At 39.7% G+C, this 69,950-nt stretch overlaps 1 protein-coding gene across 2 annotated transcripts; it reads left to right on the plus strand.

Annotated features, from left to right (window-relative positions):
• The first annotated feature begins 15,794 nt into the window (after nt 1-15,794).
• DUSP10 (dual specificity phosphatase 10) lies at nt 15,795-53,471 on the plus strand. Of its 2 annotated transcripts, none has more exons than XM_081324539.1 (4): nt 15,795-15,982; nt 18,361-19,201; nt 47,464-47,835; nt 52,207-53,471. In XM_081324539.1, the coding sequence occupies exons 2-4, from the start codon at nt 18,403-18,405 to the stop codon at nt 52,470-52,472; spliced, it is 1,437 nt and encodes a 478-aa protein (XP_081180665.1). In that variant the 5' UTR covers nt 15,795-15,982; nt 18,361-18,402; the 3' UTR covers nt 52,473-53,471. The 2 variants fall into 2 exon arrangements, with proteins under 2 accessions (XP_081180665.1, XP_081180666.1); XM_081324540.1 differs by having other exon boundaries at nt 47,464-47,748.
• The last annotated feature ends 16,479 nt before the right edge of the window (nt 53,472-69,950 follow it).

Below are 69,950 nucleotides of genomic sequence, written 5' to 3' on the forward strand. Positions count from 1 at the left end.
TCTTGCAGAGACTGAAGCACACAGTGCCTTAATGAACTGGGGACAATAACCCTGCTCCCCCATAAAATGCAACCTTTGTGAGCTGAAAGCTCATGTCTATGAGTGAAGTAGCTCTGGAACTCTGGTCCAGGGCTATTTTCAAGCCACTCGGTGTGAATCCATGACAAAACTCTACTTAAAATTTTGTCTGCATCAGTTTCTGCAGCCACATCCCCAGCATGGAGGGGAAACTCAGGCAAATTCTGAATTGACAAGATGCGAGCTGCTGGAGCCGGATCTGGCTCTACCTGTGGCAATGGCAACCTGCTAAGGCCATCTGTGTGGCCCATGTCTTTGCCTGGTTTGTGAACCAGCCTGTAGTTGTAGGCTGACATAAAAATGGACCATCTTAACATTCTAGGGGACAGTATTTGAGGCGTCTGTCTATCTGTAGTAAACAACCCCAACAGTGGCTTGTGGTCAGTGAAGACCATAAATTTCCTGCCATACAAGTAATCATGGAATTTCTTCACCCCAGCCACAATGGCCAAGGTCTCTTTGTCAATCCGAGCGTAATTGCGCTCAGCTGAGGACAATGTCCTTGAATAATAGGCAATGGGGACTTGAGTCCTATCACTTGACAAATGGCTTAGAACAGCCCCCACCCCATAAGGGGATGCATCACATGCAATGCATACAGGCAATGTTTTATTAAAGTGTGTAAGCACTGAATTGGAGGACAGTAGTGACTGTACTGCCTTAAAACTATTTTCGTGAACCTTGGTCCACTTCCATGGGGTGTTTTTGTCTAAGAGCCAGTGTAACAGCTCTGCCACTGTGGCCTTGTTAGGAAGGAACACATGGTAAAAATTTAGGAGACCCAGGAATGCCTGAAGCTCTCCTTTTGACCTGGGGCTTGGTGCCAGCTGAATTGCCTTCAGCTTGGATTCTGCAGGATGGATGCCTTCAGCATCAATACGGAACCCCAGGAACTCAGAGGAAGGGACCCCAATTTTACACTTGTCCCTTTTCAATTTGAGTCCCGCTGTGCGGAACCATTGAGGGATGGCTTTGAGCCTCCTTGCAAGCACCTCAGTGGATTCACCAGTGATGAGCACATCATCAAAATAGGGGCAAACCCCCAGAATCCCCTTGAGCGTATGCTCCACAACTCCCTGGAAAATTCCCAGAGCTACACTAACCCCAAATTGAAGGCATTTGACTTTAAAAGCCATCCTGTGTGTCACAATTGTTTGTGCAGCCGCTGTGGCCTCGTACACAGGTAACTGCTGATAGGCCTGTGCCAAATCTAATTTAGCAAATATGGTACCCCCTTGCAGTGATGCCAAAATGTGGCTAATGACTGGCACCAAGTACACGTGCTGCTGTAGTGCCTGATTTATGGTGCACTTGTAACCAGCACAAATCCTGACCTCCCCATTGGCCTTAAGTGGTGTGACAATGGGAGTTTCCCACTCTCCCCCATCTACGGGCTGTAGTACCCCCTGTTCAACTAGCTTATCCAGCTCTGCATCGATTTTGTGTTTTAGTGCAAATGGCACTCTATGGGGCTTGATCCTGATAGGCGTTATGGCAGGATCAAGCTTAAAGGCTACCGGAGGGACCTTGTACTCTCCCAGGCTCGTGTCAAAAACATCTGCAAATTCCTTGAAAACTGATGCCAGGTTTGCCGCTTGTGTCTGGTGGATCCCAGTTACTTGAATGCCCAGTACATCAAACCAATCAAGCCCTATTAAGCTCGTTCTCTGGCCCTCTACCACAATCACATCTAGGGGCCCCCAAAACCCCTTTAATTTTATGGCCAGTGTGCCCTCGCCTTTGATGGCTACTCAGGAATTCTGGAAGTCAGTAAGAATGATGTTGGATGGCCTAAGCTTGGCCCACCTCTTGCTGCAGTTGCACACAAACCGGAAAGTCTCCAGGGAAATAATGGAAACAGCTGAACCAGTGTCCAGTTCCATCCTGCAAGGGATGCCTTACAGCTCGACTTGAAGCCAAAGTTTTGGCTTAAGGGGGCGGTGAGCTCAAGTGTGGCAAACGCTCCAACAACTGGAGCAGAACCCTACTCTAAGCTGCCATGGGGCCCCAGTACCTCTCCTGATCGGATCATCCAGTTGGCGGTCCTTCTGGCGACCTCTACAGACTGCTGTGATGTGGCTGGTTTTTCCACAGGCCCGACACGTGGTTGTCTGGAACCGGCAGTCCACTCGTTGGTGGCGGCCGCCACAGCCGAAACACCAAAGGAAGGGAACTGCCTTGTAAGGGGGCTTCAGTTCCTTGTCGTGGTGCCATTGGATCTTGTCAACTTCGTGGTTGGAGTCGACGTCTTCAGAATGCTCAGCGTTCTTGTGGTGGACGGCTTCTTCACGGCCCCGCCAGCAGCTTTGTCCACCATGACCTCTTTTAAGGCTTCTTGGAGTGAGAGAGTCTCTTTTGCAAAAAGTTTTTGTTGTAACTCTCTGCTCCTGAGTCCACAGATGAGTCGGTCATGAAGCCTTTCTTCCAAGCCCGAAAATTGGCACAGGCGTGAAGCTTGTCTCAATGCCGCGATGAATTCTGTGGCTGTCTTGCTGGGTTGTTGAACTCGTTGTTCAAAGGTGTGCCTCCACACTATCACCGACAGCTTCAGTTGGAAATGGTTGCTGAGCTGTTACTTCAGGTCCGTGTAAGTAACGGACTCCAGCTGTGGCAATGTGATTAAGTTCTCCATGAACATTGCAGACCTGCAGACACAGAGAAGTGTTGCAGCCTTCAGGCCATCTTCGGCAACTTGATTGGCATGGAGGTAGTTCTCTACTCTAGGATGACCATCTCTCTGGGTGAGTGACGTTGAATTCCTCGAGCTTTCCAACTTTCGCCATGGTGGGAAAGTCTTCATGGCTCATGCCTCACATTGCCTTGTCCTGCTTCTCTTGTAGGCCCTGGGACTGGTCCGCAGGTGGTGTGGTCACTAGTGTGGCTTGCTAGGCTGACCGAGGGGGGGGAATGCGGTCCCTGCCAGGTGCTGTGCTGGCCTCACCCCCTAGTGACTTTCAGCTCTTCCAAAGAAGCAGGATCCCACCTTCGTCGCCAGTATTGTGTAGTGAGTTCTTTAGAAGCAGTAAGCGAGACAAGAGGTTGCAAACAGGAACATTGCTTTATTGAGGCAAACAGGAACAGAACTGAAACAGAGGCTTCTGCACAGCTACTTATACAGTTGGCCACTAGGTGGCAGCCAATAGGTTTAAAGGAACTCATTCCCACCCCAAATAATCCAATGATCTTGGAGACAGCAAGTCTGGCTAGTCAGTGACCGTTACACAGACACACCAATTGAGCAACCTTAAGCAGCATTCAAACAGACACGTGAAACAGTTCAAATGAAATCCCAATACATTACAGTTACCATCTTGACTTTTTTGATCCCTGGTGGAGAAAGGGATGCCATCTTGTTTGAACAATCTAAGCTTGCCTATGTATGATCTTAATGGAAGAAAATCCATATATATTTTTAAATCAACTTTTCCAGTGGATACATTTCTAGGTACTGTTTTTTTGGAATTGCTTATGCAAAGAATATTTACCCTTTTAGGTAAATGAACTGATTGTGCTAACCAAAGGTCGTCTAAATTAATCATTTAAGCATCTGGCAACATTGTTTATTAAAGTAATCTTTGGGCTACAGTTTAAGTACTCCTAATCTATCTTCTTACTCTGAATTTCTAACCCTTCTCACGTATTTCCCTTTCCTTCCATTTCTCCATTGCCTCCTATATGTATACTGAAGGAATTCCTTGCTAAGCCTGCAAGGATTAGATAATTACTGTGGATTAAAAACATGAGCTTCAGCAAACAAAATCACGTGCAAATTTAATTCTCAGTAGATCAAAAACTTCAAAAATAATTTAAAGAAGAAATGAAAGAACGAATTTTGTCATGTCTGGAAAGAAGTCAAAATAACAGTCTTAGAATTAACCTTTTTGATGAGTCTCATAAACAGTTTCTATTTAATTTCATCTTCTATTACTTTCTCTTTTTTGCATATATGAATCACAGTAGCATACATATGCAATTCATAGAAGGGAGATGGCCAAAGAGGAAGTAATGTTAGGGATGCTGACATTCTTTTTTCTAAGCAAAAAAGGCATCTTGAAATGGAACTGCTGTTATTAACAGCAAACTGATGCAACCCGATTTGGAGAGGGGAGGAGAGGGGAAAAATCTTGTTAAGACTTTGTTGCTTTATGTGGCATGAATGACTGATGCAGTGAACATCAGACAATTGTGGGCGATCTTTATGGTTTGTACAAATCATAGCAGGTGGCTTTGCCTAACTTCCTTGTGGGAACAATCTTAGCACATATTTAAATTCTGTGACAGCATTTTAAGGCCAAGGTTCTGGTGAGAAACAGAGTTATTAATGGCTAGTCAGGATAGATGGTTCATATCACTATCATGATTAGTATCAGAAGGTATATGCTAAGGGAAGATAAGCAGCAAAAAGTGCTTGTACTTGTGAAACTGTGTAAGATTGTAGGCTTTTGGGGAAACAGACTAGTTACCTGGAAATAAAAACAATTTTTAAATCTCTTTATGGCCAGATTAAAGAAGACAAAGGGCTCATACAAGTTAAAGCCTTATGCTTATAATGCAAAATCAGAACTTGGTGTTGTGATTGAGCCAGGCCAATGTGTAAACAAGGCTACTTTGTACTGGAAATATTTATCCCTTAGTTTCCCAGTACTGTAACGTGGTATTCTTCATATAAAACACTGTGATTGTTTCATATTAACTTGCTTATAGTTGATATAAGTTAACTAAACTGATTTTGAACAACACACTGAAGTTAAATGATAACTAAGCACAGCACAGTAGAATAAAATGGACTTAGGTAGTAAAGGGTGTAGTACAATCACAACTCTTGAGTTCTGGATGCCTAATTTTGGAACCACTGGAGAGAGAAATACAATATGCCCTTTAGTCCTCTTTTCCTAAAACTGACTCTTCCAGAGGATAATGGTTTTCTCATTACTTAGGGTGAAAACTAAAGGTGAAACTAAAGTGGAAGGGTAGACATTCTGGTGCCCTTCATATATTTGGATTATAGTGCCTACACACTCCAGCTTGCCAAGTTGCCACGTTCAGATGTAGCACCTGTCTGTCTGTCTAGGTCTAGGAAATCCTATGCAGGCTTCTCTAGACTATAACGATCACACAGTAGTAAAGACAATAAAACTCATCCTAGAACTGCAACAATTGGCTATTTTTATCAGCCTTCTGCAAATATTGCAGTCCCAAAAAAAGTCTCCAATGGATTTATAAACAATCCATTTATATGAACTTGGCCTTGGATTCCATTTCCAGATTCACAAAATACTAGTTGGTAGAATGAGATGTAGCATAGCAGCATACTTTTAAAAAAAACCCCTATTAAAACAAAAACGACTGCCCATCCCTTTCTTTCATTCCCCTATCATTATTTAGGCTAACTGAATGAGATGTAGTCATAACTACTTCTTCCAGATAGTGCGGTTTAAAAAAATAGCAACAAAATAACTATGGAAAGAAATATCCCATCCTATTCTCTGTTTCTTCCATTATTGTTTTAGCTAATATTTACTTAAATTTATTATAGCCACCCACTCCCATAAACTGTGTTCATGATCTCCCTATCCCAACAATCCTTCACGATAGAAATATTGAGAATATTTTAACTAATAAAGATGCTGGTATGATGACAGGAAGAAACAGAATTGGAGAGGGTGGATTAGTTCTGAAAACTAAGGTGAATGCTATGCATTTTATAAAGGGAAATCTATGCAGAACACACATTTGTTAGCATTTTCACTTAAGATAACCAGATGTAATTTTTGCCAAGCTTTTCAGTCATGGTTTTCTGACATGCATGTAAGTCTAAAATATCATGCACATACACAAACATATTTTTCCCTGGGGTTTGGTGCCAATTTTGAATTGCTCTCCAAATATTCCAGCTTTCTCAGAAGTTTTTTTTTAAAGTTTTTTTGTTATATTTGTTCTTTATAAACTGAATTGAAATGTTGAGCTGTACAACATTTATTTAAAATAACTAAGCATGTAAACTATTTACTGTATATTCTTCTTTCTGTAATGGAATCCTCAATCTTAAAGCAAAGTCCTACACCCTTCTGACTTTTTTCCTTGCAAATATAAAATATTGGCTCCTCCTATTTAGTTATTAGTAGTTATTAGTTTTGTTACAATTAATGTTTGTATATCAACACTGTAGGGCCCTGTCAAAGTGATTGCTATTGGATTAGCTGAAGTCAAAATTTAGGCCCTATTCTACTAATGTGTGCCCAGCTACAGCTGGAGAAACCTACGTGTCTGGGTATACGTGAGCTAATGGTTTTTTTGGGGCTCAGACAACTATTTGACCAACCTCTCATCTTCCCCGTGGTAACCAATCACACAACTGGATGCCTGTGTGACTGACTCTAGCATGGAGTCCTCTGCTTCTTTTCATCTCTCTTTGCTTTCAGACTCAGAATGCCCAATAAGAATCTTCTGCATGATTCGTGCTGAGCACCGCTCATGGGCAATATGGGTTAAGACTGAACTTTAGATTAAGTCTGGAAGAGATGCTTTGAAAGGCTTGAGAACTTAAGTGCATCATCTTTTGTGTGACTCATTAAAGCAGCCCCCTGTGCTTCCAAGGACCAATGGATTCAACATGCTCTGCAGCAGCTACACAATTTTAGAAAATGATGAGATTGTTTTAGTGAGTCAAGTGGATGCTGTGTTCCCAATCCCATATTTTCTTCACAGCTGCTTCTGAGCTTGAGGAGCAATGAGAGATATGTCACTGAAAATATAAGACTGCTATAGAAAAAATGGACTATTTATCCATTTTGCCCATTTAGTCCTACCTGGCTATTGTAAGCATTCACTCCTTCCTGTATCAAATATCTTCTTTCCAAGTATTTATTTATTTGCAAAATTTATGTATTCATCATTCTTCTGGAACTATTCATGAAATGTGCTAGGCAGGATTGTTATTGAATGCTCCCCAGCATCATCAAGAAAAATGACAGATTGGTGCATGGCGTGGGGAATGTGTTGTGTGAATCAGACTGTCAGGACATATTAGGATGTTCTTCTGCCTCTAGCAGGGTCTTGTGGGTCTTGTCCCTGTCCACAATTGGCTGAAGTAAATCCATAGTTACTGTAGATTAAAATGGCTGCCCTTCTACAATGTCTACATTGAGAGGCACCAGGTTCATCTGGAAGAAGCAGAAAACCATAAAAACTACCAAGGAACTGACACTGTTACACAGTGCTTTTTTTGTAAAAAAGAAAAGAAAACAGTGCCGGAACTCACACACATCATACAACCCACCTTGCCTATCCTACAAGGTTCCATCCAAAAAAGGTGCCGGAACTCCGTTCTGGGTGTTCTATGACAAAAAAAAAAGCCCTGCTGTTACAAATGGGCATTATTTTTATGACCAAATGAAAAAAACACCCAAGTCAGTTTGTTCTGGTGGTTAAGTCACTAGGCTAAAAACCAGAAGAGTATGAGTTCTAGCCTTGCCTTATGCAGACAGCCAGCTGGATGACCTTGGGCAAGTCCCTCTCTCTCAGCTGTACTAGTCTTACAGGGTTGTGAGGGAAAGGAGAGGAAGAAGGAATACGGGGTATGTTCGGCACCTTGAGTTATTTATAAAAATAAATAAAAATAAAAGCAGGATAAAAGCAACTTGACATAATTCCTAAAGGAATGAAGGTGAAGAACCCTCTGTAGTGTACATCTTTGGCCTTTCTTTTTTCTTTTCACATTGTACCACTTTGCGGTTCATCATTTCACGTGCTGAATTATTGCAATCAAATGGTCAGAGAGTCAAAGCATATTTGCTGCAAAGAAAGGCTAATGTGCTGAGGAATTTTTGATTAGGGAAAAAAATAAAGACAAAGATGGAAAGTATAGAGATTCATAAAAGGATTCATGCTGTAGAGAAAATAGACTGGTGATAAAAATATCTTCTTTCATTATACTTCAGTTCAGGGTCATCCAATTAAATTGGGAGAAGATTAAAGTTCAACTAAAGAAAAGACTCCTCTGAACAGCACAGAATTAATTCATGGTTGGCAGACATGTAAATGTAATGAAGTCAAGTTTTAGTTTTTGCCTGTTTGGCTCCACCTATTTCTTTCTCTTTCTCCCACTGTATTATTTGAAATGTAGGTCCTTTGTATATTCATCTGTAGTCCTCAGCCTGAAAAAGTTATTCATCCCTGACCTATATGCAAATATCAGATTAGACACTTTGAGTGAATGATTAAAAATTGCTAGGAAGAAACAGTAGAAATAGGAACATTGTATCAAGGTCTACTTTTGGACTTCCCACAAACACATAAGTGGTCAGAATAGGAATAATGATGCTACAGTAGCCTTGGACCAATTCAAAAGGTTTCTAATACAGTTAGTCCTTGACTTACAGCAGTTCATTTAGGGACCGTTCAAAGTTACAACAGTACTGAAAAAGATGAGTTAAGACCGTTTTTCATACTTATGACCATTGCAGCATCCCCATAGTCAAATTCGGACGTTTAGTAACTGACTCATGTGTATGATGGTTGCAGTGTCCTGGGGTCATGTGATCCCCTTTTGCAACTTTCTGACAAGCAAAGTCAGTGGGGAAGACAGATTCATTTAACAACTGTGTTACTCACTTAACAACTGCAGCAATTCATTTAACAACAGTGGCAAGATAGGTCGTAAAATGGAGAAAAATTCACTTAACAAATGTTTCACTTAGCAACAGAAATTTTTGGCTCAATTGTGTTTGTAGGTCAAAAACTACTTGTAATCATATAAATTAACTTGGAAAATGTTACTTGAATATAAAACCAATAAAGGTGTCATCCTTCAGATATTGTCAATTTAAAATTCTACCCTCACTGACTGTTTGCCTTATTGAAAAAGGAAGATAGACATTACAGTACAAAAAAATTGGAAGGTAACAGGTCTCCCAGTTCTATTATAACATTTGTTTCCAAATCATATCATTTGGAACACATAATCTCAGATAATTAAGATGGAATTATTTTTTTCCTCCAAATTGTTTGGCACATGCACGTAGTTCTTTTCAGAAGCACTATAAATCCAGCCTCTTCCAAAAAATATTTTTATTTTTGGTTGTACAGAGCTGAATCAAAGCAATTGAGGGAGAAATTAATCAATATAGTTCTTCCTAGGGATATCCAAAAATACAGACATAATTACAAGACACAAAAGACGAAAACATTTCCTGGACTGGATCGTTATTCCACTGTGTATTAAAAGATATGTATTATGTCTTTTTCCTCAGTATTATGGGAAGTCCTTTTTGTATAAAATTTCCCATCCTCCATCAGTGAAGCTTATATAATGGTGATTGATTTTTGAAGACAGTAAAAATAAAGATCCTACAACTGCTGACCAATATTTTTGTAAAGTATTGATACCAAAATATTGACAGTAATTCTGGCACAGAGATTACAGATTTTTAATTATCCATCCTACACAATCTGGTTTTAGAAAGGGTAAATGGCTGATTTTTTTTAAAAAATGTACTTTTTTGAGCATAGTGTACAAAATGAGAACCATCGAAAAATTTAAATCCTAACATATCCAATTTTATATCATACAGAATAGTAGTCTGATTCTTTTAGTGGTTATTTGAAATTCCTTTTTTAAAAAAAAATATGTTTTATTATTTTTTAACACAATCACCTTAATATTCAGTAAACAGTATGTTGTCTGGGTTTACATTTAAGAAACATTCACTAACAGTTGATTTCTATAATCTATAATCCACATAATAACTTTACTTGATTTCCTCTTTTTCCTATAATGTTCTCTTTTATCAACCTTAAGTTAATACAATTCTTGTTGTTTTAATGAATGATTAAGTATAAAAGTTTTCTAATATTTCTACAGATAATAATCACATCAATATAATATTCCTTTTCTATCTAGTCATTCTGGTTGTCTCATCATAGATCCTGTTTACAGTTCTTGTTTGCAATTGTTTTTCCCACAATGTTCAAAACATTCTTATTGGTTAAGATTTTCTCAAAGTTAATTGCATTTAAATATTTAAGTCTATTTTTTCTCATGTAAGCCAACCCAATACTTTTACCTTTCTTAAGGAATAAATAAGACTAAAAAAATAAAAAATAAAAATAAATAAAAAGATGGTATGCTACTTAAAATCCCTATTTCCTATAAGCTTACATATTTATTTCTAGAAATTTTTTCTTCACCTTAATTAAAAATATATTTAATCTTTAAATATTCCATTTAATAAATCTAGTCCTCTAATCTTTTAACTCTTATTCAAAACTTTTTTAATCCATTGTAATTTTCTTAAAGTTAATCACCTTCAGATATCTAAAACATTTCCTTTATATAAGCTATTCTAACTTTTTTATATTACTCATATCAAGAAATAAAATAAAAAAGAAGAAAAAGAAAGTACTATGTTACTTGAGCAGCTCTTCCCTCTTAAAGTCAAATTCACATCCAATATTTTTCTATTTCTTTAACCATATTTGAACAGGTGTTTCTTTTTAAAATATTCTCTCTGATAGGCCCCATCATCTATTTTCTTAATTTTCACCTTAGCCTTTTTCTTTTGCCCAGTATCTTTCTTAATCAATATGTTCTGCTGAGTCAAAAAATCTTTCCATATTCTTGTAGGTGTTACTGTAGATATAAAAGGTAAGTCAAGTACAATATCTTTGTGAGAGGCATTTGCCCTTTCATTTTTGTTGAAAATCTTTTTATTTCTTTTTCTCTCTGCTTCTCTTATCATTTTTTGTCTTTCCAGTTCTAGTGTTTTCCTGGCATCTCTGCAGTCCATTTTGTCCACTCTTTTTTCTTATCCTCAAATTTGTTTTGTGGTGTTAAAGTATAAGTTGTCTTTTCCAAATCCAGTATTTCTTGTACATTTTTTTCCACTTGGGTTAAATCATACTTCTTTGTTTTGTTAGGTTCCATCTTTAAGTCTCTATTCTCGAATTTATTTATTTATTTATTTATTTATTTATTATTTAAACTATTCCCGTAGGACTCAGGGCAGTTTACAGGGAAAATTAAAAATACATAACATACAAAGTTAAAATCGATTAAAACTAAGATTAAATTAAGTCCCTGAATTTAAACTAAAACCCCATTAATAAATAATTAAAACCCCTCAGTCTGGGCCAGACAGCTCAAAAAAACCAGGTTTTCAAGTCCCTGCGAAATGAGCGAAGGTCGGGGGCAGTCCTAAGCTCCGTGGGAAGTTGGTTCCAAAGTGCCGGCGTGCCCACAGAGAACGCCCTTCCCCTGGGAATAACCCGCCGGCAATTTGTATTCAGTTGTCTGTTTTATCTGTTCCTCCTCTGTTGTTGTTTCCTATGATTTTTTTTGTTGTAAAGTTAAATTGGAGATGAATTGTTTTATATTTTCAAAGTTATTTTGGATTTCTTTGTGGTTTGAAATCATTATTTGAATTAGTTGCAACATATCATATGTCTCCTCTTGAAAAGTATTTATTTTTTCTTGATAAGTTCTTTCTATAAATCTCTGATTTTCCATGATGACCAAGAATCCAAATTTTCTTTTCTCTGCAAGTAGCTTTGGGGTCAGAGTTAAATAGATACTTGTAATCCAAAAAGTTCAAAAAAGGTTTTTTTTTTGTTCCCTGAAGTTTGTACATCTCACTTTGTCTGCAGCCCAGATTGTTTTCTTTTTTGCCACAGCTGTTCTCTATTGTTAGAGCTTTGAAGTTCACAAATAGAATTAGTTTTTTTTCCAGATTTTGCCAAGTCCTGCATGAAAGCCATAGCTATCGTAGTCTTCATCCACCACTAGATGTCAGCACTGGTTTATTTTTAAAATTTTCAAAATGAACAAATTGCCTTTAAAATGAGAATCTTAACCATTCCGTAACTTCAGATTTATCTAAATTTAGGTTTTATAGTCATTTCATTTCATTTCAATACATTTTGGTCCTCCATAAAAGGTTTAATTTGCCACTTCCGTTAGTAAAGGGGTGGGGCAAAAATCCCCCTCCTTCACTTTCGGAGGTTTTTTGCTTCTTGGGATTTTTTTTTCCTTCAGGAAAGTCGATAAGTAGGATAGAGAAAATCAATGTTCTTACCCAGATTCAAATGTGCTGTTTACAATCAGCTTAAAATAGTGCTTTTAACTTCAGTTGCTTGCAGCTTGAGCTAGACTTTGAAGTTAGGCTAGCCTTTCTCCTGTTGGTTTCTAGAAGGCTTCTCCTGGACCGATCAGGTTGACCGCCATCTCTCCAAGGTCCCCGGGCCTTCCTTCCTTCTTTGCTGCTCTTGGGGGTGGCTTCTGGCCCAATTAGGGTCCCCTAACAGGAAGAAACTCAGCTGAAGGGCACGGAGTCCCAAACCCCTTGACTGCTGCGCTGCTGCGCAGGACCGGAAGTCTCAGTTATTTGAAATTCCCCATTACTATTGGGCTTATAAAGGGACGCGGTGGCTCAATGGGTTAGGACGCTGAGCTTGTTGATCAGAAGGTCAGCAGTTTGGCAGGTCGAATCCCGAGTGCCGCGTAACAGAGTGAGTGCCTGTTACAGAGGGCGTTCTCTGTGGGTGCGCCAGACCTGTGGAACTGCTTGCCGGTCGAGCTCCGGATGGCCCCCGACCTTCGCTCCTTCCGGCGGGATCTAAAAACTTATTTATTTGAGCAATCCGGCCTGGTTTGATGGGGTTGGGGGTTGGGGTTTTAACATGGTTTTTAATTATTGTATATATCGGGCATAATATTTAATTGTTTTTAACTTTTGTACTTTGTTTTTTAATATTTATTGCCCTGTACACCGCCCAGAGTCCTTCGGGAGAAGGGCGGTATAAAAATTTAATAATAATAATAATAATAATAATAATAATAATAATAATAATAATAATAATAATAATAATAATAATAATAATAATAATAATAACTTGTCCCAGCTTCTGCCAACCTAGCAGTTCGAAAGCACGTAAAAATGCAAGTAGAAAAATAGGGACCACTACGGTGGGAAGGTAACACCGTTCCGTGCACCTTTGGCATCTAGTCATGCCGGCCACATGACCACGGAGACGTCCTCGGACAAACGCTGGCTCTTCGGCTTTGAAATGGAGATGAGCACCGGCCCCTAGAGTCGGAAACGACTAGCATGCATGTGCGGGGGAACCTTTACCTTTACCTTTTATTGGTCTTATAAAGAAGATTTCCAGTATTAACCTATGTGGTTATTTTCCCCATATCTGACAACTGAATATCTAATTATATTTATTCTTTTCTTTTTTAAAATGTACATCAAGTCCAATCCTGTAATGTAACATATTCTGCTAGTCTAACTGGAATGTTATTGAATGTTTGAAATCATAACACATAGTGTATAATATTTGATTTTATTGTTTTATTTATATTTATAATAAATTTATTATATTTTATTTGTATTTATTAATTTATAATGTATTTTATATAAAATATGTAAATTTGTATTCACCAATACAGCTACAGACTATAATATTTGAAAGTGGTAATTCTCCTTTTATATTGCTTAATACAGTCACAAGACAATGTACCAGAATAAGAAAATGAAATATATAGCAATCATAAAAAGCCCTCCCACCCACTATAAAATCCATAAGCTAACAAAATCTATGACCAAAATAAAATTTAACCATAATAACAGTTTAAACAACAGTCTAACACATTCACTAATACCCATGAACCTATGAAAACAGGATTATTCTAAGAATCTATAAAATGCCTGCAGGATTTATTCAGAGAATAAATTTTGCTCCAGTGTTGGGGCCTCTACTGAGAAGGTTTGCCTCTGAGGCCCATTTAAATATCTTATCTTGAAATGATAACACATAATTGACTAGACCCCAGACAGGAGGGATGAACCTGCAAGTAAAATGGGAGTCAAGATCACTTGGGGCTTTATGCAACAAATATTCATACAATGTTATGGGTTCCATCAGTCAGGAACTATACCTGACAGACCAGAAGGGGTGGACCTTCTCTGCTGTGGCACGCTCCTTATGGAACATTTGCTCCCTCAAAGTGAGGTTGTCTCCATCCCTATCTATTTTCCAGAAGTTTCTCAAGACCCTGGTTGTATCATTTAGTGAGGGGTAAGGGAGCGGGGTGTCTATGGTGAAATCTTGAGGTGGCTCCCTTGTTTATCTAATCTCTTGTATGTTTTATGCTTTTTTTTTAATTTTACTTTTTGACGTTTTTATTATTTTTACATTTTTGCTGTATGCCATTCAGGGTCACTTCTTGTGAGATGGAAGACCATAAATTAGATACATAGATAGATAGATAGATAGATAGATGATAGATAGATAGATAGATAGATAGATAGATAGATAGATAGATAGATAGATAGATAGATGAAATATACTGCTCAAAAAAAAATAAAGGGAACACTTAAACAACACAATGTACTGTATTTAATAGTAGGATGTCTTATCTTGTGTTCCCTTTATTTTTTTGAGCAGTATATATCACCAGATTTAAAATATAACCTTAAAAGATGGGGTGCAAATATGGCTGGGGGTGCTATATCTGACTTGACTCATTATACTGAAGTAATGTTTCATAATGACTAAGGTACCCTATCTGATAGTCCTTTGACCATGCTTTTGGGGAATAACTCTAGCTGTCCAACACAGCTGGAAGAAGTGAGGCTAGATGTGGCTGCCTTATGCTTTTTATGTGACATTCACAAGGTTGTCATCTTCAGAGGGCTACTTTTAAATGGTTCCCCAGTTAATAGAACCCAAATATGATGGGAGTATTGAACTCTACCAGCCTCATCTCTTTGCTTTCTCGAAATTAAAGAAATCATATCCAGGACGGAAAAACTAAGAACACCAGTTTAATTCTAGTAGTAGGCCCGGTGAAATCTGAGATCAGGAATGTAATTTGGCCATTTCTCAAAACTACAAAGTGCATTGTTATTTTCAGTTTTTTATTTACACCTTATTAACTACGCTGTAGTTGTTTGCTCTTTGATTGCCTCCCTTTCTTCTGTTGCACTGCTGTAAAACCTCACTGCATCATCCTCTGTGGAGATCACAATGCATAATCTAATTAAAAGACTCAGTGGGGACCTGGTCTTCCCAGTCCTCTTGTCCTCCAAGCAATGGTGGATAAAGATAGCAGCTGAACAAAATGATTGTTGCATCTCCAGGGTTGCTCCAAATGAAAAGCTAGTTGTCAGTCAGCGATGGGCTCCGGTGCGGTTACGCATTGGATAAGAAGAATTGAGTGGCTGAGAGATTCATTCACCAATTCATTCATTCACTGAAAGAGCGGGAGGGAGGTAAATCTTAAAGGGAGAGTAGTGGACACGAGAAAGTAGTGCGGAACCTCCTGTAAGTGTAAAAGAAACGTAAAAGAAAAGAAGGAGTGGGGAAAATCAGTCAGCCAAGCCAGTATGAGGAAACGTAGTTAAAGGACGCGATTGACAATTCTGCGCAGGAAAGGGTTAACCACATCCTCCTGGTAAAGTTTAAATGTAAATAGGGAGCAGCTGCTACTGCTCCTCTCCGGCTGAGACTGGCCCACTGGAGCTTTTGATTGGCCTTCAATGACATCACTCGCTCCGCAGGTTATAACACAGAAAGCCCGAAGCGACTGCGAGCAAACCATCCCTTAAGAGAGGAGAGGGCAGCCACCGGCTCCGCCCACTTACTCATTCGCTCCCAATCATTGGCATCTCCGCGAGAGGCGGAAAACTAGCCTCCGGGAGAGGACGCCTATTGGGTGAAGGCCCCGTCTATCTCTTCTATTGCCTCGGCCCCTTTCGAACCTTACATTTACTGAGTAGCAAAAGAGAAAGTAAGTATGTTGCAGCTGGAGATCAATGAAGCTAAGTGAATGGGAGCTTGGCGTACATAAATCGATCACCGCAGCCGCGCGCCAGGTGCTGAAGGATATCCATTCATTTATGAAGTAAGTAGATGACTCTTCCATACGGGAGAGGAGCTGTGTCTCCGTGTTTATGTAGACGACAGAGGAGCTTCGAAAAGAGTTTTTTTTCCCCTTTAAAGAGAGTTTGGGTCGATAAAAATGAGACCGCTGCCTCTCTTCCTAACCCCCCACCTACCCCTTGTCGTCGTTTGTGCATTTTTCTCTAGCGGATGTTCACCAAATGAGTCGGATGAAAGCGAGCTGTTCTCGTTTGGGATTGCTGCAGTATCTGGCGGGGGGGGGGGCCGGGATCGGGGTTCATAAGAGGCATCCAGCTTCAGCATCCCTCGTATATAATACACTGGAGGGGGGGGGGAGTCTTCTCTTTCCTGGGACCTGTGGAACTATTAGATGAGCCTGCGGAGGAGGAGTAGTTGTTGTTATTGTTGGCTGCGATTTGCTTCAATCGCAACACTGACTTCGCGCTTTGGCTGGAAATAAAAACTGCCTCTACTGCAGAGACGCAGATCTTCCCGAATAGCTTTGCATTGGCGGGGGAAAGGATTATCTTTGGCTTCCCAATATGTTCTTAAGATGGTTTAAACCCTCTCGCATTCCACACCTGACTCGGTTATAACAGTCACAGCATGCTCCTGTTTTGTTTTGTTTTAGAAAGTACTGTTTGTCTTTGTGTGTCCCTTGTGTCCCCTCCGCCCCTCCCCGCGCCTTGGCTTCCTTCTTATTTCTTAAAGCGCCTGAGGGGCACATTTGCGCGCACCAAGATTTGTGCTTCACAAAGGAAGGGGAAAGAGGGTGTGTGTGTGTTAAAAAGCTCCTCCTGTATATTTCAGATGTTTTTGCCTCAGCGTAGCGTTCTTGGGCTGCTGCTTTCCACCCAGATGGCAGATTATGTTGTCCTTTTTTGCAGCAGCTATTTAAATTCATCCTGCAAATACTCCCTTCTCCGTGGAGAGAAGAACATTAGTTATCCTGACTTTGTCTTAGGATGAGGGCCGTACTAACGGAAGGACAAGTCGGTGGAGAGGATGCTATGATCTTAGAAAATCAATACAGAAGAATTATCTTTCCTTTTTTTTTAAAAAAATGCCTCCTTAAATAGGTTTAAAATTAGTTTTGAGGTACAGTCCTTTGGAGGAGATGAGGACAATTCCCCTTACTTTTGTCTGATCGTGGGCAAGCTTACTCTTACTCAGCAGTGCTCTAAAGCTAATATAAGATACGAACTTCCAAGGTAATAGGAAGGTTTAATTTTTTTTCTATTAAGATAAATAATTTCAAGCTATGTAATCATGTGTTCAGCAGTAACCAGAAGACTTTGCGTACCTTGAGGCTTGGATGTTACAGAACTGTCATTAAATGATTGTATTAGCATCTGACTAAAGAACAATTCTGAAATAGCAGTTCCATTCATAAGAGATACATGACACCCTCCCATTATTTATTTTTTTTAAAAAAATCCTCTTTCATTTCAATGTTTGTTTTCATTGCTAGACAGTATATTGGTGAATCCTCTCTGCTTCCTTGGCAATTTTGAAAATGTCTTCTTAAAAAAAGGTTTCAACATTTCTTCCACGCTCAGATTTATTTTTCCTGTTTTCTTCAGATATTATCTTCATATTAATAGCTTTTGACTATTTCATTTATGGATTATGTAGAAAAAAAGCCTGGGATCTTTTGTGTAACCTTTGTTTCCTTTTAGAGCAACCTTGTAGGAATTGTCTGCTACCTGCTCCACAGACATTGTGGTAGGTTGTCTACCACAGTAAGATGTGTTAGGTCAATTTGTTTGCCAAACCTCTATTTTTTGCTCTTAAATATGGCTGTGTGGATTAGCCAATTAAAATAAGAGGTGATAAATTTGAAGCAAAAAAAGATTGATTTTTCATCTTTTTCTAATGAATGAGAGAGCAAGAAGCAATCATGGCTGGATTACTTTCAAGCCAAAAACCTGTTCAGTAACTTCATTGGTATCTGAAATTTAATATTTACTCTCAGACACATGCATTCATAATATTACCCTTAAAGTTTAAATGTGAGATAAAGGGGATATTCTATAGCAAATGCCACTGTTGTGCCCACATGAAAGTAGTACACATAAAATCTTAGTTTGCAAAGAATTATATTCTGTCAATTATATTCTGGAACATAAAGGATTGGACTGAAGGATCTTCTGATTCATTTATACTCTTGCTAAGTTAGAAGCTTAGTAACTCATATTTAGTTTTCCATTATTTCTTTGTTATTTGATTGCAGTTGCTAATGGTTTTCTTTACTTTTACCAATTCCAAACAGCTCTTGGAATGATCATTGTTAAAGGAGGCTCCCACACAAATCTAAGAATGAAAGCTTGTCCATCACAGTATAACTTACCTCTTCTCCTTTTCTTTTGTTTTTAACAGAGAGCGCTTGAGTTCCTTTGACTTCCCATTCTCAGCCTCCTCATGCCTCCTTCTCCACTAGACGACAGGGTTGTAGTGGCACTCTCCAGGCCTGTAAGACCTCAGGATCTCAATCTTTGCTTAGATTCCAGCTACTTTGACTCTGCTTCCTCTGCCAGTGAAAGCCCCGTGAGTCTCATCAGCACGGCTGTTGTGTCCATCAAGGCTGCTAATCTGACGTATATGCCCTCATCCAACGGCTCTGCCCGCTCCTTGAGTTGTGGATGCAGCAGTGCCAGTTGCTGCACTGTGGCAACATACGACAAGGACAATCAGGCCCAAACCCAAGCCAGCACCAGCAGCATCTCTGCCAGCATAGGAACCTTGACTACTTGCTCAGCAAACCAAATGGTCAACAACAATGAGAACATTAGCCCTTTGAGTCCATCAGGTGGTGTGGGGAGTCCAGTCTCAGGTCCAACAAAGCAACTGGCAAGCATCAAAATCATCCATCCCAATGACCTGGCAAAAAAGATGACCAAATGCAACAAAAGCCACCAAGGCCCAGTCATCATTGATTGCCGGCCTTTCATGGAGTACAACAAAAGCCACATCCAAGGGGCTGTTCATATCAATTGCTCTGATAAGATTAGTAGGAGAAGGCTTCAGCAGGGCAAGATCACTGTCTTGGACTTGATCTCTTGCAGAGAAGGCAAGGACTCCTTTAAAAGAATCTTTTCCAAAGAAATAGTTGTTTATGATGAAAATACTAATGAGCCAAGCAGAGTAATGCCTTCACAGCCATTGCACATAGTGCTAGAGTCTCTCAAGAGGGAAGGCAAGGAACCGCTGGTTCTCAAAGGTATTTATAACTGCTATTCTGCTTTTCTGTCTCCTCTAGATCCAATTTAACTTGGGCAAGATCTGAGCCCAGTTAAATTCGACTGGGTTACCCATTCCTACACACATGTACTGTGGCTTACTTTCTTTTGAATTGAGTGATGTTTGGAGGAGATCACACCTATCCAGAAATCTTCTAGAGTTTCTGTGTTTCATGGGAGGGGGGAAAATACAAACCATATAAAACTACTATTTAATAATAGTTTTCTGTGGTACTGTTAATAGGAAGGATCCCCAGCAGGATTCCATCTAAAGATCTCAAAGCACAGCTGTTTCATCATTTCTGGATCTCCCAGTTGTTGGGAAGAGGAACTGTTGCACATGGCAGGGACAAAGGAGGAAGTTCAGGCCACTCATACTTCCTTTGGGGGTAATTTTTCCTCCTGGCTTCTGAAAGACTCATAGCATGTTAGTGATCTAAAAGAGTTTACTTTTTTAAAACTCTAAAGTACTTTATTAAACCAGGGATTTAATGGCTTGGCATTCAAGATACATATAAAGATATGTACCCTAAGCTCCCTTACAGTTTAGTGATGTATACATGCGTCAAAATGATTTGAAATAAATACTTCAGACCTGAAATAACTGCAGATCATCTCCTGCTATTCATTAAAGTAGCCCAATATTTTTTTTAGGCTTCTGTGAAACCTGAACAACAACAACAAAATGCTGCTGCTTTAAGAGTTGCATTAATCAGTAGGTTTCTTAAAATATTGGCATTTTTTTCTCAGATTTGGGCAGAGGCCTGACAATTTTTTAATAAATAGAGAGATGTTGCACTTATTTGATATCTGCACACACTGTGTGTGTTTGTGCACATACATATGCACATATTCAGGCTTGGTTATTGAGTCAGTCATATAATAGAAAATATCTGGTAATTAGTTACTTCCATGTTTATTAACTAAAAGCATAATTTTTAAAAATATTCTATTGCTTGTTTTTATAACATATCTTATGGTAGCATGACACAAATGCTAAGACCTACAACATATTGGAGTATTGTACTTTATAATCATTATGTCCTTTTTGTCATAAGCAATCGGAGTAGTTTCTAGGCAAAAATAAAAGTACAAAATATAAATCTATCCCAAACAATATTAAAATTGTGTGGTATAGTGTCTGGTTCCTTCAGTAATTTATTCACAATATTTATAACTCACAACATGATAGAGGAGGAGAAATGTTCTTAAGGAAACCTTTGCAAAATATACACATCATTCATGTTTTGAAATCTGGTTTGAAGAAGCTGGACTTGGGAGTAATAAGTACTTCAAAAGCCTGTCTCTTGGGCTTCCATTCTACATGATTTTATTGGCCTGAGTGCACAATAGAATCTTCAAAGCACATAGGAATCAATGGTAGGAAATGGTGAATTACCTCTAATAGGCCTATTTGGACTTTGAAATCAAACTGCAGTTTATTAGAATATTGTCATGGTTATTGTAAATGTTTTCACTTGAAAAATATTGCAGGTTGCATTCAGACCACACCAGTTACAGTGAAGTCACTCTAAAATTAATGGGAGTTACAATCCCCAAACAAATCAGAATTGTGAAATTCAGCATTTCTAATGAAACGAATAGCAGTAAACTTTCAAATAACTTAAGCAGCTTTGAAGCAGGAGATTAAAGTAGAAGTTGCTTTTTGCATTATAGTGCATCTTCCAAAGGCCGAAAGAAAGAAAGAAAGAAACTATGTTGTTTATTAATATAAAAAAGAGAACTAATTGTTAACTGAAGTTTCATAATTCACTGATGAGGAGTGGCATACTCTAAGTATGCAAGGTTTAGTCAAAAGTTCTACTCATTTTAGAATATTTTCAAGAGAACAAAACAAGAAACTTGGAAAAAGTGGCTAAAGAAAATATTAGATGTGCAGTTGTGAGAATTTTGCAATTAAACTTCAGAGTAAACTCCTTTTGACTGAAATATTTTTTTAAAAAATATAAGAAAGTATGTTTTAATATGTATGATATAACTATGGGGTATTGAGATTGCAAATTCTATGGGAATTTGATTTCCTTGAGAATCTGTGTAGATAAGGGGGTAATTTGAATTATCATCCTGGAAGGTTAGAGAAAGGTTTGATGGCAATGAATTAACTTTTTTCAGAATTTAGGTAAGACTTCTTCAGTAGCAGTTGGATATATCATCTACCAAAGCTTTGAAACGGAGATGAGCACCGGCCCCTAGAGTTGGAAACGACTAGCACGCATGTGCGGGGGAACCTTTACCTTTACCTTTAAGTGTGCTTGGGACCTTTAGAATAATATATGTGCCTAAGATTTTTTTTTTCAGTTTAGGAAATGAGTTGAAATTATTTTTAGGCAAAAAACATACAATACCCCCCCCCCCCGAAAATCATTCCTGGTAAGCTTCAGGAATTGTTACAAGGAAAATTGGATTTGATGTAAAAAACATCAAATTCTGTTTTCTGTTACAAACCTGCAGAGATGCACAAGCAGAGCTCACTCTGTTTTCTGTCTTTTCATGTGTACAGGAATTATTTGCTAGCCTGATTTCTGAAATGGGAGGCATCTACTAATTATAAAAGGCTTAATAGAAAATACAATTGAAAAAGTGGCATTTACTGTACTGCGACTTGTAGATTCAAATTAGGATGGTCTTTCTTGTCAATTGGAAGGAAGCTAGCTACTCTTTAACACAGCTTCAAACATTAATTCATCTTAAAATGGCCAAGGCAAGGATTGTATATTCTCTTAAATTGGTATTTTTTATACAAGCTTTAGAGCATTGATTGGGAAAAGGCTATGGTGTTGCTGAATAGTCAAGATGGGTACAATCTGTAGATGTACCCATCTAGTACAATCACTTTAAAGTCCTTCTACTACCTCCAGATGCTCCTGGAATGGTGAGAAAGGAAGAGGACTAATATTTTGATGCTGTGTATCTGAGGACAGCATGTTCACAGTCACTTCCCCTCAACCTGATGCCTTCTAGACATCTCATAGTTTTCAACCATACTGACTAGGGATTTGGGGGACTGGAATCTAAAGCAGTCAGAAAACATTAGATCTGTATAGAGAGATTGTAATCAAGAGAATGGCATTTAGTCTTGTTCAAGATTTAATTTGGGAAAAATCTGTTTAAGGGACCAAAGATTAAGGAATGTTAACATTGGTTCTTCCATTTACATACTTTTTAAATCATTTCCACTTTGAAAAAAGGAATGTGGTAAATAAAATATGGAAACAGAATATAGAAAAAAAGGAACATGGAAAACAATAATTACTCCCTAATCAGCAAATGGAGCTTCTGGGTTCCTAATTATGTTAGTCATAGTAATAAAAAATCTCATTAAATATAATAAACTTTAAATTAATTTTATATGGAGCATAAAAACACTGCTAATCTGCTATTTTAATTGACAAATGGTTATGACAGTCTCAATTTTGATAATTTTTAAAAACCTATGATTGAAGCTCAACTTTTGGTGTATTTGCAGTTTTATTGTCGAGTGATTTATCATCACCACCTGGGAAGTTATTCAACTTTTCAGTCTATCCCACAGTTCTGGTATTCCCTGGTGGTGTCCTATCCAGATTACAACTAACCCCAATCTTGCATAGTTTCTAGTTATTGCATTTCAAGGCATGGTTTCTTATTCTTGAATAATTTTGAAAACCATGAATGTTAAATAGAAATATGTAATACTTTTTTAAAACACATAATATTCCATGTATTCAGTCCTGAATTTTAGAAGACTGAAGTTGAGTTCAGTGTAGTTTCTTGGTGAGTGTATGTTTGTGTATGACGTCTGAGAGATAACCAGGAGTCCAAATTCTTAAAGTATGAACTCATAGAAAAGCAAAAACTCTGAAGCTTCTCAACCCCTGATATGTGGTAAAAGCATTGTCACATAATCACTCCACAAAACACTGCTACGTCTGTATTCTGAAGCTGGAATTTAAAGTTAGCAGAGACATAAATCTAAAGATGCTGGTTGAATCCTTTTTGAAATTTAAAGCAGGAAAAAAATGTTTCTAATTTCTCTGTATGATGTTCTTTTTTAAAAACAAAACAAAACCACAATTTGAAAAAATAGCAAGAGAAGGCCTTTTTTGGAAGTAGGATTTGGACCATGGATGCATATTATCACAAGGCTCTGCTTCAGCCTCTGTGCTTGCAGTGTGGTTGGAGAGGTGTTTGTTATTCAATTTCACTTGTCAGATGGAATTTTTTCCATCATGCTTCAGTAGCTCTTAATGCCCTGCGTGTGATGCCATTTTTGTTTTTAGATATTGAACTAAAACTGAAGTTGGGCTATGGAGCGGCTTTGCATTTTATGTTGAGTGAGGCTCTTTCTTGACTGCAATCCAGTCATAATTTATGGCTGGCCCATCTGATCTTCCTGGTTTATGTTTGTAAACATTGGTTGCTAACTGCCCCATCCAAGTTTGTCTCCGCTCCCCTCCCCCTTGTCTAGGACCATGTTCTCCATGTTTGGTGCTGCCTGTCACGCAGACTGCGCTGTTGCCATTTCAGTGGCTCAGTGTCACACAGAGGAGAAACTGATCAGAGAGACTCTACTGGCCTCCCCCTCTCCCCCCACCTTTCCTGCTTAAGTTACAGGCTTAATTTACAGCTCTGCCTGATGACCTCCATCAAGTATATTTTCACTCTTCTAGGCATCTGGTGCATTTTGTAGATTTTTTTTTAAGTATAATGAAATGCTGAAGCCATATAGAATGCCAGAATGTTGTAAATATTAAAAGTTTATATTACTGGAATATACAGATAAAAACTCTTTTTTAGTTATCTGAGCAGAAGTCTACCCTATCTTTGCTATAAGAATTTTAGATGTCCACATTCTGTCTCTCCTATTTCTCTTAGTACAGTGTTTCTGTAGTATATAAACCTCTGGTTGACCACTTTACGGACAGAATGCTGGATGATATAAACTGACTGTCTCCAACTTGAGGAACTCCAGATGTGTTAGATCTTCCAAAAATGTAGCTTTGCAACCATTTTTTTCACCATTTTCAGCTTGGTAATTAATTGCTCTATTGCTATGCAACTCTGCTGAATAGCTCATAGTCCCTTCATAAAGCAGAAGTAATCTGTCTTGAATATTAACCTACCTGTAGCATTGACAAATGATCTAGGCAAATTATTGGAATACAGACTTACTCTAATGTTTTCCATGTGCTAAGCTGGCTATGAATTATGGATTGGGGGTTCAACACATTGGATTGATAGTGGCTAACTAATAATTACAGATATTCTTATATTGTACTAAGTTGATCCCTTTAAGGTGCAAATAAACCAATAGTATGATGTAGTAGTTGGAACCTTTGACTAGGAACTTAGCTTCCAGATTCAGCCATGAAAGCTCACTGGGTTAGTCACTGGCTCTGTTTCCACATGCTTGTTTGGATCAATGAGGGACAGTGTGTTCAGGAAATATCAAAGGGAAGAGTTAATCCAGGGTGATAACCCTTTAAAAACTTAGACAAATTAACTCAATTCAATGTTATGTTGAAGAATACCTACACATCAAGCTATGTGACCCATTTTGTGCTCTAGCTGCTTTCTAGAAGAATTGGTTTCAAGCCCTGGCAAAGAAGAATGCATGTCCCAAACAAAGGCTTTGACACACAAACCAAGGGCTCAGTTTTGAAACGTTTGTATGGGACATGATGCTTAGAACTTCCTATAAAAGGTGGTAACAGATTGTTCCTTCCCCAGATGGTTCTTTGGACTTTAAGCGTGCCACTGACAATGTATGTGTCCTTATTAGTGGAAATATGGATTAGATAGTGTTGTGGCCAATATCAGTCTAGTCTATTTTATGGAATGTTATTCTAATAAAATTGGAGAAAATAATACTTAAGGGTATGGCCCCAGAGGGCAGGTGTAATCCAAACCCAGTGAATAAATATAACAGTGGTTGCAACGATTGGTACTGATAATTCAGATGTGTTGTCTACACATTACATCACATCCATTAACAGTTAACTAAGAACATTAACTTCCGTAAATATGTCTCTGTTTGAAATTTGACTGACTTATAAGTAACACAAGCCTATACAGAAACAGAAGAAATATGATTGAGAATATCCCAACTAACTGGCTAAATTTTACTTCAATTTCATGTAGTTGTTATTCTGTTTGGTATTCGTTTTTAGGAACCAGTGGTGAATCATGGGACTTTTTGAAACAAAAGGAAAAAGTTTGTTTAGTGGTTTTTTATTGAGAATATCATGTTTTCTTTCTACGGTTATGTATAGAGAACTGCTTATGGTGTGCTTTTTGTAAAATGACAGCATATTTATTCTAGCAGAACTTGCTTTCTCAACAATTTTCTGAGATTTGTCAATTCTGAAGTGACTACTTCTGAAGTTACCAAACATCAGGTAATTGACTGAGATGGAGAACACACAGACTTTCAAGACCATACTAGCTTAAAAACCAAGGGCTACTTCACTGGAACTTGGTCATAAGGGAATAATGCTATGTTGAAACCTGTTTTGCAATTTCTTCATAATTTTCTTGATTCGTGAAAGATACTTCTGTTTTTCTACTATATTCTAGACTGCTTAAGATTTTCTTTCAGTTTTTTCTGGTTGATACTTTTGAGTTGAATGCTGGTGTTATGCGGTTCCCCATCACCCCACAATCTTCCTGGTTACCCAATCGTTCTAACTTGAAGAAACCTCTTGAAAATTTTCCCTTTGATTCAGTTGAAATGTGGGAAGTCAGGCATCTGCAGATTAATAGAGAGATCATTGATTAACAATTGAATCAGCAGCTACCTTGTAATTAAGAATGTGCAAGAAGAATATTATACTCTACCACTAAGTCTTTCCCTTTTTGGAAAGAAACATCCCAGAATGAACTCTCTTTCATCCTATTGAATGAGAACTGGTAGGAAAAAATATGGAATTGTGTTTCTGAATGTTACATGGACATATTTGCTAGTTTTTTTAGGTATGGGAAGTGATTGGTGTCTACTATGTACTTTCACCTCTTTCCAGTGCAAGTCTTGCCAAAATTTTTGTTAGTTATGATTAAATGCTAGATCTTCATCATGGTTGATGCTGACCAGGTCTCCCCTCTTAATTGGAATGTGAGAGTCTGATCAGTATTGTTGAGAGTTAGTAATTCTCCCAATGTAATGTAATGTAATGTTGAAACAATATAGGAGTATTTGAGCTGTAGAGCACAGAAAGAGGGAAGAATAAAATTAAAAGCAATTATGTGATTAAAGCTATAAGAGATAAATGATTCTAGCAAGAGCATTAGGCAGCCTGAATACGTTTGGTATGGCAAGGGACAGTAACACTTTTTAAAAAACACAAGTTTTTTTTTAAGCCCATTACTTAAAAAAACAAGGGTTCTGGCAAGAAAATTGATGAGTAATTAGATGAAGTGTTGGTTTAAGGCAAAGGAATTAACTACAATGGGAATGATTGGAAAGCCAGAATGAGTACAGGAACTACTCACTTCTGTTGTCTACACAGTGTAACCATCTATTTGGTAAATCTTGTTGGTAATTGCCATGTTCAGTTACTGAATCTTAAAACATATCCCAGGTAAATTTTCTTTTATTTTATGGCCTTATGGGACTGGAGTGGCCGCAATTCTCAGCTGGTCACAAGGATTTTTTTTAAAATTAAACTCCCAGCACTTCTGGAAGATATACTGTTTTGGTAAGAGTATGCTCTGAATTGTATTGTTATGCTCAGGAAAGATTTACTAATGTGAGACATACGCTATCCCTTATTGAACAGGATAGTACAGGTTGAACATTTACCCTCACATGAAGCATTATCAATTACCTGTTGGTAGTTGCTTTTTACTTAAAGGATCAGGGTACCTTTATTTTCATGCTGGCATTTAAGGAATGTTTATTGCCAGAGCTCAGATGGCAATTTATTGTGTGCTAGTGATCCATCCTACCAGGACTTTCTATCCTGCATTTATTTTATTGCAATTAATATTTAATTATTTTTCATTTTATGTGGGCTACAGTTTGGAAAGTGTTATTAAAACATGCAGTCGTGCTATTTTCTTTCTAAGCTCTTACTATAGCTTTATAGCTTAACATGTATTCTGACTAGTGATACAAAAGGCAGTAGCTTGTTGAGAGGGAAATACTGTGAGTTTTTCTTGCGTAAACATAATTTGTTTTGTCTGAAGTGGCAAAGTTATGATTTAGCATTATCATGTGCCTCATTAGTTCACTATCTAAACTGAATTCTTGCTTTTATTTTGTGCTTATTATGGGAATATAGAGAATTTAGGGCAGGTTTGATCAGCTAGCTTTGTGTGCCTGTTGTGCTACAGGTGATAGAGTTTCAGCTTAAGAATGCTAATTTGAAAGTTCCTGTTTTTTATCTATGCAAATAGAAGTTGAATATGTGTGCACAGCTGGCTGTTGGATGGAATTAAAAGATAATGTATTGATTCTTACATTGTATCATTGTGTTCCTTGAACTGATTTCGTTTGATTTCAGAACAGCTGTAGCTTTGTTCAGGTATTTCTACTTGTACATTTTCCATTTCATTGGGGGTGGGGACATCATCCATCCATCCATCATGGAAAATTAACCTGAGAAATAGCATCTTGGTTCTAGCATTAAATTTTAATTTTTTGAACAGGCATAAACATTGCTAAAGGCCCAAAAGGAGTGAAGTTGTCAACTTTAGCAAAGGAGCCGTATTTACATTTCATTAAAAATGAGCATTCACTGTGTTAAAAGTTCCAGATTGCTAAATTCATCCAAGGGGCTTCTTGTTCTGCCCCTTTTCCAAATTTCTGAATGTTGCCCTTTGTGTTGTCTTAATGCTTGCATAATCCCCCACATGACAAGCACCAGCTGCTGATTTTGTTCCTGAACCAAGGCTGCAATGAAGGGCAAACAGTGTTGAATTAGATACCAGTACAGTGCTGGCTGAAAGAAAGAACGAATCAGCGATAAAAGCTCCAAATGGCTGTATTAATATTTCACACAAGTCACTTTCTATGTATGTTCATGCTGACTAAATCTGGGCAAAATGATACAGTGCCTTTAGCAGGAGCTAAAATAAAATGTGTGCATAAATTAATGAATTCTCCTTCACTCTCTATATGAACAGTAGTAACTTTCCTATATTATAAAACTATGTGATATTTGTTGGAGGAATCTGACATAATTGATTTTATTGCAGTCATTTTTCCCTTTCTCTAAGAATTGGAAAAGAAGATTCTTACTGAATATTAAAAATGGAGAAGGAAAACAGCATGAAATTTGGATCAAAGCTCAGTTAAACTCTTTGTATGTTATAGAAAGAAATTCATCCTTGGTGTTGAAAGTCTCTGAAAGAAGGATTCAAATGATGCAAATGTTTTCTGCTGTTTTCTGCTATGTCTTTCCTAGCCCAAATGAAGGAATACCATCTTGGGAAAGTAGGTGGGGAGGGGGCTTTGGAAATTAGTGGGTGGAGAAGAGTAAAGTCAAAGGGCTGCTGATTCTAGGTAACATTTACTTGCCTTATCGCAGTAACTCATGAAGTGAGCTTACGTAGTTTGATACTTGTATGTTCAATTTTTACCTACTCTGAATGTTCAGCTCAGTGGTGGCATCTAGCTTTAGGGTTTTAGGGTACTTTTGTTACAATTGGTTCAAGTACATCTATGCTATGCAATGCTTTCTGGAAATAAAAATGGGTTTGAGAAGAACTTTGAAGACTGTAAGTCAGGGGTCTCCAACCCTTGGTCTGTGGACCAGCACTGGGCCACGGCATGCCAGAAACTGGGCTGTGCAAACAAGCAAAGCCCTATCTGCGGGATACTGGCAGCACACAAAACCATGCCCCCTCCAGTCCATGGGAAAAACTCTCTCCACAGAATTGGTCTCTGGTGCCCAATAGGTTGGGGGCTGCTGTTGTAAGTAGTTTCAGTATGTAAAGGAACCTGGAGGCATTGACAGGTGATAGTATTAACTGTTGGTTGTGTGGATTGTGAGTTCTGGAGGCTGCCAAATTGGATAAAGGTTAAGGTAGTTTAAAGAGTTAAGCAAAGTTCAACACAATTGAATATTACATAACTTGAAGAAACAGGAGGAAGTCCCAGGTTGCTTTTTTTGGAAAAAAAAATCACATTTTTAAAAATTGTATATATATTTTTTCATCTTGTTATGATTTCATTCCATTTGGTTGGATTTTGGTCATGAGTAACTGAATGAATTGAGGCCACTGTTATTTGAATTAGAATATTATTATTTTTTCTTTCAAAAAATAAATAGCACAAAAGATACCTCTAGCCTCCAGCTTTACAATTTAATATTATTTCTGTTTGCAGTATTTGCACAGGTATGATCCACCAAAATATTTTGGTTTTTTCCCCCTGGACAGCTACTCTCTCCCTCTCTCCATATTCCCATTGCTAATACTTTAAAAATTCAAGAGCATGCCCTGTTATGGATTAGTTACTTAAGTATGAGCATAACATTTGTAAGTGCTGACTTCAAATACACTGTCCTTTGTATGTGGTCAGGAGGCAATCCAATCCTAAAATTGTTGTGGCTAATATGAACCATCCAATATACCGTAACTGCCAGGTCATATATAGCCAATTGATGTACAAAAGTTGAAAACAGAAAGCAGGTGAATAATTGACTTGTCTGTAAAATCTGTAAAATCTTTTACACAAGAAGATTGGAAGCTTTCTTTGCAAAATTCTTCATCTGAGCTACTTCTAAGGAGTTGATTTTGTAGTTTCTTCAGTTTGAAAAACACTGCTTTAGATAAAAGTTTCTCAAATTATGCTAGGTGGTTGGCTGAAAGTAGTTGATGAGGCCGTGTTATCAAACAGGCCAAGAAGGTTCTGGTTTAAGGTCTATGATTATATGGTGATGCTGCCACCCTTCAAGGTCACATTTCAAATTCTCGGTCATTTCAAGATTGCAATCATAAAATTACTTTGCAGTGTCATAAAGATTAATAACTCAGAACTTTCTTCGATTTGGCTAGTATTTTGTTTAATTTGGTACTAGAATTTTTAGCTAATACAGTTGATTGTCTTCATTACAGTTGCGTATTTCTACTTCTTTTTCCCATCACCTCCTAGAATGATGCATTTTAATATTGATATTTAAAAGAGATGGTTTTAGTTGCTGCCTCTTGTCCAATGTTATGAACTTCCATCCTTAGTTCTTCAAGGCACTGTATACCAGATCTAATATGCTCAATCTATTAAGCACCTGCACTGTATATTCACAAGTAATGTGATTTAGTTCATACTTCTAAGTTAAGATCTGCCCCCAACTTCCTATCATTCTGCAATTTTTACCAATTAATAAGAAATAAAGGGAAAGGCAGATTTAAAGAAAAAGTCCTTCATTCAACACCATCGTAATTTCAAATGGTTGCTGAAAGAACAATTGTAAATTTTATTTTATTTATTTATTTATTTGATTTATATACCGCGCTTCTCCCGAAGGACTCAGGGCGGTGTACAGGGCAATAAAAATAAGAATACAGGATACAAGATTTAAAGTTAAATGATTGTGCCCAATGTAGTAAGTTAGTTAAAAACAATGTTAAAACCCCAAACCCATCAGACCAGGCCGGCTTGTTCGAATAGATAAGTTTTTAGATCACGCCGGAAGGAGCGAAGGTTGGGGGCCATCCGTAGTTCAGCCGGTAAGCGGTTCCAAAGGACTGGTGCGCCCACCGAGAACGCTCTCCCCCTGGGAGTCACCAGTCGACATTCTCTGACCGGTGGTACCCTGAGGAGGCCCTCTCTGTGGGAGCGTACAGGACGGAGGGAAGTTGACGCCGGCAGTAGGTGCTCCTGTAGGTAATCCGGACCCATGCCATGTAGGGCTTTATATGTCATCACCAGCACCTTGAATCTCACCCGGAAGGCAACTGGAAGCCAATGCAGCTCACGGAGCAGAGGTGTAACATGGGAGTATTGGGAGACCCCCAAAAGAACTCGCGCGGCTGCATTCTGTACCAGCTGAAGCTTCTGAGTGGTCCTCAAGGGCAGCCCCATGTAGAGAGCATTGCAGTAGTCTAAACGAGAGGTCACAAGTGCATGAGTGACTGTACACAAGGCATCCAGGTCCAGATAGGGTCGCAACTGGCGCACCAGACGAACCTGGGCGAAGGCCCCTCTAGTCACAACTCCTATATGATCTTCTAAGGAGAGCTGTGAATCTAAGAGGACACCCAAATTGCGAGCCTTATCTACGGGGGGTAGTAACTCGCCCCCAATAGTAAGAGATGGAATAATCTGAATTTCCTGAGATGCCGGTATGTACAGCCACTCAGTCTTGTCAGGGTTGAGTTGAAGCCTGTTCCTCCCCATCCAGACCCGGACCGCTTCCAGGCAACGGGACATCACGTCGAGGGCATCACTGGGGTGGTTTGGGGTCAAGATGAAAAGCTGGGTATCATCAGCATACTGATGATACCCCACTCCAAAACCACGGATGATCTCACCTAGCGGCTTCATATAGATGTTAAACAGGAGAGGTGAGAGGACCGACCCCTGAGGAACTCCATAAACGAGAGGTCTCGGGGTCGATCTCTGCCCACCCGCCAACACCAACTGTGAACGTTCCAGAAGGTAGGAGGAGAACCACTGAAAAACAGTGCCTCCCACTCCCAACCTCCTCAGACGCCGCAGTAAGATACCATGGTCGATGGTATCAAAAGCCGCTGAGAGGTCTAATAGGACTAGGACAGAGGAACAACCCCTGTCCCTCTCCTGAGGACTGTTTGCATATGCAACTTAGTATTATTATGTGGGAATACAGTCCTGTCTGTATGTATATGTGTGTGTATATATCTTTACTTACATTTGCACATATATACAGACAGACAATATACAGGTAGTCCTTTAGTGACCACAATTGGAACTAGCAATTAAATAACGTGACTGCTAAGCAAAATAGATTTGATGATCTTACTTCAGCTTTCTCTTGCCTTACAGAACTGCAAAGATCACAAATATGAAGGCTGGTCACAGAGTTACTTTTTCCACACCATTGTAACTGCAAGCAGTTGCTACATAAGGCAGTCACTAAAGGAGGACTGCCTGTAAAACATTTCCTGATTATTAGGAATTTATTGATTTTGGTTTTGTCCATTTTCTCAATTCCTCAGGCTTTAAATTTGTTTCATTTCTGCACAGTATGCAAATACTGCCCATCCCAGCTCAATTTTAAGAGGCATATGTCTTTGTGTTTTGACCAAGGTCTGCATGAGACTGTGGCTACTTTTGATTTCAACTATATTCAACATCTATTGCTCCCTGACTCTGACACTGGGGACTTTTTTCACTTCTCACAGGATGTTATGGAAAGTAGAAGGATCAGACTTGCAATCTTACCAGCTCAGATGGCATTCAGGGAGGGTGAGAAACTGAGTACAGTAGTTTGAATCATTTTTCTTGTCCTGGATCTGCTTCTATTTTATTTCCAATTTTTAACAGCTATCTATTGCTCGTGGGTCAGCCATTAGCTACTTCAGAAATCAAAAGGGGACTGCAATGCAATTTAGATTGCTCATGAACTAATTTGGATGTAGCTTGTTTATAAATTGGCTTCTACAGGTAACAAGTATATGGGGGATGAAAGGGTGGTGACAGGAGAATGATCTTGCATATTTAAGGAATGTTCAGAATTTAGTTATTGTGAAGTAGTACAAATGAGTCATCCTGGAAGCTTCTTTTGGGGATAGGTAAATGAGAGGAGTTGGTTTGTGAAAGTTCCTACACAGTCAGTGAAAACGATTTGATTACAAATCTGATAATTACAAAAACAAAGGACAGATGGAAACAGGTCAGCCCACTCAAAAGAGAAGAGTTTAAATAGCATATTAGATGGAGCAGGAAGAAAAAAAAGCAAAAAATAAAATAAGAGGGCATGATTACTGTTTCTATATACAGGGCTTGTTCTTGAATGACAGAACTAACATTTTTTGTTTGGTTCTAGCTTCCTATTTTCTCCATGCTGTAATTCTGTATTCTAAAGCCTGACCCACAATTCCACCAACTGTTTACTTGTACCATAAGGGTGCTTGCTTCAAATTCCTAGACCTGGACCACGGTGACCAGTTCTCTTGCCACGTCATTGTTAAAGCAGCCTTTTGTATAAGGACCAAATGGATCTGCTATACTCATGTAAATTAACAGGTTGATCCAAACAATTAGATCACACAGCAGACAGGAAAAAGTCCAACATCTATCAGTTGCTGCACAGCTTTGTGCTACCTTGTTACATTGCTCTGCATCGAGCACCAGAATGATTTAAGACTTTCATCACTTAGTATAAATTATACATTTGCTTAAGACAGGTAGAATTCCCCTCTAAGTATTTTCACATAGAATTTGTACTTGGATTCTAAACAAGGGGAGCAGGTAAATGAGCAGTTTTACTTCTGGAAAATAACAATCCTGCCCAGGAGAGTATGCTAATTTTATGATCATACTGAGAGCTGCTTTGGACAACATTGCTGGAAGAGTGATAGCTAGCCATGAAATTTACAGTTTACCACAAGGTAATTGCTGAGTATAAGCATATAATTGTGGCCTGCTATATAAATGTGATTAATAAATAAATATTATTGATTTGGGATAAGGACTGGAATGAAATGGCTTAGGCTGATCAATTAAAGGAAATCCTATCTGGTGAACTGTGGGAGACACTGTTTCATAGGTTGCTCAAACTCTTGAGGATTATTTCAGTGTATAACCATAGTTGGAAGAACTGAAGGACAATGGCATACTATGTATGGAAAAAGGCAAAGTTGCCACTATTATCTCCCTTTATGTGTACTTCCTCTTCTGATCAGATTTTTCAAATTGCCCATGCAATTTATTGGCAATGAAAAATAATGCAAATATATGCAAGGTCTTTGCTTATATTGTGGAGTTTGGGGGCATTTTGTACTAGCTTTCCAGAATAAATTTTCCTATCTTGAATTGACTATAAAGTATCATAGCTGTGGCTTGAAGGATTATTGTCCAGCTAAGTATTTTATTCACATGAAGCCTACTTTACTAGAAAATGGCACAGTTCTTTTTGGAGTGTCAGGAGCAAGGGTCATCCAGCAATTTAAGGGACCTCAAACATACAGTGCTTTATATTACCTATCATTCTCAAAGTAGATCCATAATAAATCTGCAGCCCTGATTGATTCAGCAGTTGCAACCAATTTCATAGGTGCATCTATTGCATGCAGATATGTCTTGCCTAGCCAGTATAAGACACCAGTGAGGGTGGGAATGACTGATTGCTGATTTCTATATTTGAGACTGGTTTCTGGATATAGAACTATCTTCAACTCACCAGTTTTACCACCAAAATACACAACATGTCTGATTTCTTTACATCTCCTCATAGTTTTGGGATAGGTTGGCTTCAGATCCACAGCTGAGGGCTTTAGATAAGTTCTGACAAACCATGTGCCATTTTATTCTGGTCAACTGCAACAGTGTACAAATAAAGACAGACCAATAACACAAGCTCCTATTTTCCCCAGAGAGAATATGTATGCATCTCCATCCAGTTTGCTTCTGGAATGTGGACCCTAACAGGTTTAAGTTAAGATAGCACAGGCTAATGCTAGGCATTTGTTGTTGTTGTTGTTAGCTGCGAAGTCGTGTCCGACCCATCGCGACCCTATGGACAACGTTCCTCCAGGCCTTCCTGTCCTCTACCATCTTCTGGAGTCCATTTAAGCTCACGCCTACTGCTTCAGTGACTCCATCCAGCCACCTCATTCTCTGTCGTCCCCTTCTTCTATTGCCCTCAATCTTTCCCAGCATTAGGCTCTTCTCCAGTGAGTCCTTCCTTCTCATCAGGTGGCCAAAGTATTTGAGTTTCAATTTCAGGATCTGGCCTTCTAAAGAGCAGTCAGGATTGATCTCCTCTAGGACTGACCGGTTTGATCGCCTTGCAGTCCAAGGGACTCGCAGGAGTCTTCTCCAGCACCATAGTTCAAAGGCCTCAATTCTTTGGCGCTCAGCCTTTCTTATGGTCCAACTTTCACTGCCATACATTGCAACTGGGAAGACCATAGCCTTGACTATACGCACTTTTGTTGACAGGGTGATGTCTCTGCTTTTTAGTGTGCTGTCTAGATTTGCCATGGCTTTCCTCCCCAGGAGCAAGCGTCTTTTAATTTCTTGGCTACAGTCCCCATCTGCAGTGATCTTGGAGCCCAGGAAAATAAAATCTGTCACTACCTCCATTTCTTCCCCATCTATTTGCCAGGAATTGAGAGGGCCGGATGCCATGATCTTGGTTTTCTTAATGTTAAGTTTCAACCCAAGTTTTGCACTCTCCTTCTTCACCCGCAACAAGAGGCTCTTTAGTTCTTCTTCACTTTCTGCCATTAGAGTGGTATCATCTGCGTATCTTAGGTTGTTGATATTTCTTCCGGCAATCTTAATTCCAACTTTTGATTCATCTAACCCTGCCTTTCTCATGATGTGCTCTGCATATAAGTTAAATAGGCAGGGCGACAGTATACAGCCTTGCCGGACTCCTTTCCCAATTTTGAACCAATCAGTGGTTCCGTGTCCAGTTCTCACTGTTGCTTCTTGGCCTGCATATAGGTTTCTCAAGAGACAAATAAGATGGTCTGGTACTCCCATCTCTTTAAGAACTTGCCACAGTTTGTTATGATCCACACAATCAAAGGCTTTAGCATAGTCAATGAAGCAGAAGTAGATGTTTTTCTGGAACTCCCTAGCTTTCTCCATGATCCAGCGTATGTTGGCAATTTGATCTCTAGTTCCTCTGCCTCTTCGAAATCCGGCCTGTACTTCTGGTAGTTCTCGATCCACATACTGCTGAAGTCTAGCTTGTAGGATTTTAAGCATGACTTTACTAGCATGAGAAATGAGTGCAATGGTGCGATAGTTTGAACATTCTTTGGCACTGCCTTTCTTTGGAATTGGAATGTAAACTGATCTTTTCCAATCCTGTGGCCACTGTTGAGTTTTCCAAATTTGCTGGCAAATTGAGTGTAGCACTTTTACTGCATTGTCTTTTAAGATTTTGAATAGCTCAGCTGGAATACTGTCACCTCCACTAGCTTTGTTGTTGCTCAGCTTTTCTAAGGCCCACTTCACTTCACATTCTAGGATGTCTGGCTCGAGGTCAGTGACCACCTCATTGTGATTATCAGGGACATTAAGCTCATTCTTGTATAGTTCTTCTGTGTAATTTTGCCACCTCTTCTTAATCTCTTCTGCCTCTGTTAGGTCCCTGCCATTTTGGTCCTTTATCATGCCCATTTTTGCATGAAACGTTCCCTTCATCTCTCCAATTTTCTTGAAAAGATCTCTGGTCCTCCCTATTCTATTGTTTTCTTCTATTTCTTTGCACTGTTCATTTAAGAAGGCATTCTTATCTCTTCTAGCTATTCTCTGGAATTCTGCATTCAATTGGGCGTATCTTTCTTTTTCTCCCTTGCCTTTCGCTTCCCTCCTTTTCTCAGCTATTTGCAAAGCTTCCTCAGACAGCCATTTTGCTTTCTTGCATTTCTTTTTCTTTGGGATGGTTTTGGTTGCTACCTGTTGTACAATGTCGCGAACCTCTGTCCATAGTTCTTCAGGCACTCTGTCTATCAGATCTAATTCCTTAAATCTATTTGTCACCTCTACTGTATATTCAACAGGGATATGATTTAATTCATACCTCAGTGGCCTAGTGCTTTTCCCTACAGTACTTTCTTCAGTTTAAGCCTAAACTTTGCAAGGAGAAGCTCATGGTCTGAGCCACAGTCAGCTCCTGGTCTTGTTTTTATTGACTGTATAGAGCTTCTCCATCTTTGGCTGCAGAGCATATAGTCAATCTGATTTCTGTGTTGACCGTCTGGTGATGTCCATGTGTAGAGCCGTCTCTTGGGTTGTTGGAAAAGAGTGTTTGCTATGACCATTGTATTCTCTTGACAGAATTCTATCAGCCTGTGCCCTGCTTCATTTTGCATTCCAAGGCCAAACTTGCCTGTTATTCCGGTTATCTTTTGGCTTCCTACTTTAGCATTCCAATCCCCCATGATGATAAGAACATCATTTTTTGGTGTTAGTTCTATAAGGTGCTGTAGAGCTTCATAGAACTGGTCAATTTCATCCTCTTCAGCACTGGTGGTTGGGGCATAGACTTGGACTACTGTGATATTGAATGGTTTGCCTTGGATTCGAACTGAGATCATTCTGTCATTTTGAGGATTGTATCCCAGTATTGCTTTTCCTACTCTTTTATTGACTATGAAGGCTACTCCATTTCTTCTGAGGGATTCTTGCCCGCAGTAGTATACCTGATGGTCATCTGAATTAAATTCACCCATTCCTGTCCATTTTAGTTCGCTGATACCTAAGATGTCGATGTTCAGTCTTGTCATCTCTTGTTTGACCACGTCCAGCTTTCCTTGATTCATGGATCTTACATTCCAGGTTCCTATGGAGAAAAAATCTTTACAGCATCGGACTTTCCTTTCACCACCAGACACATCCACAGCTGAGCGTCCTTTCGGCTTTGGCCCAGTCGCTTCATTCTTTCTGGCGCTACTAGTACTAGCCCTCTGCTCTTCCCCAGTAGCATATTGGACGCCTTCCGACCTGAGGGGCTCATCTTCCAGCGTCATATCGTTTTGCCTTTTGGTACTGTCCATAGGGTTTTCATGGCAAAGATACTGGAGTGGGTTGCCATTTCCTTCTCCAGTGGATCACGTTTTGTCAGAACTCTCGGCTATGACCTGTCCGTCTTGGGTGGCCCTGCACGGCATAGCTCATAGCTTCATTGAATTACGCAAGCCCCTTCGCCACGACAAGGCAGTAATCCATGAAGGGGATGCTAGGCATAAACATCCTTTAAGGATTGCTGAATCTGCTGTGGCCCCCACACTGTGGAATCTCCTCTTACACCACCCCCCTCCAAGGTAAGTATGGCCCCCATCACTTCTAGGTTTATGCAGTTTCCTCAAGACATGGTTATGCCAACAAGCCTGGGGACCACAGGGGGTGGTTCGACAAGTGAGGAGACTCTGTTACTATTAACATCCTCTCATCTATTATTATTATTTAATTCTTTTTGTAGTTTTAAAATGTTTTTAATATTTGTTAATGATGATTTTAGATATTTTAGCTACATATTGTACACCACCCAGAATCACTTGCTTATGAGATGGACAGCTCTATAAGATAGATACAGTAGACAGGCAGGCAGGAAGGCAGGCAGGCATTCTTTAGCACATTGTAGTTAGGAAATGTGGGTGGTCAATTGCTATGCATTCTTCTAATAAGGAAAGGAGAAATTTCCTAACAGTCTCTGGGGTGAGACTTCCTCTTAGTTGTGACAAGAGGATTGTTACAAAGTAAGCACAGTGGGAAAGAGTTTTCTCCCCGATGACTTAATTAAATGATGACTTAATTAAATCCCTGATGAAATTTAATTGAAACGGGAAGTCTTGAGGTTTCAGAAATGTACAGTAAAAGACATACCAATTTATGTACCTATGTATATTTTGGCTGCCATATTATACCCATAACATTCTCCAAAAATTTCTTCTTCCGTGAAAGAATATCTAATACAAATTCTCTAAGAATGATGATTTCAAATCAGTATTTTAGTAACTGGGCAGTTAAGCCCAATTCTCACCAGTCTTCTGTCTCAGGATCTTGTCTTCTTTGCTGCACTGACTGAGAGCTTCTTCTGAAGATAATCTAAGTGAAAGCTTTTGTGAATAAACTATCATGTTCAATGGCAATTGCTGGAGGGAATCTGACTTTATAAGGCTACCAACACCAGTTACCGTATATACTTGAGTATAAGCCGAATTTTTCAGCCCACTTTTTGGGCTGAAAAATTCCACTTCGGCTTATACTCCAGTCAACAAAAAAACTTACCGAGGACTTGTGCGCGGCCGAGGCTTTGGTGCTTCCGGGATCGCGCGCACCTCTCCCAAGCCACCGCCGTCCGAGACCTGCCGAAGTTTGGGGAGGTTTGGGGAGGTGCGCGCGCACCTCCCCAAACCTCCCCAAACGTCGGCAGGTCTCCGTTCCTCCGTGCCCTGCCTGCCTGCTTTTTTCCGCAGCGGAAAGAAGCAGGCAGGCAGGGCGCGGAGGAACGGAGACCTGCCGACGTTTGGGGAGGTTTGGGCGCCTCCCCAAACCTCCCCAAACGTCGGCAGGTCTCCGTTCCTCCTGCCGACGTTTGGGGAGGTTTGGGCGCCTCCCCAAACCTCCCCAGGTCTCCGTTCCTCCGCGCAGACCTGCCGACGTTTGGGGAGGTTTGGGCGCCTCCCCAAACCTCCCCAATCGTCGGCAGGTCTCCGTTCCTCCTGCCGACGTTTGGGGAGGTTTGGGCGCCTCCCCAAACCTCCCCAGGTCTCCGTTCCTCCGCGCAGACCTGCCGGCGTTTGGGGAGGTTTGGGCGCCTCCCCAAACCTCCCCAATCGTCGGCAGGTCTCCGTTCCTCCTGCCGACGTTTGGGGAGGTTTGGGCGCCTCCCCAAACCTCCCCAGGTCTCCGTTCCTCTGCGCAGACCTGCCGACGTTTGGGGAGGTTTGGGCGCCTCCCCAAACCTCCCCAATCGTCGGCAGGTCTCCGTTCCTCCTGCCGACGTTTGGGGAGGTTTGGGCGCCTCCCCAAACCTCCCCAGGTCTCCGTTCCTCCGCGCAGACCTGCCGACGTTTCGGGAGGTTTGGGCGCCTCCCCAAACCTCCCCAGGTCTCCGTTCCTCCGCGCAGACCTGCCGACGTTTGGGGAGGTTTGGGCGCCTCCCCAAACCTCCCCAAATGTCGGCAGGTCTCCGTTCCTCCTGCCGACGTTTGGGGAGGTTTGGGCGCCTCCCCAAACCTCCCCAGGTCTCCGTTCCTCCGCGCAGACCTGCCGACGTTTGGGGAGGTTTGGGCGCCTCCCCAAACCTCCCCAAACATCGGCAGGTCTCCGTTCCTCCTGCCGACGTTTGGGGAGGTTTGGGCGCCTCCCCAAACCTCCCCAGGTCTCCGTTCCTCCGCGCAGACCTGCCGACGTTTGGGGAGGTTTGGGCGCCTCCCCAAACCTCCCCAAACGTCGGCAGGTCTCCGTTCCTCCTGCCGACGTTTGGGGAGGTTTGGGCACCTCCCCAAACCTCCCCAGGTCTCCGTTCCTCCGCGCAGACCTGCCGACGTTTGGGGAGGTTTGGGCGCCTTCCCAAACGTCGACGGGTCTCCGTTCCTCTGCGCCCTGCCTGCCTGCTTCTTTCCGCTGTGGAAAGAAGCAGGCAGGCAGGGCGCAGAGGAACGGAGACCCAGCGACGTTTGGGGAGGTTTGGGGAGGCGCCCAAACCTCCCCAAACGTCGGCAGGTGTCCGTTCCTCCGCGCCCTGCCTGCCTGCTTCTTTCCGCTGTGGAAAGAAGCAGGCAGGCAGGGCGCGGAGGAACGGAGACCCGGCGACGTTTGGGGAGGTTTGGGGAGATGCCCAAACCTCCCCAAACGTCGGCAGGTGTCCGTTCCTCCGCGCCCTGCCTGCCTGCTTCTTTCCGCTGTGGAAAGAAGCAGGCAGGCAGGGCGCGGAGGAACGGAGACCCGGCGACGTTTGGGGAGGTTTGGGGAGGCGCCCAAACCTCCCCAAACGTCGGCAGGTGTCCGTTCCTCCGCGCCCTGCCTGCCTGCTTCTTTCCGCTGTGGAAAGAAGCAGGCAGGCAGGGCGCAGAGGAACGGAGACCCGGCGACGTTTGGGGAGGTTTGGGGAGGCGCCCAAACCTCCCCAAACGTCGGCAGGTGTCCGTTCCTCCGCGCCCTGCCTGCCTGCTTCTTTCCGCTGCGGAAAGAAGCAGGCAGGCAGGGCGCAGAGGTCCGGAGACCTGCCGACGTTTGGGGAGGTTTGGGGAGGTGCGCGCACACCTCCCCAAACCTCCCCAAACTTCGGCAGGTCTCCGGACGGCGGCGGCTTGGGAGAGGTGCGCGCGATCCTGGAAGCACCGAAGCAAGTCCTCGGTAAGCTCCGGGCGGTCACTTGCTTCGCGTCTCCTGAGGGAAGGGGGGGCGACTGGAGCGGGCGTGTTTCCTCGCCTGCTGGGCGCCGCGATTTGCCCGGGGAACGCGCGGGCCCCGAATGGCAGCGTGTAGCGAGGAAGCTGACAGCCAGGGCTTCCCCGAGAGCCGCGGCCACACAGGGTATTCCTGTGTATTCAGGCTTGCAAAATGGCGGATCGAGCCTCTGCTGGCCGCAGAGGCTTGCAGAATGGCGGATCGGCTTATACTCGAGTCAACAACTTTTTCCAGTTTTTGGGGGTGAAATTGGGGGTCTCGGCTTATACTCGAGTCGGCTTATACTCAAGTATATACGGTATGTAAGTTTTTTTTGTCTGTTTCAATTGCAGAAAGGTAGTTGAGAACTCTTCTGTCTAAAAGTCCTCCTTCAGGCACTTTCAACACATCAGAATTTTAAATCTCAATTATCTTTTAAAAATAGCTTTTTGTTATCTTCCACATTAGCTTCAGAGGATGATATCTGAAATATATGTGATCCCAAAGATGACCTATAGATACCGGAGGTAATATTGGAGAATGCTTAATATACACCAAACTGAGAATATCTTATCTAAATCCTGAAATTGTTTACTAATGTGGACCATCTGTTTGCTTCTGTTCTGTGACTGTATAGCTGAAGTGGTAGAAAGCCCAAATGTATTCCTGAGTGGTTGATTAAGCCCTTTGGGTTAAATAAATCGGTGCAACTGTAAAATAGAGCTCATGATTTTCAGCAATGGTCTGGCCTAAAAAGATGAAGTTCATCTATAGGAGCTTTCTGGAATGTCCAGATAGACCAGTTCTTGTTTTTTTTTAGTCTGGAAGCCAATGACAAATGCCAGAAATAATTTAATTGCTTATACAGTGGGTACTATATTGTTATGTAACATCGCTGACAACTGGAAAGAAAATGGGGAATTCTGTTGATTTTTTTACATTGATATATTCAAGCATCTGTGCCTGTGAACTGGCTTGCTTGTTATAAAAAACAGGAATCTGATGTTGAAATAATTCTGATTCACTATGTAGCTAATAACACATTGCCAAAGACTGTGTGAAAATCGTGTTTTCATTATATCTATTGGACCTTCCAATTCTCTTGTAACAATATGGCTGACAACTTCAAGCCCAAGTCTTCTAAATTAAACAGATTTCATTATTTAAAAGGCTTCCCTTCCTGGGTGGGGTCTATCTGCTTTTGCAAGTTGATTTATAAAACATTGGCCAACTTATAGGACTTCATGATTGTTGCTGACATCCTTGAGTAAAGGTTTGAAATGGGGGTGTAATTCTGAAAGTTATAATAATGAGCAGGCACTGAAATCTCTACAGTTTCCCACTCTTGCCTTTCAATTTAAATAAAAGCAATAATTTTAGAATCTGACAATTGCTAATCAAATTGGTTTACCCCAGCTCAAATGGGTCTATTCTTTGACTTTGTGTATATTTGTGTATGGGTTATTTATAGACTAACTAGAACAGCAGCCCCCAACCTTTTGGGACCAGGGACCAGAGAGAGGTTTTTCTGTGGACCAGAGTTTGTGTGGTTTTGTGTGCTGCCCACATCCCATGGTTGGGGCTTCACTTGTTTGCACAGCCCAGTTTCTGGCATGCTGCGGACTGGTATCTGTCCATGGACCGGAGGTTGGGGACCCCGAACTAGAAGGTCTAAAATTTTCTATGCCAGTGTTACCCACATACTGCTGTCCAAATGATTTAGACTGTAACAAATATTATCCCTGGTTAGTGGCCATGTTAATGGTCTTGATAGCACATGATTCAATGCATTTGAAGAGTACCACACCAGGAAACCATGAGGTATTCTATTGTCTCTGTGCTGGCATTTTGCTTACACAACTTTTTCACATGATGATCTTATTGACATGTTGCTTGACACTGATTGGTCAAATAAAGTGAAATTAATTTTACCCCTCCAGAACTATGTGACTTGTGTATAATATATAAATTTACATAACTGGATTATATAACTCTATGCTTAAAGAAAATGAAATCCTATCTAAATGTCAGCAAAAAATGCATATAGTGTTTAACCATAGATTCCACTCTCTGTTGTACTTCCGGAATTTCTGAGATGCTAATGCAGGATTTTGTTCTGGGGATTATAACCATCTGTTCTCCCACAGAATAATGGGCTGAGATTTTCCTGCTTTTATCACTTTCTTCCTTTGGAATTAGCAGGATTTACAGCAGGGCACTTCTGTATGCATACATAGATGGCTTGCCCTTTAATGTTTCCTATACTTGCAATTCCTGTTATCACTTCAGGATATTGTTATTTATTGCTGATTAAATCTGAATATTTCTTGTGAAAAATCATTGAGGAACACTCCAGCAGAAATGCCGGTTTTCTCCTCTTTCCATCTTTCTCTGTTCCTCTCTGAGATTTATTTTATTTGATTTATAGTCACCAAATCTGAAGACTGGAGACAGTGTGCAAAGTTAAAAGAATGTAAAAATGCAATAAGAAAGCACACAGACAAACAGAACACATTGGGGAGAAAAATGCCCCCCTCAACTATCTACTGGTATCAGGATCACAAATCACACTGGCCTCTAGTTTCAAAAGGCAGTTTTTCAGAGTTTTTCAATTGGCATTAAGGTCAGGGCCAGGTGAACTTTCAAGCAACAATATTCTAGAGCAGAGGTTCCCAACCTTTTGGGCACCAGGGACTAGTTCTGTGGAGAAAGGTTTTTCTATGGACTGGAGAATGTGTGGTTTGTGTGCTGCCTGCATTCCACAGATTGGGCTTTGCTTGTTTGTGCAGACCAGTTGCTGGCATGCCACGGACCGGTACTGGTCCACTGACTGGGGTTGGGGACCCCTGTTCTAGAGGGTAGAGAAAGAGTGGCTCCAGGATTTTACAAGATGACATGCTTCATCTTATGGGGAAAAAGTGGTCCCGTGGTTATTTATGAACTGCCTTTCTTCAAATAGGAGAAAGTCCAGGTAGGGCTTTAAAGGTGACAACCAGCATCTTGAATTTCACTAAGAAATTCCACCTCACTTGCTCAGTGTTGGCTGGCTGCAAATACCATCTTGCTTCCACTAAAAGTTCTGCTTGGACATTTAATACTGCCTCCCTCCTGGGAGGAGCATGGCTCAAAGTGATCTTGCCAGTTAGGTGTAGAGTGCCTCTTCTTTGAGTTTTTTGCCTTTTGTAAATGGGAATGTGTGTGTGTGTGTGTGTGTGTGTGTGTGTGTGTGTGTGTGTATATGTATATGTATACTAAGCAGGGCAAAGCAGAAGTAAAGTGAGAATGGCATAGCTATTGCAATTTGCCAAATAGATTTTGTCTATGTATTTGATGCCTGAAATGGCCTTTTATTTAAAATAGCCAGAGAACCAAGTACTGTGCTCTGTTTTTGATGTATCCTAAAATGAATCTCTTGGTTAAAGTCTTCCCCCAATATTTGATGCCATATTTTTCTTATCAGCAGTTATTGTGTGAATAAAACCAGGCTGGTCCATGACAAAAGTCTGACATCCATAATTATACAAAAGAACATGTGTTTTATAATTCTCATGAACTCCTCATCTGAGAAGGGTTTGGGGTTGTTCTGTACAACACTTTTCTAAAGTTATTTTCCTGCTGTGATTATTCTGCTGTTAAAATACATGTAGTTTTATTGATAATTATTTTTATGATAGTTATTTTTTAATCTGGTCGTATTTTGTATATTGAGAAGGAATGTTTCAGTTTAGAAGTATAGGAATATTTTTAAACCATAAAGTATATTGGCAGGAAATGTTTGTAAGCAGGGGGATGCAAAATGTGTCATAGATGCTTTTAGTGGATACTGCAGTGAACAGGGGGATTGGATCAGACTGCAAAGATACTTTGCAAGTCTTCTCCCAGAGCCCCAGCCTTTCTCTGGGCATCTGTACGGTGCAGTAGATATTGATGTGTGTTTGAGAAGAGTGATGCTTCTCAACCCAACTCTTACATATATGATATGGAAATCTACTTGTTTTTAAGACCAAACCACACTGGTTTTGAGAGTTTCATTATATTCTCTTTCCATTCATCTCCTGTGCTCCACAACCATTATAAGTTCAGGTATGATGGATGTGAAAGTTAAATATTTATTTATTTTTAATTCCATTTATATCCCGCCCTTCTCCGAAGACTCAGGGCAGCTTACAAGCTTAGCAGTAGCCTTCATTCTATGTATATGCCTGCTTATTAGGGCTTTCACAAGCGGCATTATTACAAAGTCAGCTTAATTGCCCCCAACAATCTGGGTCATTCCCTTTAAAAAAAAAGTCTGTGATCAAGTGGAAAAACACAAAATAACTAGGACCTGGAGATCAAACTGGGAAATTTTTTTAAAAAAATCTCATTTTAAAGTATTTAAAGTGGAAGGAAGGGTATTCATGATATAGAGAAGAAAAAACATTTCCTCTGGCTAAAGCCAAAGCTGCAATTTGGTGCTGCTGACCTCTCTTTGGAAATGTTTTAAGATTTCTCCCATTGTTTTCTCCAGACTGAAAGGAATAAACCTTTAGGGGCTTAAATAGAATCCAGAGCAAAAGAATCTGATCTTTCTGAGATGTCTTTGTCGAATTACTGTATATTTTGATCATAATGCTACTCTGTTGGCTAACAAAATAGCAATACCTAACAAGGGGTGGGGGGGATGCAGGGAGAAGGTCTTCAAATGAATTGAGCAAACTACTAAATTATTATCAAACTCTTGACTTCTCACTACATCCTCACCCATGTTGTAGTTACTTAATATTCATCTTTTTAATACAAGCTACTTATTTTTTGTAATGACTAGCATATTTAGTATTTTTCTTTGAGAACTTAATTTAGGAATGCCTAAATTTTTAAAAATTATTTTGGCACAGAAGAGCAACAACAGATGAAATAGTGGGACTGTCCTGAATGGTTTGGGAACACAACTGCTTTTAAGTTACCACTTCTTTATTTTTAATATGCCTATAAGGAATAAAGATTTTCTGTTAAACTGACTTTGCTTTGTGCAAAATACCTTGCAATTTTCAAAAGTCAGCTTGCTCAGTTTTGGCAAAGGCAGCATTTCTCTTTAATTAAAGACAAAGTTCCTCTATTGTTGGTAGCTGCCTCACCTATAATCTCCTACACATTCAGAAGGGCTATAGCTGTATTTTCCTACTCCTCCTTAGGCAAAAGCTGGTCCAACCACCTGTTAGCATTACATCATGGGCTGTGAAACACACAGTTGTACCAAAAGCCCTTAAACAAAGTGGTGCTTCTTACATTGTTTGCACTCAAAGAGCTGATGTCATGCCAAGCTGATGTCATTCCATGCATTTGTGTCAATGCCTTGGCAACCAGGCAGGTGGGGAGTCTCAGCTAAAGTCATCTGGATTGAAGGGAAGAAAGTTTTCAAATTTTTACTTTTCAGAATCGGTCTCTCAACTGCAAGACAACCAATCCTGGATGCCTGCTCAGGCATTAGGGAGAAAAAAAAAGTTTTGTGTGTACCCCGTCTCTTAACAATTCGCTTTTTGAGTAATCTCTTCTTTGTGAAGCAGAATTTTATTAGAAGGAAAATTGAATTGTGAAATCCAAATGGTTTGATTCAGTTCTTTATCAAATTTATATAGCCACCCATCTCACCAAAAGTGACTTTGGACGGCATACAACAATGAAAATAAAACAACACTGTAAAAAACCTCAGATATAAAATGTAAAAAACCCCATATTAATAAACACCATAAAAATAAAAGATACAAACACTCTTTTTCTGAATGAAAAAGAAAGCAAAAAAGTATGAAATGGGTATTTGTTTCCATTTCTTGCAACACACAAAGTTATGCATCCTTTCAATTTTGATTCCAACTTTGGTACTGGATTCAACTTCTGTGGGCTAAGGGATTGTGGGAAAGTTGCTAAGCTGTAGAAAGGTGCATATAAACCAAGGGTACCTTAAAATATGTACAGTGAGTACAAGTATCTACTGCAACTTAGAGGCATCTTGTGTGTTTTTGAGACCACTAATGAACCAGTGAAATAACTAGTAAGCAAATATATTCCTGGACTTTGTGATCCAAGATAATTTGCTTTGTCAAACAGTTTTGATTTGAGTTTCCAGCACATGGCAGAAAATGAAAATTACAGCTTCAGAAACAGGGTGGATCTATGTCTTTGCTTGGGGGATTCAGAATGTTAGCATTCACCTCCCCTTCCATTTTCTCCCACTAAAAACCCAACCCCTCTCTCTTGTTGCAGGTGGGCTCAGCAGCTTCAAGCAGAACCATGAAAACCTCTGTGATAATTCCCTCCAACTTCAGGAGTGTCCTGAAAGCGGAGGTGGAGGTGCCGCAGTAACCTGTACACTACCTCAGTCCATTGCTACCACTCCAGACATTGAGAATGCCGAGCTCACCCCCATCTTGCCCTTCCTCTTTCTCGGCAATGAACATGATGCTCAGGACTTGGAGAAGATCCAGAGGTTGAACATCGGCTATGTAATCAACGTCACCACTCACCTCCCTCTCTACCATTATGAGAAAGGTTTGTTCAGCTACAAACGTCTCCCTGCCACGGATAGCAACAAGCAGAACCTCAGACAGTATTTCGAAGAGGCTTTTGAATTCATTGGTAACTATTCCTGTTTCCAGTTTGACTAGATTGCTCTAAATAACTGCTGCTCTTGTGACTTTAGGTCTGGGTTGGAAAATATAAAGCAGATTCGTGGGCTTGATAGGGAATTGTGACCTGTCTTTATTAATACCCTATTAACACCATCCTGCAGATGTTTGCTAATATCCCTTCTCTGTATTCTCACACTCTTAAGAGACAACATATCTGCCTATGAGAGACACATAGGGATGTTGTGGGACAGTCAATTGACAGGTTATCTCAGAAACAGCAACCCAGTGCAGGTGATTAGAGATCTGGGAAAAAGCACCTTCATAAACTCAGTATTATAGAAGCTGGGAAATTGTAGCCACAATGTTAAAAGAGTGGTGCTTGGTTAAACTGACGAATCTGGTTCACTGTTGTGCCACAGATTCCCAGGGATGTTGATACACATTCATGGAGAATAGAGGTCTCAATGGCTAAATGCAATAGTGTTTTATTGCTTCCAGGATGAAAAGCAGCATGTCACAAGAATACCAGCTGCTAAAAAAACCTGTGAATAAACACTTCTGGGCTAGATGGTTGTTTCTTTGGTCTTCCTTTGATCCCACAAGACTGCTTTTTGAGGTTAGCCAGTTTACCCATGAACACTATGAGAACTGCTTGTCCTTTATTACTGGTGTCTTCTGGTGACATTCCTCCAGAGTACAGTTCAAGAAAAAAGGATAATTTTTAAGAACACAAAGCTTTATGCTACTTGATCTGCACATATCTTTCAAAATATATGATCCTGCATAGTAGGCTTGTGGGAAGAGGCTGATGAAAAAGTGAATAAATAGGACAGAGTTGAACATGACTGGGAATGATTATGAAGGAGGAGTTGCAGCAAAGCTTGCTAACATGCCAAGAATTATATATGTGTATGTTGTTCAAGGTTATGCTTTTCTTTTTATCTGGCATGATGCATTTTGGTTTGGGGTATGTACAGCAGGGTAAAAGGTACAATGATCTACTTTCAGAATTTCTAATAATATTGAGCTAAAATGCTTGTACCTTTTAATCTCTGGAAATAGAAACATACATTTTTCCCCCTAGGTAAGTTGAGACAGTGTTTCCCAACTGGTGCCAGATGCGTTAGTCATCAACTTCCTCATCCTTCAGCTAGCATGATCATTGGCCTTGCTAGCTGAAGACTATGACAGTTGAAGCCCTTTACAGCCACAGGCACAAGATTGGGAAAAGTTGATTAAATCCTTCCGCTTGCCTCATTGCTTCTTTGTGAGGTTCAGTTTGGGGCATAAAAATGGAATTGATGGGAATACTAAATAAACATAGATTTGAACTTTCTGTAAATATGCCTGTTTTGTAGTTTTCCCTCAGAAGACTCTTTGTGGGTCTAGGTTGCACATTCTTGTTTAGCAGCTTAATAGTCCTATTGCTAAATAAAACTAGTCTATTTCCTTTGTACTGGCAACAGGATATGTCTTGCATCAGCTGAAGATTTATTGCGCTTCCAGGCCAAATCCATTTTTCTAGAGCTCATATAGCAAAATAAGAACTTTGGCTTTAATCTAACCATCCAAACCTTGCCCCATTGCACTGGACCATTACAACATAGCAGCTTAAATGTACTGTAACTGTTTGTCGCAGAGAAAAAGGAAACAGGCAGCAAATTTCTAGCTCTAGGAAACTGAACATGCCAACAGACCATTTATTGTTTAACTGGCAGGTAAAGACTTTGAGAGCCAGAAAATAAAATTGCCCCTCTTCCCCCCCCCCTAACTAGCAAACTCAGTTTTGTGATTGTTCATTAAAGATTCTGTATTTTTTATTGCACTGTCCAATTTGCAACGGGTTATCAGGTTTTAGCTTTGTAACCCCATAAGTTGCCTGGCATTTATTTATTTATTTATTTATATATCAAATTTATATGGCTGACCATCTCATGAAACAAAATGACTCTGGGTGGCATACAATAAGGATATTAAAGAATAAATATAAAAAAACATGCGGTTGATAAATAACAGATTCCCACCTCCCCCTTGCTCATCCTACCGACCTCCCTTTCCATCTTTTAATTATAGTTGTTAATTTGTTTTTATAATGTTTTGTTTTTCTTAAATACATGTTTTTGTCTATAACATTGTAAAAAGAGTCACCTCAAGGTGAGATGAGCAGCAAACAAATTTAATAATAAATAAATGAATAAAAAAACCAGTCATTATTTTTTTAAAAAAGTTTTAAAAAACCATAAGGCCTGCAAGAGATTAGATGTTAACAGCCATAATGGAGCTATCTCAAGATCTTACCAGTCTCCTGGGACCACTGAGCCTGATGGCATAGCCAAGTCTTAAGGGATTTCCAGAAAATAAATAAGGATGGAGATGACCTCACTTGGTGGTGGTAGTAGGAATTGTTCCAGAAGGCAGGTGCCATGGCAGAGAAGGTCTGCCTTCTGGGACCAAGTGTAGTTCCCTAAGACAGGACTTGCAGCATGCCTCTTCTACCAGATCTGATGAGATGGGCAGATGTAATTTATTAATTACATTAATTACTACTTGCAGAACAATGACATTTCCTAAAACCTATCAATGCTATATTCTGAATTAGCCTGAATTAGATTGTCTGGAGACAATCCTGGTCTGTTTTTTTTTCTTGTTTTGTTGGTAAATTTCTTTAGGATAGCTTTGAAATAGTGCAAAAAATTGCCATATTAAATTTATGTGTCTTTTACAAGATATGTGGCGAGAAAAATCTTGCCAAGAAAATATACCAGTTGTAAATATTATTATTGCTTCTCTCTTAGAAATGCACTCTATGAGGTAGAATAAAAAGTTTTGTAGAATTTTTCCCATTTGAAATTAAGAGGCTTCGAACGCTGCCGAAAGAGGGTGCAGATATTCCTTTCCAGATGATGACTTCCTGGGAAGACATGAGGGTATATTCAATCTCAAAAACCTTTTTTTTTCAAATACCAAAATACTTCCTTTATGTTAACCTACATGAAACCATTGAGATAGCAGCAGGCAGATATTCTTATTTCAGTAGTCAAAATATGCATATGCTGTTCTAGACATACTTTTAAATCTCAAGTTTGCTTCTGACACCAAAATTAGAATTAGAAAATAATTACAGTGACAAATTGGAAAGAAACAAGTCACGGTTTCAGATTTTGCCCTTGTCCTTTTAATGGTTAAATAAATTTTCCACACTACTTTGAACGTAAGCGTGGCAATTGCATCATTGAGCATTTCAGACAGTGACCATTTTACCAATGCTTTGCATTGCTGGCCTGTGCATATTCTACAGGCTAGTTTTATGCATGTTATTCATATGAAGGCCATGAAACACAGGACAAAATCATAAAAGAAAGGTGGAGAACTTTTAGCTTTTAGCTTCTTTGCTGCACTAGTGTTTGTGGCATCATGAAACAACATAGCCAGTGATATAATATACTGAGAAGTGTGTTTTTGCAACAAATGACCAACCTAAACGTTCCCAATTCCTTTCTTAAATGTTGGTTGAATTATGTCAAGATACAATGCATAGGGCTATTTGGCCCTGTGCAAAATAGCTCAAACAATCCATGAGTTTTCAGTATATATAATATCTAAAATATGCCCGCTGTTCACTCTCGGCAAGACTCTAATGAACTTTAATGGGAGGTTGTAATAACAGAAATGTTCTGAAAAAAGGAGTGCTGGAGAGAAGAGAGGCAAATGGATTCTTCTAGGCTAATTTTCCAACAAAGCTTTAGAGAGTAGCAATGTACACATTTCTCAAAGGTTTATGAACTTTGTACTGTTTGGATACTTCACTAGCAGCAGTGCTGATTCATATAAATGCAATTTCTGTGTTGATTAGGCTCTCTGAACATGAGCAAAGCCTTGGACTTGGAGCTTTCATTTCTGCTCTCCAGTTCTTCTCTCTGTACAGTGAAGAAAAAGAGTTCTGTCAAGTTCTTTCTGGAGTTCTTTAACTTCTCATTTGCTGCTGAAATACTAAGTGTTCTTCCTAGCTACACTTTGAATTTATTTGGCCCTGTATTGATTTGTACACTAGCAAAAACAAATCAGGTAGGGGATGGGCAGAGTGAAATTGAACAATGCCTAATTCTTCTTCCTCTTCCTTCCCCTCCTCCTTCCCAATGCAAAATTCTCATGTTTGCTGGGAATTCTTAGAGTTGCAATCATAACACAACTAGAAGACCCCAGGCTGGGAAAGCTGTATTAAATCATATGCTCATATGTTTTTCCCCCCACCCCCTGTATTAAACTAGGCCAGTGTAATGTTAAGCTGTGAATTGCATTATGAAATTATGTCTTGATCTCTCTCAATGACCTATTCTCTATTAAAGTCAATGTCTCCGTTTGTTTCTGATCTTTTCAGAGGAAGCTCACCAATGCGGTAAGGGTCTTCTTATCCACTGCCAGGCTGGGGTGTCTCGTTCCGCCACCATTGTCATTGCATACCTTATGAAGCACACAAGGATGACTATGACAGATGCCTATAAGTTTGTCAAAGGCAAAAGACCAATCATTTCTCCTAATCTTAATTTCATGGGGCAGTTATTGGAGTTTGAAGAAGATCTGAACAATGGAGTGACACCACGAATTCTTACACCAAAGCTGATTGGGGTTGAGACTGTTGTGTGACATAAAAGAACCAAAGGAGAAGGTTTTTCTTTTTAAAAAACTTTCCACAGACTGGGAAGCATGGGTGATTCTTTTCTTTTCAGCTTTACTAGGGAAAGCTTATTTTTTTAAAAAACAAAACAAAACTTCTTTTTGAAAGTCGTCACAGAATTTGTGCAGAATGCCATTGCAAATCCATTCTCAAAGGGATGGATGAAGAAGAAAGGCTTAAAAAGAAATCAGCTTTTTAAAATTGATGTTTATGAGGAAAAAAACCTCCCTGGATATTATTTCGTGTTTTTTGTTTTTTTGTTTTTGAGGAAGTGGATGGTTCAGCTACTTGTAGAGATTATGACTAAGTAGTCTGTGCAGGTTCATAGACTGAGAACAATTATATTATTTTTTTAAAAAAATAATGACACAACCAGCCAAAATAATAGCAAAAAGACTAGATCCACAGGCCTTGTGTTTGCAAAAACTTTACTAAACAAAACCTAATGAAAATGCTTGCTGGTGCAAAGGTGATCAGAGCAGCTTAAATTGTTTGCAAATCATGTCTCACTCTTCTGGCTAGAGAACACCTTTTTATTTCCTCTTGTTTCATTTTCTGGTACTATTTTTCTATTTGGGTTGTGGGTAGGAGGGGTAGGACATTAAACACCAAGGGACTTGACCATTTTATGCCATATGCCTTTATTGGCTTCTTGTGCAATAATAGTTTTTGGGAATGAAAAGCATTTTTATTTTGAGCGTTCAAACCAATTATTGCAGGCTACCCAGTAATAATACTATTTTTTTTAAGAAATAGTGCAAAGATTACTGACTTGATATAGAAGCAGGAACACAACAAAAGCAATTATTCCCTCTCCCCCTTTTCTGGTTCTAGTAATGGTGCCATAAACCTTGTTACATATGTATATCTGAATGTACAAAGATTAAGAATAAGCAAAGTTTATTTAAAATATTTTTTCGCACAAAATACTGGCGTGTTTCTGTTTATGTAAAGAAATATATTGATTATAAAATGAAGTGTTTTAGAATTGTGAGTGTGTGTGTGTGTCCTTTTTATTATTTCCTTAATAAAATCACTTAGCTAGTTTAGTTTTCAACTTGTAACAAGTATGAAAGAGCATGGGGACCTGGAATTGACTGCATGTATTTTGCCCAGATAACCTATCCATGATGTATCAGATGGCTCTTCTCTCACTTATAGCAGCCTTGTTCAGGCACAGCAATCTTTTCTAATTTAAATGTGGTGTATTGAACTAAAATAGAGACTTCTGCCTCTCTGCTGTCTTCTCTTTTCAACACTTGAATGCCATATTTCTGGATTGATCTGAGATATCCCCAGATGTATTCACAAAAGAGAAGGAATGAATCCAGGAGGAAGGCCTGTACATTCTTGGTTTGATCAAGATGACATCTGACAACTGGTCAGTGTGCCTGCAGCATCAACACACCAGAAAGGGTGTTGATCCAGCTTGCCATTGACACACAATAATTCACAATAATGCACAAGTGTGGCCCGATACATACAAAACAAATATCAAAACCCAATGGCAGCTATAGGACCTTTAGATGGGGTTTTCATCAAGGGCTCTCATCAGTCCGAAGATGGGATCAGGCTCCTGAAGTGCACTTTGTTCTCTCATTTCTTCTCTTTTCATTTTTCCATTGAAAAGGTATTTTGCACATTTTCAACTTAAGCATTTCTCAGGGAATTGACTTTATTTTTCTGAAGTGAAAATGCAAAGCGGGGAAAAGAAAAGTAATAATGGAGAAAAAAAACCAGTCATTTCAGAGAATGCATAGGTGTAGCTGTCCTTGCTTCTGGGGGTCTTTTTTTGCCAGTTTTTAATTCACAAGAGTGAATAACTCTCACACTAATAGAATGAGTGCACTGATTCCTAGGGGGCTGCACAAGAGATGGGAGAATCACAAAGCAGATAAAAAGTTGAAAATTTGCAGAAACTTCATGCCATTTTTTTTAATTAAGTAGTGAAGTGGCAGCATATGAAGTTCTGGGGCAGACTTAACTTTCATTTTGCATCGTAAGATCTATTTAAATGTCAAAAAGAGCGCAGATTCAGTTGTGATTCCTAAATGGGGAACTGTAAAGGCAGAAATAAAATGGAGGCATCTCTCATGAACTTATGATTCATTCTCAGGAAATCATCTAAATTTTTGTTTGCCCTTTATTTTATTACCTACAAATTGAATATCCATGTTTGGAATAGTAACTATTTGAATCTTCTTGGAAGAAATCCTTTCGGCTTCTAGTCCATTTCACTTTGGAATAATATCTACCGTATGTTTATTTTTTGTCAAGGTCATGTCAGTTGTGAAATCAGACATTGTAAATTCTGTTTTACTACTGACTTCATTAGCAGTGCTAGTTTTTCGTAAACAGTTATCTATGAGGACTTCCATTTTACAGCAAAATCCTGCTATTGGTTGATGGAAAGCTTTGGCAGAATAAAAGTGGAATAAAGTACTCTGTAAGTGCCATTCAAATGTGTCTTTTTGTGCCCCTTTCATTCATTTCTATGGAGTGTACAGAATATCTGATGGTAAGTTGTGCCTTTTATTAAGATTAGTTATATATATAGACAGATGTATGTATGTAACTGTACTTTTGTCAAACAAAATTGTTATTAAACATATATTTTCTCAATATTTGGTACATTTTATTAAAATATTTTTCTACAAGAATTGATTATATATTTTGCCTTTTTCTGAATAGTGGTAGTTTTTTCTCTCCCAATTTCCTCCTCCTTTCAAAGGGGAATGTCCTCTATAATAAAATACAAGAATGACTAAGTCCGTTATGAAACACAAACGGTAAGTGAATTTGCATACACTATTTAAATTATAGGAACTCTCCTTGATTAACCCTCTTCTTGGTTTATGGATAAATTTTAGCCAAAGGTTATCCTATAAAGACTGGTAGACACCATTTTTAAATTCATTTACTTTCTCAATGTCAGAAATAGGAAAACTGTGACTTCACAGATGTTTGTTTTTAATTTCCAACATTCTCAAATGGGATGAAAACTGACCACAACATGCTTCTGGATGCCTGATAAACAGAACCCTAGAAGAAACAGCGGTTCCAGTACTTCTTGTCAGGCCATGTTCTGAAAATGGTGTTAGGGAACTGTTGTTCAACCTATGGTATTGCTGGAGCTTCCTCTTATTCTGCATGCTACTCAACATCTACCGGAAACTATTCAGGAAGACCAAGGTTTTGAAGTGAGTTACTACCTACCTTTATTACTCCTTACAGTCAACTCCAGGACAGCTGTTGATAGGAATAATTTAAAGAAAAACAGGGGAGTTGGTATACCTGGAAAATTGTCATAAGGAGAATATCTCTAAAGCATCATCCCAAGCATTTGTAACTGGCTGTCCTTCATCCAGATGCTATGGCTTCCATTTTATGAAATCTTTGGGGGTGTGTGATAAAATGAAGGAGCTGGGTGGTTTAGCAATAGGAAATAAAAATAAAACTCTTGGAATATTTGGAGATCTCCTCAATCTTTACTGGTAGAACTTCATCAGTTTCATTATGTTTGTTTTGCCATATTTTCATTCACTCATTTTAAGCCTCAGTGGTAAGCATTAAACAATAAAGTGGAATGGACTTGTATCATTGTTTTCTGCAATGAAAACAATGCATTCAAGTTTAGCATTCCCTAACCTGACTGCTGTTTTCTTGAAGCATCTGGTTGATGGCCGTGAATTGGAAAAGGTACTGGACAAGATTGGTTAATTTGATAAGGCACTTTCTTAACAAAAACATGCAAGCATGAAGAATAAGCACCTTCAATCACAACTTTCTTCTAAAAAAAACAAGTGTATCAAAGGTACATCCCTTTCCTTGGCATTCCCTCCCTTCTCCATTTTTTGAAGTTCTTGGTGCAGCACTTCCTAGGTTTGATCTTCTTGTTCCCTGTAGCAGTCAAAATAACAGCTGCAACCTGAGCTTAGTCTAATAATGGAAGCTCTCCCCAGCCCCAATTCCTGCTGGGCCTGCTCCCTAAATCTTTCCTCCTTGAAAATACCCGTATGCCAGTTATTACATAGCCCATTTGCCTTCCAAAAGAGGAACCATCACTCTAGTGCTTGTCCCTGGTTTTATCATCCTATATTTACATCATCCCTCATTTTACACGAAGCCTTACAAGTAGCTGGGTTCTGATAAGCTGTTGTTGAACTTCTTGCCATCAAAATAGCCCCAGAATAGTTTGAGTGTTGTTTCTAATTGCAACGAATGAGCCGACCAGCTCATTAATCCTTTCCTATCAGCAGGACATAACTTGTCTACCCCAGAATAGCCCTGATCTCAGCAATCCTGCATTCAGCCCTTGGGCTTATGTGTTCATCGTATTTGGAAAAGGTAAGTTTCCATTGCACACCCAAAGGGCCTGAGCTGGCTTTTTATGAGAGAGGCTGTGCTGTATATGCCCTGCTGAGATTTCCTGACATTTTGGCATTGAAGTTTATAGGCTTTAAAGAAGTTCTTAGAACACTTATTGGTGTTTGAACGTATGACGGCCTCTGGCTATTTATATGCTGAATTGGAAGAAAAAGTCAGAATTTCCGAGTAGCTTCTATTTAAATATATGGGGATATGACCATCCCAGAGTCTGCAATTTTACACAATCAAATAGTGTTTGTGTTAATTTTGCCAAAAATGTATGGCTACAGTTACTGGGCTAATATTAGCTAATGGGACACTATTCTTTTTATGCAGTTCAGGATTAAGTGAAATGCAGAACAAGACCCAGAGGCTGTGCTCACTTATGGCACAGAGCTGGGAATGCCCCCAAAACATCACTAGATCCCTAGAAGCTTTTAGTGATGCTCCTGCGAAAGTCACCACCCAATTATAAAAGCAAAACACTAAATACATGGTGGAATGGGACATCTCACCACGGCCAAATCATCATGCCTGAATTGCTGCAGCCAACTCACCATGGCCAAGTCACCATGGGACAATTCAACAATTCAATTTAATTATTTAAAATAATTTTTAAAATATTTTAATTTTTGTCATTCACATTTCATTTTGTCCCTCCCTTGGCATCCTTTCTTTAATGATTCTATTCCACCATTTTTTTCATATTAGTGTAACTCTTGTCCCATGGTGAGTTGTCTCATGACGACTTGGCCACGGTAAGTTGGCTGTGGTGAGTTGTCCTAGACCCATACATGGGGGGTAAACTGATTAAACGTATTGAGATATTTAACTGCATTCAAAATAAAAAAATAAATTAATGCTATTATTTTCATATCTCTGTTTTAGGAGTGTACCCCTGGCACACCCATCCAAGGCCAAGAGTGACTTCCTGCTAGGGGCATCTGGAGGAATAAGGAAGCAGAAAAAGATAGCAGTCACCTCTGCAAGACTTAAGTCCTGACCCTCTTTTTACATGCATTTACATGTGATGCATGTAAAAAGGGGATTGGGGCTTTAGTTGCACAGCAGGGCCCACCATCTTGATTATTTTCACTATTTTTACAAATATTCCTTCCCCTTTTGGATCATTGGATTTCCATATTACACTAAATCATAAACAACTTGCAGTGTGGCTTAGGAAAAGTTTGGCTATAGCCATGTATTTATATTGTTTCCTTTTTCTCTGCACTCTAGCTTCACATCTGCTTTTATTCCCTTTTATAAAGTTGCAAACATTTTCTTAATTTGAAATCCTGTTATCAAATAAACTGAATTAGGGTCAGACTCTACTAGATATTATCTATCACAACAAGGGAATGGCAGGTGATTTTTCTCCCCACAAGCTTAGAATCACTTTCCACCCAATTCTGAGAGTCCTTCTGGCTTTCCAGAATACTGGAATGTTGCAGCAGGGAAGGAGAATGGGGTGAAAATAATTCCATCTCACCTTTGTCTTTTAACTTCAGCTATTAACTTTATTGTTTTGTGGAGCTAATCCAATAAACTGAAACATCAAAATTTAAAATATATAATCAGATTTTGCATTTCAACAAGTTCACTTTTCAAACTTTGTGCTTATTGGTTAAAAAAATATTCTGCATTTAAATCGACCATTGGTTCTAATTTACCCTGTAGTGTTTTTTTTTTCAAATCAAGTTCAAAAGAGGTTTAACAAAAGCATGCTAATATGTTTCCAAAGTTTGTCCTTCTCTTCCTGGTGCTCACTGCAGCTACCTCAACTTTTATCTAGCCTCCTCCAACCTAGTCCTATTCACATACATTAGATCATAACTCTCCTAATTCCCAGTAAACATGAGATTATTAAAATACTGTCCTGGTGGGGGATAGGTTAGGTCTGTCCTGGAGGAGATAGGTAAGGGGAGGCTGCTCTAACTGGAAAAGTTAGGAACCAAAATTAGGATTACCTACAGCTTTGAGCACTAACTGTATATATCACAAAACAGATGCAAGGTGCCCTCGATGTATACCGTATATGCTAAAGATTGCATGGCAATCAGATCCAAAATCTTGCCTCTAATCTGGCTTTTTGACAACATTACTGCTGTTCTTTGAAGTTGAAAGAAGGGTGATCAAAGCAGGGAAAGCGACTGATTCCAGCTGAGATGTAGGTCAGCTTAACCTGAGTGCATTTCCAATGCATTCAGTGTTGCAGTGGCACCTTTATTTTAACTGTCTCATCAGCAGGATACTGAGTCCGGCTATGGAGCGGTGAAAGTACAGACTGTTTTTGCCTGCTAGGATGATAAAATACTACATTGTTTATTCTTGAATACATAAATTTCAAGGGATGAAGAGAAGACTTGGAAGAAGCAATTAGTCCTTTGGGATATTCCTTATGGCAGTCAGAGATGAGTTGACAAAAAAAAAATCAATTTAACCTGGATTTAGAGAAGCAGCATGTCTTCTATGTTGTCATTTGTTTAAATGACTAAATAATGTCTACGTCAAGCAGAATTTTTTCTCTTGCTCTTTTAAAATGGGAATGTCAAGATTGAACCTGGGACCTTCATCTTACAATCAGGAGCTATAATCATGTCCCAATAAAATTAATCACAAACATTTCATTGATGCCAATGGAGAACTCTAAGCAGTATAGATACATAAACTCACTTGTAGCTAGACTAGGAGAACTGTAATTCACAGCTCACCATGGAGCTTGCAATAATCAAGGACAGCCTGATTAGAGACAGCAGAGATTCTGAAGCCAGTGACATCAAATATTTAAGAACCCTTCCTTTTTAAGGAATAAATAAATAATAGAGTGCAGTTAAATTATGGAAAGAATCAGTTATTGCTAACATTCCAAGTATTTGGGAATGGCCATGAAAACACAGAAATTGATGTTTGAAATAGCGTTGCTGTTTTTTTTAGAGCGCTAGATTGGTGGAGGGTGGTGATTGGTTTACCTAGGCTCAAAGTCCAAAGCAATCAGTCACAGAAAAAGAGTGAACAACCCAAATTTCAGCAGAAGGAGCAAAGGTTTCTACTTTTTGAACAATTCTGCCCTCTTTGCTACAAGATGGGGCCTTGGAAGACAATTATCATATCTCTCTAACATCTTCTTTTCTCTAAACTAACTCGTACCCAGTTCTTCCAACCTTTTCCCATAAAGTAATTTCCAGACTTTTTATCTTCTTAGCTGCTTTCTTCTGGGCACATTGAAGTTTATCAATCCTGACAAAATGCTGTCAACCTCCTTCTTGAATCCATCACTCCTAGTGCAGAAAAGCCCACCACCTAGTTGTATACCTTGTATATATTTATTCTATTGTGAAATTATTCTTATTGTGAGGAACCAGATTTTGTTTCCTTATAGCAAAAATCCATGATTCAACAAATATATCGCTTTTATTTGTTCTTTCTCTTATTATAAGATTTTTCCTCTACAACCCGCATTCATTTACTGAGGTTTCTCTGTAGGTATGCACGCTGTACTTTTAACACAGATTGAAACTCATCCTTCCTTTTGAATATATTGTATCCTTTAGTAGCTATATTCCAATCGTGGAATCAAGCTTGATTTAATAATTGTAGCAGAAACATGGAATTCATTGCACTATATCTATCATTTTAGCTATGATATCATATTTGCTAGCTTGCATTAAGACATGAAGTTCATCTTGCTCATTTCCCATAATGTGGAGCATTAGTATATGGAAAATAAAGGCCGTGAATTTTATGAGACAAAGTTTTGGATTTTTAAATTGTTTTAATAGGCCTCATTAAAGTAACACTCTTCTTCCTTGCAGAGTGCACAGGTCTGTCTCTGAAGTCCTTACCTCTCCATTCATCATTCATTGAGCCCTCCTGATCAAGACTATCATGCTTTGGGTAAATACATAGTTGCCCATCTTGATCTCCTGCTAGCAATACAGTACCCAGATAACTTGAAGCATGGCCCCAGAAAGCCTTTCCCCCTTTCAACACCATTTCACCTGCAGTATTTCTTTCCCCCACCCCCCACATTTTTCTCCCAAGAATAGAATAGTGCCAAGACTCTTTATGTTTACATTTCTCATTATAGGTGCCAGGTCTTTCGGGCATTACTTTCAATGCTTTGTTTTTCTACTGATAAATCTGCATAATTTTCTCTTTTAATTCTTCTTGTTGAGAAATCTGTTCATTGGCTATTTCAGTGCTGGCCTTTACTTGTTTTGTTGTTATTACTTTTCTAAGTTATCATTTCTATATTTCGTATCAGTTTCTTTCTTTATTTTTTAAATTGTTATCTGAATTCTTTTGTACTTTTCTACTATTGCTTTTAGTGGAATAGTAAATAGTTCTCACATTTTGACATTTTTTCTAATCTCTTCCAATTCTGCATCCCTGAATATTTTATTTCTGGTAACGAATCTCTTTTGGTCTGCTAACCATTGTTCAGTGATATTTGAGTCTGGATAAATTCTTTTCCAATGTTCAGACATTGGTATTATTATTGTTTTCTGCTCACAATAATGTGAGCTTACAAATGCCAGTTCTTTAGCTAGTATTGGCCTTCATACACATCAGGTTCTCCCCAATAAACTATAATGTTGTAATGTATTGGTGTAGTATATTGCAGATCTAAGAAGTATAACTTATTGTTATTATTATTTTAAATTTATTGACCACCCATCTCCAGCAGACTCTGCTTTTTCATGGTTCTGGGGAAAGGACAGACAGATTTCCTGTTATCTAAAAGAAGGGGGAACTGCTAGAAAAATGCTTAGCATAAGATGACCTGCTCTGTGTTCTGTGTTTAGTTCTTGATACGATGACTGCTTTTCATCCTGAAATCAAGATGCTGCTATGATCAGCTGGGGTGCTTTATGACTCAGTGAAGCAAGGCAGCTAAACGGCTACATGGCTGGAGTCTTCATCCAAACTAAAGCCAGATGGAGTGGAAAGGCAAAGTGCACATAGATCTGAGAGGAAAGAGGAAGAAGTGTTGCCTACAGGTCAAAGCAAAGCACTGAGGCAACCAAAAGTCATATATCAGGGGTGTCAAACTCAATTTCATTGAGGGTCGCATCAGCATTGCGGTTGCCCTCAGGGGGCCAGGTGGGTGTGGCCTGGGTGGGCATGGCCTACTGGGTGGGCGTGCCTAGAGTGCGTATGGCCTACTGGGTGGGCGTGGCCAGCTCTACATCGTTCGCATCAAGGGTGCCTATGGGGGCCTGGGCAGGAGTGGGACAGATCTGAGGGTCTCTGGCAGAAGGAGGGTCTCTGGGCCAGGGCCAAGGCAGCGGGGGCCGTTCCCTCACTGTTTCCAGGATGGCTTCGCGGGCCGCATGAAACCACTTCGCGGGCCGGATCTGGCCCCCGGGCCTTGTGTTTGACATGTCTGTCATATATGGTCTCCTGCTCCCTTTTTGCATCCCCTGGAATCCCCAAGGACTGGCAGGCTGAACTGGTATTTTTAAAACTGCATTTTTTTTTAAAAAAAAAAGTCAATTAAGCTTCTGCTAGTTTAACGCACACATTTTATTCTTTGGTAAAAATAATAACAGACTGAACATTTTGGCTGTCCATCTGCTGCTGAGCTGTTTGTGTCAGTGCTACATTCCTTACAGCTCTTGGAGGCCAAATAAGTAAACAAAGATCTAGCTTTGTCCCTGGCCAGAGAGAAGTACCCTCCCCACCCTCCTGGGTTTAAAGAAACTGCAACTGCTAAACTGAATCATATGGTTTCTCTTCCACCTTTGTTCAATCCCAAGGATTTCTTAGAAAACTGCATTCAGTGTATTAAAAGTGCTTTTGTAAGCAACACTTCATTAATTTAATTAATAATTTAATTTAATAATTTAATTTGTATACCGCCCTTCTCCCGAAGGACTCAGGGTGGTGAACAGGGCAATACATAATAAAAAACAGGATACAAAAATTAAAAAGTAATTAAACAACTATGCCCGTAATAATTAGTACATATTAAAAGTTAAACTAATTTATAAAAAACCCAACCCCATCCCATCAGACCAGGCCAGCTTGTTCAAAAAAGAAGGTTTTGAGATCGCGCCGGAAGGAGCGAAGGTCGGGGGCCATCCGGAGCTCGACCGGCAAGCGGTTCCATAGGTCTGGCGCACCCACAGAGAACGCTCTCCCCCTGGGGCCCACCAATCGGCATTCTTTGATCGGAGGCACCCTGAGGAGGCCCTCTCTGTGGGAGCGCACTGGACGGAGGGAAGTTGACGCTGGCCGCAGGTGTTGCCGTAGGTAATCCGGACCCATGCCATGTAGGGCTTTGTAAGTTATCACTAACACCTTGAACCTCACCCGGAGAGCAACCGGCAGCCAATGCAGCTCGCGGAGCAAAGGTGTAACATGGGAGTATTGGGAAACCCCCAGGACAACTCGCGCGGCTGCATTCTGCACCAGTTGAAGTCTCCGAGTGGACTTCAAGGGCAGCCCCATGTAGAGAGCATTACAGTAGTCTAGACGAGAAGTCACGAGCGCATGAGTGACTGTACGCAAGGCATCCCGGTCTAGATAGGGTCGCAACTGGCGCACCAGGCGAACCTGGGCAAAGGCCCCCCTAGTCACAGCTCCAATATGCTCTTCCAAAGAGAGCTGTGAATCTAGAAGGACCCCCAAGTTGCGTGCCCTATCTACGGGGGGTAATAGCTCACCCCCCATGGCCAGAGATGGAATAATTGGAATTTCCCGGGATGCCGGCACGAACAGCCACTCAGTCTTGTCAGGGTTGAGTCGAAGCCTGTTCCTCCCCATCCAGACCCGGACCGCCTCCAGGCAGCGGGACATCACGTCGAGGGCATTAGACCATGGGATATCTTTCCATAAGACCATTGATATGTTATAAGCTTTCCACAAGCACTGGATCACTGGCCAATACTTGTGTTCATCATTCTGTGATTGATGCAAACAAAGCACAGCTCATCAGAAAGAGACCAACTGTGGCTGATTTTAAGCAGACAGTTGGGAAGAATCCTTCTCACAAGCCTTAACGCTGCTTTTCATGAAACACCCCAAAACACCGCACCACACAAAGCAATTGTGCAACTGAAGACTTTCTACAGACTCCTCAGCACCACCAAAAAGGAGACGTCTGTCAAAATCCTAGTTGCTGTACTGAATATTGCAATTTTATAGCAATTCTTTTTCAATTTGAGAGAAAAGAAATCAAGCTTTGGATATTTGTATGTTATGGAGAAAAAGTAAGTGATATGGCTGAGTTGTGAGCTCTTGCATTCTTCATGAAGAAGTTGCTGAGAAGTTTGTATACATGTCATGCTTTTCATTCTACAATTGAGAGTTATATGAGGGAAAATGATAACACTCTACATTGCTTTGCAGAAATAAGATACATTCAGAAATTGAAAGATATCGAAAACTACCCTGAAAATAACATAACGAGAAATTAACTTTTAAGAAATTGAAGACAGATTTTACACACAATCAGCTGCTGTACAGACACAGTGGATAGTGGCACCTTGTGTAAGTGACTTGACATAATAAAATATGGCTATGGCTCATAATCAGAAGAAGTTGTTCTTGTGACCAAGAATAATAATTGGATCTGGGACAATTGGAAAATCAGATTGCTTCTGCTATCAAAGTCCCTGGCCTCAGCTCTTATAGATTGCAAATATGTGATGGTTTCTGTAGAATGACTACTTGTTTGATTTACACTGGAAAATTAATAAGATGATAAATGAAGGGGTCGCTTGTAATTTTGAACATAAAACAACCTCATTTTTATTGCAAATTTTACTGCAAATAGCTTTTTTTCTCTGTCTCCTTACTGCAGACAAAGTATATATAATCTTATATAAAATCCTATAGTATTGTGTACTGTTACAGCAGCCTGCTTTTTGTCTCTAATAAATCATATCTTTTAGCAAAATGGTAACTGTGCTTTGTTTAAAGTAGACAACGCTATTGTGTTGTAATAGTGCGTGATATTTTTTCTAGACTATTTTGATCACTGCTATAAACATTCAGAATTTAACTTCTCATCTTACCAGAATGTGTCAATTATTCTCACAATTCAATTGTGTGGCTTTTTTTATATCATTGGATAAAAATACACCTTTTCTAGACTACTCTGCCAAATTACTCACTGAGACAAACTCTTTTTGCACATTATGATTTGCAGACTGCTCTCTTCTGCAGTGTAACGTGCTTATTTTGTCCCAGGAAGATCTCATCTGTTATATGAAAAATAGTTGGCAAAAATTATCACTTTGTATTTATCCTTTATTAAAACCAGTTTGATGTAGTAGGCTAGAAAGCAGAAGACCATGAGTTCTAGTCCTTAGCCATGAAAGCCACCTGGGGGACTGTGGGGCAGTCACTCTCTCTTAGTACAACTCACCTCACAGGGTTGTTGTTGTGGGGAAAATAGGAGGAAGAAGATGCATTGGATATACCGGTATTTGCCACCTTGAGTTATTTGTAAAAATAATAAAGGTGGGATACAAATAAATAAAATAACCCCCTCCATTATAAAGCTTAAAGGCTAAGGTTGTCCAAGGAGACATGAACATCAAAGAAAACCAAGGCATCACCAGTATAAAAGTAAAACAAATATCAGAATTATGATCATTAAAATAACTATATAATAACGTAGAGAAGTGGTATAGATACAATTTTGAAAGGTTCATTTATAGCTTAGTCTCAACATTGGGTCAAAGTCTGCCTTAGGCATACTTTGCTTGCTTATTTTTTTTAATTAAGTAAACATTTATTTCTATTTTGAGAATGCCAATAGCTGGAGTTCTATCAGCGATGTACAAGTGAATTAAAAACATAAAATACAGCAGCAGCAGCAGCAAGGACAAAAATAGCACGTAGTACAACCAAATAAAACTAGCCACTAGTTTAAAAAGAGCGCAAGATAACAATAACATTAAAGTAAAATCCAGAGCAAAATAAAACAGGATCATTTAAAAGCGTTCTGCCATCTGTACCTATAGGCAGCTCTGCACTTTCTGCTTGGCCCATTACCAGAACGGACATTGAGCAAACAACCAGGAGAGCAAAGACACAGAGTCTAGAGAGGAGGGAATAAACCTAAAAGAAAAGAAGGGCCAGTAGATCAGGCCACGTAGGAACCAGCCAGTATAGCTTTCTTTCTTTATATGGATGGGAAAGGAAAGGAGCAGGGGGAAAAAAAACAATCTGGTTTTCTGGGACCCTAGTCCAGATTAAGCATCACCCTGGCCCCATTACCAATCCACTGCAATTGGAATTGGGATTCCTAAAGTTGATTTAAGAAATGGCTGGGGATAGCACAGAAGACAATGAGCTTAGGTTTCAATGCAGAATTGCTGCTCACAATTACAAGTAGCGATCAATATTCCGAGAAAGTTAAGCATATTTCAGCTTCTTTGCTACAATCACTGAGATCATAACTATAATGTATTGGCCCTTTACATGCTGTAAGTGTTAGCTTATGTTGTACTGCTCGCTAATTGCTTAGTTCAATTGTTAAGTGCTTAGTTCACGTGTATGCTTGTAACGGTTGCTGGGCTGGCCCAGACTGGTTGTCTCCAGCTGGCTAAGTAGGTCTTTGGGTGGGAAACCACTGCTTTAAACCTATTGGTCGCTGCCTATTGGCCAACCGTATAAATAGCTGTGCAGCAGCTCCTTTGTTGCTTCTGTTTGTTCTGACCTTCAATAAAGCCTGTTGCTGTTATGAACCTCCCATCTTGCTCAATGCCTGCAAAGAACCGACTACACAACAATAACGCTACATCATTCCATTACTAGAAAGGCTGACTGAAAAAGACTATGAGGTATAAGTGAATCTGAGAGTGCTTACCACATAGGGACCCCTTTTGCCCTCCACATCCTCAATATGGCATAGCTCCTTCAGCAGTTAATTGAAGCCCAGTGAACCATGCCACTTTGGCTTCAGCAAGAAGGATGATGAGCTGAGGATCTAGGAAGAACAAGATGAGAAATCTTCTCAGCAGGAAACTGTGTACTCTGTAGCTCAGGAATAAATGCAGCAGAACTGTTCTCACAACATTTAGCTATAGCACAGTTGGTCCAGAGGTTCAGTACAATTGCAGAAGGATTATGGAAGTCCCACAAGGAATGTGGGAATATAGGGCTGTGACCAATGCTGTATGTGGATGGCCTACATGGGAAGCATTTTTATTCATTACTAGAATTTCCTATACAAAAGTAGAAATCTTTGGCAGAATGCATTCTTCAGGTGAACTAATTTATTTTGCATGATGTTCCAAAAAACAACCAAAAAACCCCAAGGTCATGGTTTTCTATCAGCTTACACAACAGAATTGGGGATCATGGGATCCAGTTTCATTTGACCTAAACATCTATAATAAGCCCTAGTCAACAAAGAAAACATTTATCTTTAGTGTTTCTTCTCAGTATCTTTAGCTGAATACTGAAACATCAGTTCAGGGGCATCCATGAGGACATAATGCTTAGTAAAATAATATTTCTGGTTTTAGATCCCTACTAATTTGTTTGTTTTTCTTGCTGACTCCTTGAAAGCAAGCTGCAGCTGCATAGGCAAGGTCAGCCAGACATCCACTATCAGTCACACCAATCACTGCCATGCACTTCATAAATGTCTTCCATTTGCAACTTACAAGTTAGTCAGGTTATGTGGTTTTGAGTCTATTTTTAACTCAACAATCTGTCATTGGGGCTTTATGGAGGTCTTACATATCTCAAGGTTTGTAATACAATAGCTGAGAATATTATAGGATTTCCTCTACGGCTTTTTGGAAACAACAGGTGCGATGTCAGCAATCTGAGTTGATAACAAAATATAGTTATCTTCAGAAATACATTGCATAATCTACATAACCTTGGAGGTATTTGCTTTGTCAGATGATCAACAAACACCTCTTGTGTGTCTGTGTGTGTGTGTGTGTGTGTGTGCGTATATATATATATATATATATATATATATATATATATATATATATATATATATATATATATATGTAGATCTAGAGTCTCGGGTTTCTTCCCGCGTTCCTTTCATCTTCAGAAAGTTGTGGCGACGTTTCGACGAAATCCCATCCGTCATCATCAGGCCGGAGTGTTCCTCCTGCTGCTTCTAGGAGCAATGCGTGGTCTGGCTGTTCCTTTCCTTCCAACTGCCACGCATCCACCCAATCAGAAGACAGCCACGCCTCCACTCAATCAGAAGACAACCACGCCTCCACCCAGTCGGAGGACACCCCCACCCAATCAGAAAGCAGCCACGCCTCCACCCAATCAGAACACAGCCCCACTGGCAGTTGGAAGGAAAGGAACAGCCAGACCACGCATTGCTCCTAGAAGCAGCAGGAGGAACACTCCGGCCTGATGATGACGGATGGGATTTCGTCGAAACGTCGCCACAACTTTCTGAAGATGAAAGGAACGCGGGAAGAAACCCGAGACTCTAGATCTACACATACAGACACCCGCGAGAATCTACGAAAACATATATATATATATATATATATATATATATATATATATATATATATATATATATATATATATATATATATATATATATATATATATATATATATATATATATATATATATATATATATATATATATATATATATATATATATATATATATATATATATATATATATATATATATATGTCAAATGTTAACTATTTAGATTACCTTGCTAGGCCCCAAACATGGGGCAAATCTTTATTTCCTGTTTTCAGCCTTATCTCAAAGGCCATCGAACAGGCTGTAGTCACACCGGACAGTTCATATATTTATGTAAATTACTAACAAAGAATTAAGGGAGACTATAATGCATTTCTGACTAAATTATTATTTTTCATTGTTGACAATTTAAGAATCTTGGTGAGACAAATTGTCAGGAGCTGTTGGCATCAATAATTAGCTTCTCTATAGAGTGAGCTACTGAATTGCTGACGGCAGCTTCATTGTGAAGTACAGACTGCCTGGGTTGTGTAAGGGCTCTGTTCCAGGGACTCTTGTAGAAGTTGTTTTTTGCACACATTTGATTGCACACCACTGGTATGAATCACCTAGACCAGCCATTGGTGTCTCTTGGTTGGGAGGAATGATATTCTATATCCTAGCTGAGTCTTGATTAAACAAAAAGGTTTTTTGAGCAACAGTGTGTACTTTATTGCTCTGGATCTGACATTTAACATCCATTTCCACTTGCCTTCTTTATTAATTGCTCTCCTACATATTTAAAAATATGCCTGCATTCTTATTTTATATGACATATTATATGATAATATAAAGTTATATAGTGCTTACAGAAAGGTTTACTAGGACGGTATGTTTATTTAATTATTTACAATATTTATATGGCTGACCATCTCACAAAAATATGACTCTGGGCAGTGTACAACAATGAGAGTCTTAACTATGTCTATTCCTATTGTGGAAGTTTCTCTCTATGGCTACATTTCTATACAGATATCACACTGCAGAATTGACACCACACAATGACTCATAACTGGGCTAACAAGACACAATTGCTATGTCTAACTATACCATTAAATGGCTTAATTATTACAGACATGTCAAACACAAGGCCTGGGGGCCGGATCCGGCCCACGAAGTGGTTTCATGTGGCCCGCGAAGCCATCCTGGAAACAGTGAGGGAACGGCCCCCACTGCCTTGGCCCTGGCCCAGAGACCCTCCTTTTGCCAGAGACCCTAAGATCTGTCCCACTCCTGCCCAGGTCCCCATAGGCACCCTTGATGTGAACGATGTAGAGCTGGCCACGCCCACCCAGTAGGCCATACACACTCTAGCCACACCCACCCAGTAGGCCACGCCCACCCTGGCCATACCCACCCGGCCCCCTGAGGGCAACTGCAATGCTGATGCGGCCCTCAATGAAATTGAGTTTGACACCCCTGGCTTAATACATTGTCCTGGTTCACCTTGCAGACAATGGCTGAGTTTCCACAAGATGCTGAATTACTTTTTACATAGACTCATTCATCTTAGAGCACTATCTTATGTGTCTTCATTTACTATCACAAGTCCTCTTCAGGAGATCTCCCCCACCCACCCCCAGATATACAACAG

This window comes from Vipera berus (genome assembly GCF_964194415.1).
Source record: "Vipera berus genome assembly, chromosome: 1".
NCBI classification, from domain to species: Eukaryota; Metazoa; Chordata; class Lepidosauria; order Squamata; family Viperidae; genus Vipera; species Vipera berus.

Excerpts from the sequence above, each read along its gene's own strand:
- DUSP10 (XM_081324539.1), top strand. The coding sequence starts at position 18,403 with ATGCCTCCTTCTCCACTAGACGACAGGGTTGTAGTGGCACTCTCCAGG. Across the intron at positions 19,202-47,463 it reads GGAACCGCTGGTTCTCAAAG|GTGGGCTCAGCAGCTTCAAG; the intron begins GTATTTATAACT and ends CTCTTGTTGCAG. Across the intron at positions 47,836-52,206 it reads AGAGGCTTTTGAATTCATTG|AGGAAGCTCACCAATGCGGT; the intron begins GTAACTATTCCT and ends TGATCTTTTCAG.